This window comes from Esox lucius, chromosome 17, assembly GCF_011004845.1.
Source record: "Esox lucius isolate fEsoLuc1 chromosome 17, fEsoLuc1.pri, whole genome shotgun sequence".
NCBI lineage: Eukaryota > Metazoa > Chordata > Actinopteri > Esociformes > Esocidae > Esox > Esox lucius.
In genome coordinates, this window is record NC_047585.1 from 9,350,552 (window position 1) to 9,422,260 (window position 71,709).

At 41.4% G+C, this 71,709-nt stretch overlaps 2 protein-coding genes and 14 non-coding genes across 16 annotated transcripts; 9 read left to right on the forward strand and 7 right to left on the reverse strand.

Annotated features, from left to right (window-relative positions):
* The first annotated feature begins 11,013 nt into the window (after positions 1–11,013).
* tmem167b (transmembrane protein 167B) lies at positions 11,014–34,125 on the forward strand. The gene is made up of 3 exons (XM_010866354.3): positions 11,014–11,119; positions 32,391–32,522; positions 32,805–34,125. The coding sequence occupies exons 1-3, from the start codon at positions 11,110–11,112 to the stop codon at positions 32,885–32,887; spliced, it is 225 nt and encodes a 74-aa protein (XP_010864656.1). The 5' UTR covers positions 11,014–11,109; the 3' UTR covers positions 32,888–34,125.
* Positions 34,126–52,548: 18,423 nt separating this feature from the next.
* b3galt6 (UDP-Gal:betaGal beta 1,3-galactosyltransferase polypeptide 6) lies at positions 52,549–55,334 on the reverse strand. Its single transcript, XM_010866353.3, has 3 exons — positions 54,982–55,334; positions 54,130–54,679; positions 52,549–53,907 (listed from the first exon to the last, which is right to left on the reverse strand). The coding sequence occupies exons 2-3, from the start codon at positions 54,667–54,669 to the stop codon at positions 53,428–53,430; spliced, it is 1,020 nt and encodes a 339-aa protein (XP_010864655.2). The 5' UTR covers positions 54,670–54,679; positions 54,982–55,334; the 3' UTR covers positions 52,549–53,427.
* A 5,284-nt stretch (positions 55,335–60,618) lies between these two features.
* trnas-gcu lies at positions 60,619–60,700 on the reverse strand. The gene has a single exon. It is a non-coding gene; the product is annotated as a tRNA-Ser (tRNA).
* Positions 60,701–60,790: 90 nt separating this feature from the next.
* Positions 60,791–60,872, forward strand: trnal-aag. The gene has a single exon. It is a non-coding gene; the product is annotated as a tRNA-Leu (tRNA).
* A 1,586-nt stretch (positions 60,873–62,458) lies between these two features.
* Positions 62,459–62,541, forward strand: trnal-cag. Its single transcript has one exon. It is a non-coding gene; the product is annotated as a tRNA-Leu (tRNA).
* Positions 62,542–63,470: 929 nt separating this feature from the next.
* On the reverse strand, positions 63,471–63,552 carry trnas-gcu. The gene has a single exon. It is a non-coding gene; the product is annotated as a tRNA-Ser (tRNA).
* A 90-nt stretch (positions 63,553–63,642) lies between these two features.
* Positions 63,643–63,724, forward strand: trnal-aag. The gene has a single exon. It is a non-coding gene; the product is annotated as a tRNA-Leu (tRNA).
* A 1,587-nt stretch (positions 63,725–65,311) lies between these two features.
* trnal-cag lies at positions 65,312–65,394 on the forward strand. Its single transcript has one exon. It is a non-coding gene; the product is annotated as a tRNA-Leu (tRNA).
* A 754-nt stretch (positions 65,395–66,148) lies between these two features.
* trnap-cgg lies at positions 66,149–66,220 on the reverse strand. The gene has a single exon. It is a non-coding gene; the product is annotated as a tRNA-Pro (tRNA).
* A 103-nt stretch (positions 66,221–66,323) lies between these two features.
* Positions 66,324–66,405, reverse strand: trnas-gcu. Its single transcript has one exon. It is a non-coding gene; the product is annotated as a tRNA-Ser (tRNA).
* A 90-nt stretch (positions 66,406–66,495) lies between these two features.
* Positions 66,496–66,577, forward strand: trnal-aag. Its single transcript has one exon. It is a non-coding gene; the product is annotated as a tRNA-Leu (tRNA).
* Positions 66,578–68,165: 1,588 nt separating this feature from the next.
* On the forward strand, positions 68,166–68,248 carry trnal-cag. The gene has a single exon. It is a non-coding gene; the product is annotated as a tRNA-Leu (tRNA).
* A 754-nt stretch (positions 68,249–69,002) lies between these two features.
* On the reverse strand, positions 69,003–69,074 carry trnap-cgg. The gene has a single exon. It is a non-coding gene; the product is annotated as a tRNA-Pro (tRNA).
* Positions 69,075–69,177: 103 nt separating this feature from the next.
* trnas-gcu lies at positions 69,178–69,259 on the reverse strand. The gene has a single exon. It is a non-coding gene; the product is annotated as a tRNA-Ser (tRNA).
* A 90-nt stretch (positions 69,260–69,349) lies between these two features.
* trnal-aag lies at positions 69,350–69,431 on the forward strand. Its single transcript has one exon. It is a non-coding gene; the product is annotated as a tRNA-Leu (tRNA).
* Positions 69,432–71,018: 1,587 nt separating this feature from the next.
* Positions 71,019–71,101, forward strand: trnal-cag. Its single transcript has one exon. It is a non-coding gene; the product is annotated as a tRNA-Leu (tRNA).
* Positions 71,102–71,709: the final 608 nt, after the last annotated feature.

A 71,709-nucleotide genomic window follows, 5' to 3' on the forward strand; every position in this document is an offset into this window, starting at 1 on the left:
CACTCAATACTTAGTTGGGGCTCCTTTTGCCTGAATTACTGAAGCAATGCGGCGTGGCATGGAGTCGATCAGTCTGTGTCACTGCTCAGGTGTTATGAGAGCCCAGGTTGCTCTGATAGTGGCCTTCAGCTCTTCTGCATTGTCGGGTCTGGCGTATCTCATCTTCCTATTCACAATACCCCATAGATTTTCTATAGGGTTAAGGTCAGGCGAGTTTGCTGGCCAATTAAGAACAGGGATACCATGGTCCTTAAACCAGGTACTGGTAGCTTTGGCACTGTGTGCAGGTGCCAAGTACTGTTGGAAAATGAAATCTGCATCTCCATAAAGTTGGTCAGCAGCAGGAAGCATGAAGTGCTCTAAAACTTCCTGGTAGATGGCTGCGTTGACCTTGGACCTCAGAAAACACAGTGGACCAACACCAGCAGATGACATGGCACCCCAAACCATCACTGACTATGGAAACTTTACACTGGACTTACACTGCAACGTACCTCTCCTCTCTACCTTCAGACTCTGGGACCTTGATTTCCAAAGGAAATGCAACATTTTGAGAACATAACTTTGGACCACTCAGCAGCAGTCCAGTCCTTTTTGTCTTTATCCCAGGTGAGACGCTTCTGACGCTGTGTCTTGTTCAAGAGTGGCTTGACACAAGGAATACGACAGCTGAAACCCATGTCTTGCATATGTCTGTGCGTGGTGGTTCTTGAAGCACTGACTCCAGCTGCAGTCCACTCTTTGTGAATCTTCCCCACATTCTTGAATGGGTTTTGTTTCACAATCCTCTCCAGGGTGCAGTTATCCCTATTGCTTATACACCTTTTTTCTACCACATCTTTTCCTTCCCTTCGCCTCTCTATTAATGTGCTTGGACACAGAGCCTCTTTAGCAATGACCTTTTGTGTCTTGTCCTCCTTGTGCAAGGTGTCAGTGGTTGTCTTTTGGACAGCTGTCAAGTCAGCAGTCTTCCCCATGATTGTGTAGCCTACAGAACTAGACTGAAAGACCATTTAAAGGCCTTTGCAGGTGTTTTGAGTTAATTAGCTGATTAGAGTGGGGCACCAGGTGTCTTCAATATTGAACCTTTTCACAATATTCTAATTTTCTGAGATACTGAATTTGGGGTTTTCATTAGTTGTCAGTTATAATCATCAAAATTAAAAGAAAAAACACTTGAAATATATCAGTCTGTGTGGAATGAATGTATACATTATACAAGTTTCACTTTTTGAATAGAATTACTGAAATAAATAAACTTTTTGATGATATTCTATTTATATGACCAGCACCTGTATATTATTTGTTTATTATTAATTTATACGACAACGAAATAGTAAAGCATTTTCAAAATACTATCGGCTGCCAACAAAATCTGATGCTCAGCATTTTAAACAACATTTGCCTAAAGAATGTATAAAATAAAATAATACATTTACTTGCTTTGAATTCAATTAAATTGAAACGAAAAAAGCTGTAGGCTATCAGCACACAGCCAAAAAGAAACAGAAAATATATTCTATCAATGTGCAATGAAATTACAACTCTCATGATTTCAAATATTAAGTGCTCAGCATTTAACTAGCATATACGTTACGTATACTGCCAGTAAAATCTAAAATCTAAAATTGACTTGAACTTCAATAAAACTTTTTGCTATAGTAACTTGGAAAACACTTATAGAAAGCAGAGTTTGGCCAGAGTCTTTGGCTTCAGGATGATGTTATGGTACTTGATGCATTTTTGTATTTCTCTACCGCTACAACCTCCTGTGTCCAACCTGTGTGCAGCTGTGTAAAGTACGAGCCGTCCTGTTTGTCTCTAAACTGGTTACGCAACTGAACATCCTAAATCATCCACTCTGTTTTAAATCTACGATCCAAGACAGCAGCTGGGACAAGATGCTTATCTTAAAAGTACTGCGTGTAACAAGTGGAAACATTCTCGTATAGTTACTCAATAATATTATAGCTAATTAACAGATAATACAACTACTACCATATTTAATAAATGTTTAGGTATATTATTTAAGATAAATGATCATATCAAAAGGTAAACTTATTGTAAAAGTCGGACTGGTACCTTTGGGCATGAAACAAAAATACCCAATTAAAATATAAGTAGACAAATACAACTAAAATTAACTAAACATTTTAACCCTTGACTACAATATAGCATGTGCACATTTTCCATAATGATTCTTTAGTTATGGTTACTACATCACCGCACTCCCTTCCTGCATGTCTTTGGTTCTCCCCATTTCTGTATGTTACCTTTATTTTACTTAATTAAATTATTGAGTAAAAAGCTTAATGAAAGCTTAAGCAACAAGGTTTATATTTGTATGTATATCTATGTAGGATAGGTTTGATTAAGATTTGCTTTTGTTGATGTTGATACCTTTGAGGAGACGAGAAGGGGTCGGATTAAACACGTTTGACTCCACCCACGTTGAGCCCGGCCCGGAACTGCACACTACAGTCAGGGCCTTCTCGCTTTATCGAATTGGACATTTCGCCCATATGCCTGAGTTAGTGGACTAATTAATATGAACTTGTAATGGCCAGGGGGGTGTACCTTTTGGGTGTATTTGCAAAATCGCTGCCTTATTTTCCCTGGGAAAATACGTTGTTGACAGTATTGTAGTAGGGTGGGCATTACTTTTGGAATTTCTGTTTGTTTCTGAGTATTTGGTTATTTCTGAGCATTTATTTATTCCTGAGTATTGTTTGTTTCTATGTATTTGTTTTGTTCTGATTATTTGCTTATTTCAGTGTATTTGTTTATTTTGGATTGTTCGTTTGTTTCTGACTATTTGCTTGTTTCTGAGAATTCGTTAGTTTGCAAGTATTTGTCTGTTTCTGTTATTACATTGGAAAAGATTATGTTTTGGGTAGTAGTGGATGCTTTTACTTTGGGGTGTTATCTTAAGTACACTGTAGCAAATTCCTTGGAAGTAAATGGTTATAATTTTGCAGAAATGTGTACTGTGTGATTAGTTTTTTTTTCATGTTTCATGCCTGGATGGGTTAATGAGTATGTGTGTGTCAACGTGTAGCATGGAGTCACGCACCATTGGTCCATATGTCATAGGTTACCTGCCTCAGATGGGAAAGAATATAAAAGGAGAAGCTAAACTGCTTCTCTGGTAGGTTTTCCCCTACCTGGCACCCCTAACCAAACCGTTACAACATCTCCTTTCACCAATGCGATTTGGCTTCCAACGTTCACTATAAGTAACCGTTCAACTAGAGCTGTTCATTTGGAAATGACCCATCACGACTCCAGACATCAGAAATCACTTTAGTTCACATCAGGGACAATGGGGATGCTTTGCTGATACAGTGGGGAGAACAAGTATTTGATACACTGCCGATTTTGCAAGTTTTCCCACTTACAAAGCATGTAGAAAAATCCAGTAAATCACATTGTATGATTTTTAAGTAATTAATTTGCATTTTAATGCATGACATAAGTATTTGATGCATCAGAAAAGCAGAACTTAATATTTGGTACAGAAACCTTTGTTTGCAATTACCGAGATCATACGTTTCCTGTAGTTCTTGACCAGGTTTGCACACACTGCAGCAGGGATTTAGGCCCACTCCTCTATACAGATCTTCTCCAGATCCTTCAGGTTTCAGGGCTGTTACTGTGCAATACGTACTTTCAGCTCCCTCCAAAGATTTTCTATAGGGTTAAGGTCTGGAGACTGGCTAGGCCACTCCAGGACCTTGAGATGCTTCTTACGGAGCCACTCCTTAGTTGCCCTGGCTGCATCCTTCTTCTTCCTCCAAACAAGTCGAGTGGAGTTTAGACCAAAAAGCTCTATTTTTGTCTCATCAGAGCACATGACCTTCTCCCATTCCTCCTCTGGATCATCCAGATGGTCATTGACAAACTTCAGACGGGCCTGGACATGCGCTGGCTTGAGCAGGGGGACCTTGCGTGCGCTGCAGGATTTTAATCCATGACGGCGTAGTGTGTTTCTAATGGTTTTCTTTGAGACTGTGGTCCCAGCTCTCTTCAGGTCATTGACCAGGTCCTGCCGTGTAGTTCTGGGCTGATTCATCACCTTCCTCATGATCATTGATGCCCCACGAGGTGAGATCTTGCATGGAGCCCCAGACCGAGGGAGATTGACCGTCATCTTGAACTTCTTCCATTTTGTAATAACTGCGCCAACAGTTGTTGCCTTCCCACCAAGCTGCTTGCCTATTGTCTTGTAGCCCATCCCAGCCTTGTGCAGGTCTACAGTTGTATCCCTGATGTTCTTACACAGCTCTCTGGTCTTGGCCATTGTGGAGAGGTTGGAGTCTGTTTGATTGAGTGTGTGGACAGGTGTCTTTTATACAGGTAACGAGTTCAAACAGGTACAGTTAATACAGGTAATGAGTGGAGAACAGGAGGGCTTCTTAAAGAAAAACTAACAGGTCTGATTTTCTGGATTTTTGTTTTAGATTCTGTCTCTCACAGTTGAAATGTACCTATGATAAAAATGACAGACCTCTACATGCTTTGTAAGTAGGAAAACCTGCAAAATCGTCAGTGTTTTCAAATACTTGTTCTCCCCACTGTAAGTGAATTGTAGCTAAATGTTTTAGTATTGGTGGCTTAGGTACTAGCAGTATTTTATCAAACTATAGGACTTTCTTCCTTTTCCTGTTTATGTATTGGTGAATTTTCAATTTCACATATAACTTCTTTGCCACATTTACATGAATGTTATCATCTAGTTAGCTAACTTATTGACTTATTCTAATTCATGTTTATGTAGTTGCATATCTATAATTTCTAACAGACCTGGGCCCTTAAAGGGGTAGTTCAACCTAGATTCATATTTGGCTGAAATTCCACTTACCCTGAGTTGTTCTTAATGAATCATGGAGTCATTTTTCACAACAAGCAATTATTCACCTTTGTCCCAGCTTGGCATTAGCTGTATTAGCTGCTTAGAATACACTCACCTAAAGGATTATTAGGAACACCATACTAATACTGTGTTTGACCCCCTTTTGCCTTCAGAACTGCCTTAATTCTACGTGGCATTGATTCAACAAGGTGCTGAAAGCATTCTTTAGAAATGTTGGCCCATATTGATAGGATAGCATCTTGCAGTTGATGGAGATTTGTGGGATGCACATCCAGGGCACGAAGCTCCCGTTCCACCACATCCCAAAGATGCTCTATTGGGTTGAGATCTGGTGACTGTGGGGGCCATTTCAGTACAGTGAACTCATTGTCATGTTCAAGAAACCAATTTGAAATTGTGTGATTTTATTTAATCTAGGCCTGAGGAAACATAACACCAGACCCCAGGTTCAATCAAAGTGTTAATGGCTCAGTATTGCAAACATCTTAAACTCTTTCTATGTGATTTTACAATGCATTTATACCTGACTAGCCAAACATTTATTCTGCAATTTCCAATATGGTAGAAAAAAAAATTCATTATTAAAAACTCTCATTATATATGTAATGTTTGGGGACTTGCATGAGACACCATTGTAACGGCCCGTGTCTACTAGGCAAAGAGGATATTCAGTTTCTGAAATTTCACTTCCCATTAATTTTCAATGGAGACACATGGAGTCACAAGTATGCAATATCCTTACCTGTGTCTAAAGAAGTGGATTTACATCATGCTACTGCTAGCTATATGAGCAAGTCAAACGTTTTTGGAACCGCCAAATGTGCGTTACTGAACCCATTCCAAGCAAATGCTGTCAAACAATGCACGGTTTCTATACAAGTTTTCCTGACACCCCCTCATTAGCATATTAGAGGAAGAAATAGAGAAATGAATAAATGAGTAAGTAAATAAATGAAGAAAATATTTATTAATAATTTAAATAAGTGTGTATCACTGCATCCATTTATTTATGTCGATAGCATAGAGCAGACAAGTTAGCATAGTTCTGCCTATTGAGATGGTGACTCGTTACAGGCTGAGAAAAGTTAAACAAGGTAGTGCTAACAATAGCAACCTTATTAAGATAAAGCCTTCCTTCACCTCAGTCATTAATAAAAATGACTGTACTGTCTCCCTTCTTAAAATGTGACTCCTTAATGTCAGATCCCTTGCTTCAAAGGCAATTGCTGTAAATGAATTAATCACTGATCATAAACTGGATGTTATTGGCCTGTGTGACACATGACTAAAGCTTGATTAATTTACTGCCCTAAATGGGGCCTCTCCTGGCTACTCTAGAAATCCTTTCCTCTGCGCATCCTGAAAAGGGGGGTTGTTGCTAATATTTATAACAGTATATATAATTTTACACTAAAAGACATCACTGGTTTTTATTCTTCTGAAGTTTTACTCATGTAAGCTAACCAGACTGTTAAATAATTTTTCAAAGCTACTATTTATAGGCCATACACAATGTTCCTCAATGAGTTTCCTGAATTCTTGTCTAACCTTGTAGTGATGGCAGATACTACTCAAATGTTTGGCAATTTCAGTATTCATATGAAAAAGTCCAATGACCCTCATCAAAAAGCCTTTGAAGCCCTAATTGACTCAGTGGGTTTTGTCCAACATATCTCATGTCCAACACACTGCCAATCATATCTTAGACTTAGTCCTGTCACGAGAAATAGATATTGTAGATCTAATAATTATTCCCCATAATCCTGGAATATCGGATCACTGTCTTATTACATTTACCATTAAAACAAGAAACCCATTTGCACCCCAAACTATGACTTTTAAAAACCATAATATAAATTCTCGGACTACATATTGATTTCTTGATATTCTTTCAGGCTCATCAATAATGAAATAAATAAATCTGCAAACAATCTAATCTATGATATAAACTCAACACTGCGAATTGCTTAGATATGGTTGCACTACTAAAAAACAAGAAAATTAGCTCCTTGCTACACAGACAATACTAGACCACTGAAGCAAGACTCCAAAAAATTGGAGTGAAAGTGGTGCTCTACCAAGTTGGAAGTATTTAGACTAGCCTGGATAGACAGTACACTACAATACCGAAAATCACTCACGTCTGCTCGATCAGCTTATTTCTCCAACCTGATTGAGGTGAACAAAAACAATCCAAAATATCTCTTCATACAGTTGCAAAGTTAACAAAAAAGAAATGCTCAACAAGTGAAGTGGGTCTTCACTTCTGCAGTAATGAATACATTAACTTTTTTTATGTAAATATCATCACCATTAGAAAACAAATAACTGAGTCCTCCTTAAATAGGTATAGTCCTCAAAATCTCAGTTGTCCTGAGAATACCCAGAAATTCTCTGACGTGTCATTGGGGACACACAAAATTAGTAATGAGTTCTAAATCCACAAATTGTCAACTAGATTCCAACAAAACTACCTAAGGAACTACTTCCTCTGCTAGTTCAGCCAATGTTGAACGTCATTCATTGCTCCCTTTCCTCCGGATGTTTACCAATCTCATTAAAAATAGTGGAAATAATCCCAATATTTTAAACAATTATAGGCCAATATCGAAACCTCCCGTTCCTCTCAAAAATCTTAGAAAAGTGTGTTTCCCAAATGATGAATGCCTTCCTGAAGACAAATAACATGTATGAAATGCTCCAGTCCGGTTTCAGACCCCATCATAGTACTGAGACTACACTTGTAAAAGTAAAAAATTACCTTCTAATGGCCTCAGAAAAAAGGTTCTGCATCAGTTCTGTTGCTTTTTCATCTTAGTGCTGCTTTTGACACTATTGATCAATCCCTTCTCTTAGAGAGACTTTAAACCCATATTGGGCTACGTGGACACGTTCTTGCCTGGTTTAAATCTTATTTATCTGAAAGATATCAGTTTGTTTGTGTGGATGGCATGTCCTCTGACAAATCAAAGGTATGTTTTGGTGTTCCCCAAGGCTTGGTTTGGACCCATTGTTGTTTTCACTATATATGCTGCCTCTGGGTGATGTCATCCGGAATCACAATGTACATTTTCACTGTTATGGTGATGACACACAGTTGTATATTTCGATGAAACATGGAGAAGCCCCAAAATTAGTTACTTTGGAAGCATGCGTTTCAGATATTAGGAAGTGGATGACAAAGAACTTCTTGCTTTTAAACTCAAGAAAAACAGAAATACTTGTTTTAGGACCCAAGAAACAAAGAGTTTTGTTGGCAGATCTCAGTGTGAACCCCGACAGCTGCAGCTTCGTATCCAAAAAAACTGTAAGAAACCTTGGCATTACCCTTGACCCTGACCTCTCCTTTGATGAACATATAAAATATATCTCAAGAGCTGCAAAAATCTGAAACCTTTTATCAAAAACGATTGCAGAAAAACTAATCCATGCTTCTGTCACTTCTAAATTAGATTACTGTAATACTCTTTTCTCCGGTTACCCTGATAAATCAGTAAATAAACTTAAATTAGTGCTGAACATGGCTGCTAGATTCTTAACTAGAACTAAGAAAATGTGACACATTACTCCGGTACTATCCTCTTTACACTTGTTGTTAAGGCTAGGGCTGATTTTAAGTTTTTATTGTTAACCTATAAATCAGTATATGGATTTGCTCCTACTTACCTCACTGAAATGATCCAGCCATACATACCTACATGTAACATAGGATCGCAAGATACAGGTCTTCTAATTGTACCTAGAATTTCTAAATAAACAGCTGGAGGCAGGGCTTTCACTCATAGAGCACCACTACAGTGGAATGATCTGCCAGTTAAGGTTAGAAATGCAGACTCAGTGCAAACCTTCAAGCGTCTACTAAAGACTCATCTCTTCAGCATGGTCTATGATTAAGTGCAGTCTGGCCCAGGGGTGTGAAGGTGAACAGAAAGGCTTGATACTGTCCACACTTGCTGTCTTGCCAGGTGGGCTTTCATTGCCACTGGGATGCCCTCTCTCTAATGCCGGAGTCACTGGCTTATTGTTGTCTCTCCGTTGCACCTATTGCGTAATAGTGGTGAACTCTGCTGGCAATACCTGGCCCTCATTTCAGGGTGGTTGCGGTTGGTGGTTGTCCCTTCGGTTGATGCTTGGCAGTGTCGGTGGATTGACTTCCTGCATGTAGGACCCTGTCCGGGACTTCCTCCAGATCGAGCCACAGTGTCACTGGACCCCCCTGTCTCAGCCCCAAGGTTTTACGCTGCTATATTAATGTGCCGAGAGGAGTAGGCTGGGTGGGGTGTTTTGTAAAAACAGCTGATGTAAAAAGGACTTTATAAATACATTTGATTGATTGGTTGGTATTTGTGTATATATTTATTAATTTATATATTTCTGAGTATTTATTTATTAATTAATGTATTTGCCTCATGATATGCATTTATTTATTTGTATATTTCTATGTGTATTTATTTATTTGCCCATTGATGTGTGCATATATTTATTTATTTATAATTATGGCAGGTTTAGTCCTCCATAATGAATGTCAAAATATATTTAAGAGAGTAATTGTATGAAGTGACCCTTTTTAAATACCATGTACTACACAAAGAAATTTGTATTATGATGGCACAGAGTTGTGAACTCTCCACATGTGGGTCTTAACACTGATGCATTACCTATTATTCTATTTGGAGGAGTTAATAACTGCTTTACAAGTTGAACAGTAGTGTCTACTGTCTTACATATATGCTAACTATCTACAGTTATAAGATCATGTAGATCTGCTAAGTAAGCTACTTAGGCAGGGTCACAGAGAGACTAAGACCAAGACATGGTCCTAAAAACGAGCTACCACATCATTTTCTACATTTGCCTGCATCTGAGTCTAGGGACTTCTGTCCAACAGATTTCTAGCACACATATATAGATAGATATAGATAGGTATTTAAAATTTTATGTACAAATATTGTTCTTTAAAAATATATTGTTCTTGTTTTTGATAAACCTATATAATTTTCCATGAATTGCCTTTTTGTTGAAAATACCATAAAGGTTTTCTTTGTTTGCTATCTTTAGAAAAATATAAACACATTGCAGTACCCTTTTATTTTGAAGGTTTTCTCATTACCATACAATTGTGACGTCATCGTCGTTCGTGCTCCTGGCAAAATACTAGAGAGACAGATTAGCGTCATGCTGGCAACATTAGAGATTCCGTAGCAACAATAAGACTTCCGGTTTTCGGATTTTGCCTTCAAAATACAAGTCAGCGGTAAAACGCGATTTTAATAATATTAAATGTATCGATTTTGACACTTGGTTTAGTGTATATTGTAAAAATATACTCTGGGAAATGTTCAGGAGAGTGGGTAGAATAATTATATGCAAAGAAATCAAGGGGCACTGTGTATTTGCAATTGTTGCTGGCATTTTACTCCACCCATCCTAGATCCTATTGGCCACAATGTAACTCAATGGATATGAAATATATATTGACCTATAGAAAAAAAACTGTTCTATACGCCGCAGTGAATGTATTGTAGGAAATGGTCAGGAGAGTGGATAGAGTAATTATATGCAAAAAAATCAAGGGGCACTCTGTATTTGCAATTGTTGCTGGTGTTTTACTCCGCCCACCCCATTGGCCATAATGTAACTCAATGCATATGAAATATATATTGGCCTATAAAAAAACTGTTCTATACGCCGCAGTAATGTATGTAAAACATCAGCAACAATTGCAAATACAGAGTGCCCCTTGATTTTTTTGCATATAATTACTCTATCCACTTTCCTGAACATTTCCTACAATACATTCACTGCAGCGTATAGACTCGTTTTTTCTGTATGAGTAAATATGTATTTCATATCCATTAAGTTACATTGTGGAAATATTGTGTTGCTAGATGTATCACACTGTTCCCCATGATTAGACAGGTTTGTCTTACTCTACACATTCTCCTGGACATTTCCTACACAGCTTTCTCTGTGGAATATTTAATAGTTTATTAGTTATGAGGCAATATGTATTCCATATTCTGTCATTGGCATAATAAACTCAATTAATCTCAGTTTTTAAGTAATTCGTTGGTCTCTTTTATTTTGAAAAATTCCAGATTTACGTGACCCGGAAGTGTTTCTTTAATGTTGCTCACAAGACGCAGATGAGAGACAGGAGGGTAAGATCTGACAACATGGATTATTGAAAACAATTGAGATTTCAACGAAGTCTTGGGCAACAGCAAACTGCAAACATGACAAATGGTAAATGTAATACTACATGTCATTTTATTGGTAATCCTGCTGTAGATGCACTGTTATCAAAGCTAAGAAGCTGACGCGTTAGCTTGCTTGCCTAGCTGCTTTTGTGAATCGATTTGTGCAGGCTACTTTGTTAGATAGCTGTACATGTCTGTTGACGTGACTACATACCTTAGCTAGCCAACAATTTCCAAAGCTAACATTTTGATTTATAAACAGATGATTTGAAATGCAACTTTACTTTTTGTAAATCATGTAACTTGTGAGCAAACTCGTTATCGTTTGTTTTTGAAAAAAGGAGCTAGCAGCATTTGCCAGCATCAACAATCGATTATTGTTACTGCTGAAAAAGTCAATAATTAAAAAGCATACCTGTACTTAGTTATGTTTCAACAACCCTGTTAAAAATGTTTTTTAACAACTTAGTCCCAATCTAAGTTGAAATAACTATTTTTCTTTTCAGACCATGATGGCAGCACTGAGGTTGTTATAATATTGTTAGTTGTGGTCATTGGAGTGGCAGGACTTCTGGAATAACCTCGTCCCCAGGCTATTGTTGCGTACAGCTTATATGAGCCTGGAACACCTTCCAATTAAAGTTGCCCTTCTGTGAGGGACTTTAGTAAGTAATGTTTGTCGTCCATTAATTTTAGTGAATAACAATACTGCTAGGCAGGGCCACAAATGGAGGCAGGACAAGAACTGCTGATGAGTACTCTAGATAGATTTGGTTAGTTTGACTTTTTATTGACTCTGATCTCTTGGTGTCATTCAGTGAAAACAACACACCTTTCGAGTTTTGTTAATTTGTGTCAGTAAAGCCCACTGAACACCAGACACTTCAACCAGCGAACGATAAATTGTTCACTGTCGAAATTAATGAAATTCAACGAATCAGTTGTTCACGAGTGCAGAGGTTTAGGGCTTACAACTTGAATTGCTGATCAAGAAAAAAAACATGCATGGCTTAAAAAACATACATTATTAACTTTTTTGATATCATGTTTTGAATAACTGATATGTTTTTTCCAAATAAAAAGTTAAATTGTCATGTTTTAATCCTTGAAATGACATCTACTCCTCCCTCAACATTTTAGTAGATTCTGGAATCTGTTTAATTTCAGACATTTTAGTTGGGAGCGTTCACATTTAACATCACAATCACCTGAGTATGTGTTAATGAGTACGACCTAAATAAACAAATACACTGACTTTTTTTGTGCACAGAGCACGTAATTCTTGTTTTCTAATATATCACCACAAACACTACCATGTCGAGTGATGTAAAACCTATTGTTACTTCTCCAAGATTTTAAAAAGCGTTCAGGTGTATTTTCCCACTCAGAGGTCGGAACTTTCTCACCTCCCAGAACGCTCATGAAAGCACCTTCCAAAACAAATCACTAAATAAGTCAGCTACAGTATTTATCGGTTTTACTATTCATAGGTATGTGTTTGAGTAAAATTAACATTTAAACTACTAACATTACACCCAAATTACGAATAAAAATATTTTCATTTAGAGTATTTATTTGTAGAAAACAACAACTGGTCAAAACTGGTTTTCAGACCTCAAATAATACAAAGAAAACAAATTCATATTCATTTTTAAAACAACAAAATACTACTGTTATAATTTAGGAAGAGTTCAGAAATTAGTATTTGGTGGGATAACCCAAATTTTTTATCACCGCTTTTATGCGTCTTGGCATGCTCTCCACCACTGTGTCACATTGCTGATGGGAGACTTTATGCCACTCCTGGCACAAAAATTCAAGTAGCTCGGGTTTGTTTGATGGCTTGTGACCATCGATCCTCTTGATCAAATTCCAGAGGTTTTCAATGGGGTTCGGGTCTGGAGATTAGGCTGGCCATGACAGGATCTTGATGTGGTGGTCCTCCATCCACTCCTTGATTGACCTGTCTGTGTGGCATGGAGCATTGTCCTGCTGGGAAAAAAAAACTATTCTCATAGTTGGGGAACATTGTCAGAGCAGAAAGAAGCAGGTGTTCTTCCAGGATAACCTTGTACTTGGTGTCTTGCCAGGTGGGCTCTCGTCACCACTGGGATGCCCTCCCTCCAATGCCTTTTGGGGGAAGAGTCAATGGCTTGTTGTTATCTCTCTGTTGCGCACTTTTGCAATTGGGCTGTACTCTGCTGGCAATTCCTGGCCCACACCTGCGGAGTACCTGGTTTGGGGGGCCCCTTGCTGTCCCTGTCCTTGTCCATCTGGTCATAATTCTGACCTAGTCTAAATTTAAATAGACTCTGGATTTAGCCCACATGCATTTATTAATTATTCCAATTGGACTCTTAATGTCTCACCAGGCACAGCCAGAAGAGGACTGGTCACCCCTCTGAGCCTTGGTCCTCTCTAGGTTTCTTCCTAAAATTCGGCCTTCTTATGGAGTTTTTCCTAGCCACTGAAATTTAACACTACTGTTGTTTGCTCCTTGGGGTTTAAGGCGGGGTGTTTCTGTAAAAGCACTTTGTGACAACTGCTGTTGTAAAAAGGGCTTTATAAATACATTTGATTGATTAATCAGTACTTCAATGAAAAGTAAAGTGTGGGAATTTAACAGACACAGGAATGGAATGGCTGCCATACATGTAAAGATGCTGACTTAAAGAAGAGTGATCTCTTAATTTTTTCCAGAGCTGTATAGTCTAAGTACTCCATAGGGAGCGAAATTCACTTACTGTAAGAATCTTTAATGGCAGCTAGAGACCAGGATTACAAACTGTCAATTCCTCCCTTGTCTACTACAGCATACACTACAAAAACAGCAAAGAAGCGGAAGAAGACTCTATAGCTAGCTACCAGGAACCTTATGCTAACATTAGCTAGGCTAAGAAGAACTTCAAACTTTGAGTTAGCACTTTTTTGGAACAGGTAATTAAATTTTTCGTATTTTTATTCAGATTGTCATTCTCTATTGGTCATTGGTGTGGAACCGCTTTCTGACCAGTGAGTAATTGCAAAATGCTGTAACTGTTTTTTTTTACAGAACAAATCCCACCTAGTTGTTCAAATTTAACCAACATCAATTGGTCTAACTTCAGTAGCTATCTGGCTAAAACCACCAAAACTAGCAGCACCAATATGAAAGGACAAATCTAAAAGATAACATCAAAATATGAGTAGCAGTTGTGGTAATGGCTGATTGTGACTGAGTAGGTTGTGAATTGAAAAGATATGACATTATAAATTACATGTTTTGTAAACAAAGGGTTTTGAATGTGGCCTAGTTATGAATTAAAACATTAGATAATAAAATAATAAATCACAAATTAGCAGCGGGGCTTCGTATTTAAGATACATTTTATGGCAAGTGTAAAAGTTGCATTTCGAGACTATGCAGGATAGTTTCCAGTACCAGCAGATCCTCTAGTGTTGTGGAAAGTTTCCCGACTTTGATGTGCAAACTAATTGTTTTGACCCCAGTTCATTTCCTGCCTCTGACTTAGTAATTTTTGTCTCAGCTATGTTTTTCTTCTTAGCCCTTTTATTGCTGTCACACCACTATTTATATTCACTGTCATACCATGAATGGCAAAATATATTTAAGAGAAGAATTGTATTACTTGGCCCTTTTATGGGCGAGCACTACAGGAACAAATGTATAACAGCGTGACCGAGCTATGCACCCGCCACATTTGGATCTGAATAGTGACTGGATGTCAAGGCCTTCTGAAGCATTTGAGGCTTTTGTCAAATTGGGCCAAAAAAAAGGTTTAGTCTTAGGCTTTTTAACTCACTGCACGGTGGTGTCACTTGCTGGTCAGGAATACATATCACATGTTTAATGTTTATATAGGTATTTTTCCACAATATTATTGAAGACTTTTTGAAACAATGGTTAGGTGTGCGCATTGTGAAGGAAAAAGAGAATGCAGGTTCTTCTTGCCTTTCCTTATAGCTTTTTGACGGTCTGTGTAAGCGGAGCTGGCCAAGAAGAGGGAATGCCTTTTTCTGAGTGCCTGAGTGACTGACTGATTACCCATTGATAAATAGCGTAATGGTTAGAGATGTGGACTGCTACTTAGTCGACCAGAGTTCGATCTTCGCCACGGACAAAACAAATTAGGCATTACGATTTGTTTAGGATAGACTAAAACTTAGCTGGCTACAAGCTTCAGTAGCTACATTAAAGTAAGCCTGAAGTAAAACTGTTTATTGGCTAGTTATATTGCGATGGACGAAATGCACCGACAACAAACAAATATTGCTCTTGATTTCGATTTTGTTTGCATAGCATAATTCACATAGCCTAGTGGTTGGCTATTCAACTGTCATTGTTTTCATTATAGTTACTGTATAGTTATTAGTTAGCCATCTACTGTGATCTTTCTAATTTAACGTGTTGAATGTACTGTAGCAACCCTGTTATTTCTGTTGCTCGTTTGGATGTGAGCTATTGTAGGGAGCTAGTTTCGAGTGTGGAAACTGTGGAAAGTGTTTGAAACTGTGGAATTTGAACTAATTGGTTTGACAATGCAAAAGTAAATAGACACTACATTTCTACTAGAGATGAAACGGTATGAAAATTTCATTTCACTGTTATAGTGACAAATTATCATGGTTAAAAGATATTATTGTAGTAAATGTGCTGGACATTTTCAAAAAGTAGTGAGGGCAACAATGTTTATTAATTTTAATTGCGGGCCGGCTGAACTAGGCTTGCCTGGTTCCTTTTCTGGTTATTAAGTCCAAAAGGTTACTACTACCATTATGTCTAGAGATCGACTGGTATATCTGTGTCAGTATGGTCTTTTTAGTAAATCTGCTATCGGCCCTGTTGTATCGGCTTCGGTTTGATAGTCCCTCTACATATCAAGCGAAACAACAGTGTTGATTGAAAACATTTTGCTACAACAAAAAGAGCCATCAGAATGTGTGCATGCTCTTGCTCTAATCTCCCACAGTAAGGAAAGATGATTGTATATGTTAACATTTAATTTACTAGTAATGTGCCCGGGCATGGATGCAATAAGTAAGCTAGATAGTCACTAAATAAGTAGCTAATCTACTAAACAATAGGCAATAACGATTAGCTAGTTAACTTGATTTTGTTTCGCTCACTTATAACCGGACTAGTATGGAACAAATGAGCTAGAAAGTAGTAGCTAGCTAAACAGGTGGATAACTAATAGGACTGTTATTTGCAACAATAATTAACCTTCTTTAATGTGGCCATAACTAAGCTTAAATGATAAGATAGTCGGGTTGCTGATTGTTATTGTCTTAACAGTCACCATTTAGGCAACAAACCATTTGATTAACTGTGTACATGTTAGACAGCTACTAGCTATGGTCTGCTGATCTGAACAGCAGCACTTGTAGATAGGAACTGTTTATAGTTGGATAAGATGATTCTGTATATGGAAATAATGATGTGCTCCAAAATATCTCTATAAAGTTGGACAAAAGCTGCTCATGTATTTTGTATGTGATATTCGTGAGTGCAGTTGATAAACATAGAGTTTGACTATGCCATCATCGCCAGTGAAGATCACTGCTAGTTATCATGAGTCACATTTTAAGTATTTAATCGTTCTGGATTAACATGTGTGCTAAATTACTTCAGCAATCAATGAAGACAGCAGTGGGGCTCTAAAAGTGATGAGTGAAGCCAACTACAGTTATAATCCAATATGTCTTTAGACAGCCAGAATTAGAATTTCTTTCCGGCAGCAGTCAGAAAATTAACTTGTTCCTGTACATGAAAATGGCAGTACCATACTTTCCATTTTGTGTTCTTAGTTTTAGAATTGCAATTGAAAACCAACAGTTGACTTCCGTCTTTGCTGTATGCTCTAGAAAGAATACAAGTACGCATTTTGAACCACTTTCAGATGCTTTGTTTACTTTGGATTTTAGATTATTTTCAGTGTTAAATCCAGGAATGGTCGTCAGTATCATTGAGAGGCACCATTTGTTTTTATTTGCTGTGGATTCTCAGCCTCTCCAGTACCGTAACAAAAGCTAAAGAAATGGAACATTTTGCATTCATTTTTGGTGCTCTATTGGGATTTTTAAAGCCTAAATTATTGTTATTCCCTACTGTTCAGTGGGTACACTATTAGGTATGCAAGAAAAAAATATTTAATTTAAATAACTTTTAATGTACTTTAATTTCATTCTTAAGCTTCGTTCACACCAGACACGGCAATCTTTATGCGTTCCGGCGGAAGTCCATTCATTTCAATAGAAAGCAATCCGCACCGCTGCGTCTAATCTACCATACTCGGCCAGATTATGGTTGCGGTACGGCAGGTGTGTCGCATGAGTTGAAATTTTCCAACTTGTGCGGTGCTTTTCCGTACGGTATCAGAAACGGAAGTTGATGTACCACCGAAGAAGAGCTAATATGTGGCTTTCAATTACGGGTTTATGGGATCGCAAAAATAGATTTCACAGCTCATTAATTATTTGTAATAGGCTACCAGATCAAAGTTTGAAACGCTAAATATTTCAGCGGGACATATCCTAGATCTGATTGGTTAAAACATATGAGGGAATATGTGTGTGTGTGTGTGTGTGTGTGTGTGTGTGTGTGTGTGTGTGTGTGTGTGTGTGTGTGTGTGTGTGTGTGTGTGTGTGTGTGTGTGTGTGTGTGTGTGTATATATATGTATGTGTGTGTATATATGTATGTATGTGTATGTATGTGTGTGTGTGTATATATATTTTATGCCGTGTCTGGTGTGAACGAAGCTTTAGGCATCGAAATGTCATTATATTGAATATCGGCAGTAAATATCGGACCCAAATCCTCTACAGTTGGCATCTTAAAAACTTGCAATAGTTTTGGCGACCCACCTAAGAGTTTAAATGGCAGGAAATACCCTGATTCAATAAGCAGTACACAGAATTAATTACTGCATTCTGCGTCCAATTATAATTACTAAACTCGCAATTTTCTGCCTGATTGCTCCATTCAGACTAGACAGTGTTCTCCGCTCACATGATGCAATGTTGATGGTAAATCACATATGAAACCAGTAGAATTGTTGTAGAAATCTGCTGTCAGCCTTTCAAATGAGCAATACAACTGAACAACTCAGTCGTTACTCTTGAGTCAGTAAAGAGTCGTTCAAAAATAACAGATTGTTTGCAAATTGTGCTTAACTCCCAAACACTTTCCTGGTGGCTTACAAACAAGGAAAAAAGTTCATTAGCAAATTGCATATCTGAGCTGGCCACCTTAAAATGTGGTAGACGTGCATTTGGCTTTTCAAAATCTATCCCAAAATGAAATGCAAACTAATATCTCTATTGGCAGACGTTGGACATATACAGTTGTGCTCGTAAGTTTGCATACCCTGGCAGAAATTGTGAAATATTGGCATTGATTTTGATAATGACTGATCATGCAAAAAAGTATTTTATTTAAGGATAGTGATCATATGAAGCCATTTATTATCATGTAGTTGTTTGGCTTATTTTTAAATCATAATGATAACAGAAATCACCCAAATGGCCCTGATCAAAAGTTTACATACCCTTGAATGTTTGGCCTTGTTACTGACACAAGGTCAGACACACAGGTGAAAATGGAAAGTAAAGGTGAATTTCCCACACTTGTGGCTTTTTAAGTTGCAGTAAGTGTCTTGTGTATAAATAATCAAGGAGTTAATGAGCTCTCATGTTGATGTAGTAGGCTAGATACTGAGCCATGGGAAGCAGAAAAGAACTGTCAAAAGACTTGCGTAACAAGGTAATAGAACTTTATAAAGATGGAAAAGGATATAAAAAGATATCCAAAGCCTTGCAAATGCCAGTCAGTACTGTTCAATCTCTTATTAAGAAGTGGACATTTCGGGGATCTCTTGATACCAAGCCACGGTCAGGTAGACCAAGAAAGATTTCAGCCAAAACTGCCAGAAGAATTGTTTGGGATACAAAGAAAAACCCATAAGTAAGCTAAGGAGAAATACAGGCTGTTCTAGAAAAAGACGGTGTGGTTGTTGCAAAGAGCACAATACGACAATACTTTATCAAAAATTTGCTGCATGGTCAAGTCGCCAGAAAGAAGCCTTTACTGAGCCAAGCCCACAAAAAATTCAGGTTACAGTATGCCCAACAACACCTTGACACACCTCACAGCTTCTGGCACACTAATTTGGAGTGAGGAGACCAAAATGGAGCTTTCTGGTCACAACCATAAGTGCTATGTTTGGAGAGGGGTCAACAAGGTCTATAGTGAACAGAATACCATCCCCACAGTGAAGCATTGTGGTTGCTCACTGATGTTTTTGGGGGGGGGGTTTGAGCTCCAGGAGCATGGGGAATCTTGTGAAAATTGATGGCAAGTTGAATGCAGCATGTTATCAGAAAATACTGGCAGTGAATTTGCATTCTTCTGCACAAAAGCTGCGCATGGGATGCTCTTGTCCTTTCCAGCATGACAATGACCCTAAGAACAAGGCCAAGTTGACCCTCCAGTGGTTACAGCAGAGAAAAAGGTGAAGGTTCTGGATTGGCCATTACAGTCTCCTGACCTTAATATAATCGTGCCACATCTTGGGAGATCTCAAATGTGCGGTTCATGCAAGATGACCAAAGACTTTGCATGACCTTGGGGCATTTTGCCAAGATGAATGTGCAGCTATACCACCTGCAAGAATTTGGGGCCTCATAGACAACTATTACAAAAGACTGCACGCTGTCATTGATGCTAAAGGGGTCAGTACACAGTATTAAGAACTAAGGTTATGCAGACTTTTGAACAGGGGTCATTTTTTTTCTTTGTTGCCATGTTTTGTTTTATGATTGTCTGTTATGACCTATAGTTGAACGTGAATCCCATTAGAAACAAAAATGTGTTTTGCCTACTCACATGTTTCTTTTCAAAGAAGTTGAAAAGGAAAGTTTTGAGTGATGAACAGAATCGTTCAATTTGCAGTGGTCTCTTAATTTTAACCCTTCTGTTCCTCACTCAAAACCTTCCTTTTTGACTTTTTTGGAAAATAATGAAAAAGGTGCAGTGGTCTCTTAATTTTTTCCTGAGCTGTATATTACCAATTCTCCGAGGGTATGCAAACGTTTGAGCACGACTAGTTAAAATTCGAGGGCTGAGTATAGTCCAAGGAGTTCCCTCTGATAAATTGACTGCTAGGGATGGCATGGGATAAAAGGAGCAGGCCAGTAAGGCTGCCCCCGTATTGCATTGGTGAGAGGTTATTTCACTGGATAAGGGAGCCCGCTTAAGGCAGACATGTGGCCTAAGTACATTACCAATGAGTCTCCTCTCCCTAATCCATTGCATTGGCCCCAGTTGCATGAAGTTGGTCTGCTGCCAATGGTTAAAATTTATGCGGACCTTGGTCGTTTTTGGTCATGGCCATCAGTTGAACTGGGATGCTTTCAGTCGGAAGAAGTCCTCAAATTTTATTTTATTGCAGGAACTCGCTTATCACTTTCCATCTTATATCCCAGTCACCGGAGCAAGCTGGCTAATAAGGGGTAAAGGAGTTACTAAAATAAGGAAACTAGTAATAAATTACTTGTATTGTAATTAGGGTCAGGACGATATGAGAGTTTCATGCCAACTATCCTGGCAAAATTATCCTGTTTTTCGATTTTATCCCGATTAAAGTGGGGCTTGGTAGGAGACTCCTAAGAGACAGAAAGCCCATCAGCCCAATGGCAAATTTCCCATTACATAAATTTTGTTCTTGTGAAAGCCATTTCAATATAATAACAAAGAAGGTTTTCATTGAATTAATACAAGAACATATATATCTCTAGATGCATATGGTTTCCCGCTAGCAGAGCCATTCAGATTCATTGACAATACATTGCAGAAGATGTTTATTGGCATAGTAGCTGTGATATAAATCTAAAGTCAGAATCCTTCAAGGCAGGTAAGGTAGAGATCAAAATACTCTAACACAAATACAGTTTATTAATATTTGCAAATAGAGACAGAAAGACACTAACTCAAAATCTGTGGCAGTCTGTCTGCCATACTGTTCAGAAACACCTGCTTTTGTATGGGCAAGAAGGTGGGACAACATCTCACAAAATAACTGACATTTGAGCAACACATGACTATGGTCTCAAGCAGCCTGGTCTTGTTCCTTTTATTAGTCCAGCTCTGTATTTCTCATCTTGCATTTTCCTACTGTCTAAATACATGAACTCTGTACTTTACTATCAACACAGGTAGCTAGTAATTTTTTACTCTCCTATACTATGGTATAATTAATCAATACATCAGCTCAGTACAGCACTAAGTCTTTTTGGGTAGGAGTCTATTAGCATGGCACATCTTGACTCTTCTTCCACTCTTCTTTGCAAAACCGCTCCAAATCTGTCAGATTGCGAGGACATCTCCTGTACAGAGCCATCTTCAGATCACCCCCAGATATTAAATTGAATTCAGCCCATTCATATGAAGAATACGGGAGATGTTGTCACGTGTAGCACACAGCCAGTACTTTCCAGAAATTCCTGCAGTTTCTTTAACATTGCTGTAGGCCTCTTGGAAGCCTCCCTGACCAGTTTTCTTCTCGTCTTTTCATCAATTTTGGAGGGATGTCCAGTTCTTGGTGATGTCTCTGTAGTGCCATATTTTTTATCCACTTGATAATGACTGTCTTCACTGTGTTCCATGGTATAACTAATGCTTTGGAAATTATTTTTGTACCCTTCTCCTGACTGATGTCTTTCAACAATGAGATCCCTCTGATGCTTTGGAAGCTCTCTGCGGACCATGGCTTTTGCTCTGAGATGCAACTAAGAAAATGTCATGAAAATCCTACTAGAACAGCTGAACTTTATTTGTGATTAACCAGAGTCACTTTAAATGATGGCAGGTGTGTAATGACTTCTATTTAACATGAGTTCGAATGTGATTGTTGTAATTCTGAACATAGCCACATCCACAGTTATGAGAGGGTGTGCTCACTTATGCAACCAGGTAATTTTAAATTTTCCCCCTTGAAGATTTCAGTTTGGTTTTCAATTGAATTGTTCATGTTATAGGTCACATTAAAAGTGGAAGTTCTGACATGATTTATCTTTGTTTCATTCTTTTACAAAAACCTAGACCTTTTGGATCCGCTGTACTTTTGGCAAACTGGTGTATGTGAAATAATGTGCGTTGGGATTGCTGGCTGCACAATGCTGGCCTCCGTCCTCCGTAAAAAGAATGTAAGCACTCCAGGTTCCAATTTAGATTATTTAATGGTTTTCTTTGCATTTGTTACACCAGCTGCACAAGGTATTCATCTGGAATGCATTTCAATTAACAGGGGTGCTTTGTTAAGAGTTATTGTGTGGAATTCCTTCTTGATGCGTTTGAGCCAATCAATTGTGTTGTGACAAGTTGTGGTTAGGACATATAAGGCCATTATAATGTCATTATTATCTAGTTCGTATTATGGCATGAACAGCTCAAATAGTCAAAGAGAAACAACCGTCCATGATTACGTTACGACATGAAGGTCAATCAATCCGGGACATTTTCTTAAAGTGCAGTCACAAAAACCATCAAGCGCTATGATGATACTAGTTCTCATGAGGACTACCACAGGAGAATAAAACCCAGAGTTTCCTTTCCTGTAGGGGATAAATTAATTACAGTAAACAACCTTAGATATAAGCAAATATCTGCACCACAGATTGCAGCCCAAATAAATGCTTCACAAAGTTAAAATAATAGACACATCTCAACATTGACTGTTTGAGGAGACTGCATGAATCAGACCTTCATGGTTGAATGGCTGCAAAGAAACTACCGGAGGACATTAATAAGAAGATACTTGCCTGGGCCAATAAGCATGAGAAATGGACTTTAGACCAGTGGAATTCTGTCCTTTGGTGTGATGGGTCCAAATGTGAGATTTTTGGTTCCAACCGCTCTGTCTTTGTGAGACACAGTGTAGGGAACCGATGATCAGTGCATGTGTGATTCCCACCGTGAAGCATGGAGGAGGTGGTGTCATGGTTTGGGGGTGGTTTTGCTGGTGACAGTGATTTAATAAAAATGCATGGCACTTTCAACCAGTATGGCTACCACAGTGATACACCATCCCATCTCGTTTATGATTAGTGGGACTGTCATTTGTTTTTCAACAGGACAATTACCCTAATTACACCTACAGGTTGTGTAAGGGCTATTTGACCAAGAGAGTGCTGCATCACATGACATATCCTCCTTAATTACACAAACCAATTGTGATGCAGAGTCAAGGAAAAGCAGCCAACATGTGCTCAGCATATGCGCAAACTCCTTCAAGACGGCTGGAAAAGCATTCCAGGTGAATTCCTTATGAGGCTGTTTGAGAGAATGCTAAGTGTGCAAACCTGTCATCAAGGCAAAGGGTGGCTAATTTGAAGAATTTAAAATGTGTTTAACACTTTTCTGGTTACTACAGGGCTGCCCAACCCTGTTCCTGGAGATCTGCTGTTCTGTAGGTTTTCTCTGCAACTCTAATTTAGCACACCTGATTCTTATAATTAGCTGGATGAAAAGCTTAACTGGGTTAGTCACAAATGGGGTTGAAGAGAACCTACAGGACAGTAGATCTTCAGGATCAGGATTGAGCAGCACTGGGTTACTACATGATTCGATGTGTTATTACATAGTTTTGATGTCTTCACTATAATTATACAATGTGGAAAATGGTTAACATGAAGAAATACCCTTGAATGAGTCTGTGTTTACAAACATTTGACTGGTACTGTATATTTCTACATTGCTTTCCTGTGGGTACCAGGACAATTTTTTGCTTAAGGGGTAAGCCAGGATTTGGGATGCAGGGGGGTATGCTGTTGGCTCATTGAGTAATGAAGCAATTACTTAATGATGCCTACAGGTGTCTCACACACATTACATGACAGATGATTTGAACATGCATTCAAATAATTGAATTCATTAAACATATGAAAAAACACCATGCTTCTAAAAACATAACATATTAAGAAAATCATGCTGTGAACAATAACGGTTTGGACAAATGTTTAAAAAAATCGGATTTGTACAACCATAAGCAAATGTGCGTTTCGGTTTTGAAAATATAAATTATAAAATAATTGCTATCCAGTCGGATGTCTCTGTCCTACTAATTGACAGGGTGTCCGCTGGTCACTGTGGTAACTTCACAGAGGCAATTACCCCTGGTTTACCTAATCTCCTAATTCCCCTGTACATTGGCACCTCCAGTGGCACAACGACCAGGCTGGGGTAGACATCTCTCCAACTGGGTTTGTGTCACCCTTCCAGTGACCGCAGTAGAAATGCAAGTATAACACCACAAATACCAGTGTATACAGCAGTTTGGAACTATTGAGTCATGTCTGGAAAAGCAATACATGACAGACCTGTCGTAACGCCTGACTGAGCTGACTTATCTGACAATGACCAACGAAGGAGTCCAGCCTTAAAGGGTTGGGACCCAAGCTTTAAAGGTTGTGACTGAGTCTGCATCTCTCACATTACTCAGTAGAACATCCCAGAATAGTGGAGATCTATGGTAAGAAGCCTTGCCTCCACCTGTTTGTTTAGAATTGTTTGCCTTGTTCACGTTACAATGTGTATCGTACAAGTGTACAGTCTGTAGGGCATTGAATGAGAGCCCATCTCTGCAAACTATGACCAATGCATTTAATAGAAGAGAAATATATTGTTTTATAACATAAGTGATTTTCTGAACTTGTATATGGTAACTTTGTAGTAAGTTAAGCAAGAGTAGAAAGAAGCTAGGCTGCTAACTTCTGGTTACGTTGAAGAACACTAGCTGTACTGAACTGCACATGGAACCCTCTAGCTTGTTAGATTTAGATTACTATACTACTATATAGATTGTTAAACATGGACGACTAGGCCCAAAACATGACAAACAAATACATATAACCAAAATAAATAGCTTCTTTTGTTTTTTAGTTTTTTATCAATATCAATAATAAAAAAGTACCTCATTTATAAAATACCATGAAATAATGGAAAATTAGCTAAGGCTCTGTCTTGTTTCAAAAGGGTGCCAGAAGTAATTCCAGAATAGTGCAATTTGTACCAATATATACAAATATAGCCATTTGAATGAGCAAAACAGTTTTTATTAAATTAACGATACAATTTAATTGAGTCATTCAAGAGAAATTAAAACAAAACTCAGTGTATATTTTCATGTAGATATGTGAATCATCACAATCACAATCAACTGCATTCATTGCAGCCTGAGTCCAATTATTAGTTATAAACATGTTCTTATAATTCTGCCTGACTTGCTTAACTTTTCTCTGTGAATGTGATTAGCTGTTGTTCAGAGCTCTTAGCTGGGGGACTGCATATGGAACCAATAATGTAGTAGAAATCCATTGCAAACCATTAGACTGAACGATGCAGTTGAACATGTCACTAATAAGGACTTGTTACTCTCGAGTCAGTATTAAATCAAAACAAAGAATTGTTCGCAAACTGTAAATTTCTAGTGACAGCAGAGCTGTGGAGATTGCAAGCTACTGATGTGGTTATTATCAGCAGATTGTGTCAAGTAAAACGGGCAACCAACTGCTAACAGTTTCTCGCACAGTGGGGAAAAAGAAGACCCGACTGAGTAAGGCACAGCCAGAGTTAAATCTGCTGGAGCACTTGTTGATTAGAGTGTCAAACAAGATGGGGCTCAAGGCAGAGGATGATTGGGAGGGTGTTAGAGCAGAACAGGTTGTCTCAGGTCCTGTATGAAGACAGGAAGACACATCACCTGTCTTCATACAGGACCGGGGAGCCACCCAAGATGATGGGGTGAAGGGCAGCTGGGCTTCTTCTAAAGTCCAATATCATCTCCACTGTCTTGAGTACGTTGAGCTCCAAGTTGTTCTGACTGCATCAGGACACCAGATGGTTAATTTCCCACCTGTAGGTGGACTTGTCTCCATCTGAAATAAGTCTGAGGCTGGTGTCATCTGCAAAATTCACAAGCTTGACAAAGTGTCTGGAGGTGCAGATGTTGTTTTGTGAGAAATGGAGGTTTGGAGATAATTTGTCATTGGAAATAAAAAGGTTTATTCAACATAATCCCTTATTATCTCAATGAAATGTACTGAAATGAATGTTTGTGACATCATTTTATTATTATTTTGGCCAGTAAAAAATATGCTTGGCTGGTGGATTTTTTTTCATTTACCAGTCCATTTGGCAGGTGAGCCAAAAAGTGAATTTCAGACACTGGTCTTGAGGTAGCACAAGACGCTCAAATGACTTCATAACCACAGATGTCAGGGCGACGGCTCTGTATTCGTTAAGTACTATGATCCTAGGCTTCTTGGGTACTGGGATGATGATGGAGGGATTGAAACAGGCCAAGATGCATCATGTCTTCAGTGAGGTGTTGAAGATGTCAGTAAACACAGCAGAAAGTTTAGCTGCACAGTGCTTTAGGGTGGATGGGGAGACACCGTCAAGTCCTGCTGCTTTTCGGGGGTTCTGTCTCTTGAATAGTCTGTTAAGGTCCCCTTCCAGGATTGAAAGTTGCAGTGTAGTGGCAGAGGTGGGGATGATTGGGATGGGTGAATGTGAATGGGCCCCGATGGTGGGGGGTTAGTGTTGATGGCTGGACACACCGGGAGAAGATATGTTGTTCAGGACTGCCCCTTATTTTTCAAGTCTGCAGTAGAACTCATTCAGGTCATTGGAAAGTTGCAGGTCATTAATGGAGTGGAGGGATTTAGTCTCATATTTGGTTATCTGTTGGAGGACGGTTGTTTTAATTTCTCTCCATACAGGCGCTTGGCTTCCTTCACTGCCTTACCAAAGCTGTATTTAGCCTCTCTGTACCTGTCTCTGTCCCCGCTCCTGAACGCTTCCTCCTTTTCCAAACGCAGCCATCTGAATTTGGCTGTGAACCAGGTTTTGTCATTGTTGTAATTCACCCTGGTCCGTGTTGGTACGCAGTTGTCCTAACAGAAGCTGATGGGAGGGGTGTTTCTGTAATATAGCTGTTTTTTCTGTCTTCACAGTGTGCCTGTTAGACTAAATACATGATAATATTAGCAGAGTAATATAAAATGTTACTTAGTTATCTACTCAACGCATAATTTTTAGAACAATGATAGGCAATAGGCCTACCTGGGGTTATATCTTTATAAGTTTCAAGGTTTATTTGTCAAATGCACTGAACAACACAGGATGAGTTGCACCAAATAACTTTTACAGGGATTATTTAATAGATTAGGCAACTATTTGTTAGGTAGCTGTAACATGTCACTGCCTTCAAGATAAAACATTACATGGAGTAAGCTAAGAGTGCAGGTTTATAATCAGTTTATTTCTTTCATTTGTGTTTTGAATGTCCATCACTGGTGGCCATAATAATCACAGGTTACGTTCATGCAGGTAAATCTTTTTTCTATGTGGGTGTTCAAGATTGCAAACATGCATTCACGTGCCGGGGGTTACAGCAACATTTTGACAATGTTGGCTGTGGAGCAAATCGTCAGACTACTGCAGATTTAGTTTATGTGCAAAAAGCTACGGATATCTTTATTTTTATATACAACAATGTCAATACCCTTTTCGAGTAAATGCCATTTATTTTTCAACAATGTTTTGAAGCAATTAAAAACATGAATAAACCACAACAGAACAGGCTTAAGCATCATTAGATTTTGGGTTATGTTCAGATAAAAAGTCTGATTCTGGAAGATCAAGGTTTATTGAATTAATTGGAATGACTGAATATCTGACAGACCTTTAGCGTGTGGAGATGCAGCCCAATCATATTGAAGTAAAAAGCAATGGTTTAGAAACCCATTTCCAAAGACACCCGGCACACGATAACTCGCTCATGGAACAGTGCACAAACCTATGCAACCGTTCATCACCACACAGAAGATGACTTGCTACCTTGTGATCACACACGCCTAACATGATCTGAGACCCCCGCCAACCACCTGCAGCACATTTGATTAAAATGACAAAACACACAACATACAAGACAACGTATGACCATGAAAATTCGCACTCCTAGATATTGGCATTTATTATGAATGTAGTGTGCAATCTAACAAGCGGTCTCAGCATCAGAAATCAGCAACACATGAATCAGTCAAATTATCGCAGGTCCTTGAAAATTTGCACTTGCTATGACTTGACATACACCCAGCCGGAAACCCACTAGAACTAGCAGGTTGATGCACAACAGCTAGGAAACCTCCCCGGCAATGTCAGCCCAGGAAGAAACCTGGAGAGGAGCCGGACTCTGAGGGGTGGCCAGACCTCTTCAAGCACTGTCAGGTGAGGAGTCTAAGAGAACATTGCCTTGGGCCATGGCAGCAGTTCGCATAGACAGATGACCAGCAGGTCAATGCATGCAGACGCCATGTGCAGAGTCTTTAGCAGCAATCCAGATTGACCGCACCGCCAGCCGGACAAGTTCAGGGATGACCAGGTGGGCTGCAGCGACAACAGGATCATCAGGAGGCAACCTGCAGCAAACTGATTTGAATGGGGAGTATCAAGATCTGTGATGACAACCGGCACTGTGTTGACAAATCAGTTTGCCGGCACCGAAGTAGAACTGTGGATCCTGGGCGTAACATGGGAGAATGACATGCAGAGCAAGGATACACCAACAATATGCAGTAACAACAATGCAGCCAACCACTCAGTCATGAAGTGAACCTGATAGATAAATCCAATCTATGCTGCTCTACGGAATGAGCACATACACTCACCTAAAGGATTATTAGGAACACCTGTTCAATTTCTCATTAATGCAATTATCTAATCAATCAATCACATGGCAGTTGCTTCAATGCATTTAGGGGTGTGGTCCTGGTCAAGACAATCTCCTGAAATCCAAACTGAATGTCAGAATGGGAAAGAAAGGTGATTTAAGCGATTTTGAGCGTGGCATGGTTGTTGGTGCCAGATGGGCCGGTCTGAGTATATCTGCTCAGTTACTGGGATTTTCACGCACAACCATTTCTAGGGTTTACAAAGAATGGTGTGAAAAGGAAAAAATATCCAGTATGCGGCAGTCCTGTGGGCGAAAATGCCTTGTTGATGTTAGAGGTCTGAGGAGAGTGGGCCGACTGATTCAAGCTGATAGAAGAGCAACTTTGACTGAAATAACCACTCGTTACAACCGAGGTATGCAGCAAAGCATTTGTGAAGCCACAACACGCACAACCTTGAGGCGGGTGGGCTACAACAGCAGAAGACCCCACCGGGTACCACTTATCTCCACTACAAATAGGAAAAAGAGGCTACAATTTGCACGAGCTCACCAAAATTGGACAGTTGAAGACTGGAAGAATGTTGCCTGGTCTGATGAGTCTCGATTTCTGTTGAGACATTCAGATGGTAGAGTCAGAATTTGGCGTAAACAGAATGAGAACATGGATCCATCATGCCTTGTTACCACTGTGCAGGCTGGTGGTGGTGGTGTAATGGTGTGGGGGATGTTTTCTTGGCACACTTTAGGCCCCTTAGTGCCAATTGGGCATAGTTTAAATGCCACGGCCTACCTGAGCATTGTTTCGGACCATGTCCATCCCTTTATGACCACCATGTACACATCCTCTGATGGCTACTTTCAGCAGGATAATGCACAATGTCACAAAGCTCGAATCATTTCAAATTGGTTTCTTGAACATGACAATGAGTTCACTGTACTGAAATGGCCCCCACAGTCACCAGATCTCAACCCAATAGAGCATCTTTGGGATGTGGTGGAATGGGAGCTTCGTGCATCCCACAAATCTCCATCAACTGCAAGATGCTATTCTATCAATATGGGCCAACATTTCTAAAGAATGCTTTCAGCACCTTATTGAATCAATGCCACGTAGAATTAAGGCAGTTCTGAAGGCAAAAGGGGGTCAAACACAGTATTAGTATGGTGTTCCTAATAATCCTTTAGGTGAGTGTATACCGCACTGCAAGCTTCTCTCATTGGCTCAAATTCAAACAGCTGCAAAAGCTGGTTGATGTTATTGTAGCTAGCTAGAAAAACATCAGCTAACGGATAGCTAACTTAAAAGAGTTACCTGTAATTCAATGCAGGGAAAATGAAGGCTGGTAACTGTTAGAAATGTTTTATTGTATTGAGTGGTAGAGGCGTCTTTAGTCATATTTGTCTATGAGGCTCCGAATTCTTGCAGGTGGTATAGCTGCCCATTCGTCTTGGCAAAATGCCTCCAGGTCATGCAAAGTCTTTGGTCGTCTTGCATGAACCACACGTTTGAGATCTCCCCAGAGTGGCTCGATCAGGAGACTGTGATGGTCACTCAAGAACCTTTACCTTTTTCTGCTGTAACCACTGTAGGGTCAACTTTGCCTTGTGCCTAGGGTCATTGTCATGCTGGACAGTCCAAGAGTGCCCATACGCATCTTTTGTGCAGAAGAATGCGAATTATCTGCCAGTATTTTCTTATAACATGCTGCATTCATCTTGCCATACATTTTTACTACATTTCCCTGTGTTTTAACAGCTCACACACCCCCAAACATAGTGAGCCACCACCATGCTTCACAGTGGGGATGATGATGATCTGTTCACTATAAGCCTTGTTGACCCCTCTCCAAACTTAGCGCTTATGGTTGTGACCATAAAGGTCTATTTTGGACTCGTCACTCCAAATTACAGTTTGCCAGAGGCTGTGAGGTGTGTCAAGGTGTTGTTGGGCATATTGTAACCAAGCTTTTTTGTGCCATTGGCGCAGTAAAGGCTTCTTTCTGGCAACTCAACCATGCAGCATATTTTTGTTCAAGTATCATATTATGCTCCTTGAAACAACGACACCGTCTTTTTCCAGAGCAGCCTGTATTTCTCCTGAGGGTACCTGTGGGTTTTTCTTTGTATCCCAAACTATTCTTCTGGCAGTTTTGGCTGAAATCTTTCTTGGTCTACCTGACCTTGGCTTGGTATCAAGAGATCCCCGAATTTTCCACTTTTAATAAATGATTTAACAGTACTGACTGGCATTTGCAAGGCATAGGATATCTTTTTATATCCTTTTCCATCTTTATAAAGTTCCTTTACCTTGTTACACAGGTCTTTTGATAGATATTTTTTGCTCCCCATGGCTCAGTATCTAGCCTGCTCAGTGCATCCACATGAGAGCCAACAAACTCATTGTCTATTTATACACAGACACTAATTGCAATTTAAAAAGTCACAAGTGTGGGAAAGTCATTGACATTGTACCACCTCCAGCTAATGAGCTAGCCAATGGAACAGATACCAGGGACACTGACAATGCACTGACTCCGGAAGGTTTGCACCCGCGTGCTAGTATGACTAGCGCACATCAGACTAAGTAGCCAGATGATTAAATAGTCAGCATGAAATCCGATATTGTGATTAGAGATATCCCAGCATCAGCTGATTCGTCGCTGACGAATGCTCACTTGGGTTTCCTGTCTGAATTGGCCATGCTAATTAATGTGATTAATGTCACACAACATGCTGTTTACGATGCAAGCATCATATTATTTTTGCTGTACGTCCTCTTTTACTGTGTCATAAGAGAGATTATGAAGAGGTATGTGCTGAGTATTTTATGTAGAATAGTGGTTCATTTTTTAGTTGGCTAGCTCTCTGGCTTGACTTAGGTCAAATAAAGGGTTACACTTTATTTTTACCAATATCCATCTACTGCATTGTGTTACACCGGTCAAGTCATTAAGTGTCAATTAAGCAGTCTACAAAGGGCTTGTTCACACCTACAGCGTCCATCCTCAAACTTTTATGCATGCACCATCTGATGATCTGCACAACAGAAGTTCAAATTTCAACTGTTGCTACCACTTCTGCTGCCTAGCATTTTCTGATACAAATTGATGCATATAATTGATAACTCCAACACAGAGAACACTTAGCAATGCAATGAAGCAAGGGTTCCATTAGAAGTTAATGAACTTCTGGTGTACCAGAGTGCATTGACACTGCAGGAGTGATTGAGGCTTGACGTATGAGGTGCAACTGGAAGTTCATAAATACACAGAGTAAATCTAGCTACTTGAAAAGCAGCTTTCGAATTGAGCTAGCAAGACTGATTTGAATATCTGCTCAATATTTGTTACCAGGAAAAGCATTGCCCAAAGTGAGGCCCGAACCCACGCCCCTGACATTGAGTCTGATGCTTTAAAGTGTGCAGAGGAAGGAGAGATATTTCTGTGGCTTGAGGCATAACCGGTTTGTACTGTACTTAAACAGCAGTATACAGGGGGGAAATAATATTACAGTAGATTCTTCACCCCGATGTACTTAGATCTGTGTCTACAAATCTTGTATTTTTGTTAATCTCCTTTCCTCAGTGTACTCATTCGATGGGATTGTGGTGTTTGGGATTCTTTTCATCTGTACATGTGCATACCTCAAGAAGGTGCCTCGTCTCAACAGCTGGCTACTCTCTGAGAAGAAGGGTGTGTGGGGAGTGTTCTATAAAGGTAAGATCTATCTTGTAACAGACAGTATTATATTGAAATACTGGGTTTTTGTGTTTTTGACTGCAGCGCAAAGAGTAACGCTATACAGCTTCATTGCTATACAGTCTATTGATATCCTTTTTTCTCTCTTGTTCTCTCATTCCCTTGTCTCCCCACTCTGTTGGTAGAGCATTATTATTGTGGGTTAAATTCTCAATATGAAAATGTATGCCTTCACCACCAAGTTGCTCTGGATAAGATTGTCTGCTAAACTTGAATTATGTAAATCGCTGTCCCTCTCAGCTGCAGTGATCGGGACAAGACTTCACCATGCTGTGGCGATTACCTGTCTGTCGATGGCATTGTACCTGGTCTTCATAAAATGATTGTCAGGCTAGGATGGATCAAACTGGACTGGGATACATAGAATCAGACTGGAGTAACCTATTCCAGACCAGGCTTGGCTCTGTTTCAGGGAGGTATCGGGCTGCTCTGGGTTGCCACCCATGGCCAAAGTTGTGACAATGTGCCCCCAAGCACCTGCCTATTCACCCACGACCTGTAAATGAAAAGGACGGGCCAATACTACCCCTCTGTGGTAAAAAGGATCCCTGCAAGACCCAGCTGTCATCCACTTTACCTTGAGGTTCCACTAAAGATCTTAACCTTTTCCTCAATCTATTCTTCAGACTGACATTTTTGTTTTGTTCGATGCTACTATTTAATAACTAAACTAGTCACTAATCCATTGACTAGTTAAATCAGGCATGTTAGTAACGGGCAGAACAAAAATGCGCATCCACTTAGTGGAATGGATTGGGTACCGCCGTGATAGAGATGTGCTAAGCAGTGACAGTGCACTGGTGTGTTGAGCAGTGTCTTAGTATGATAGTTAATAATAAACCTATTGTTATAACCTAGTCACACAAAATGGTTAATTCTGGGGGAAACATCTGATGTGTATATAGAGCCTAAAGGATGTTGAAAATATCAATTAATGTATTTTATTTATTGTATATATTTATTGGGGAAATTCATTATAATAGATTTGAAAAGGCTACTTTCTGTAGCACACTAGAGAATCACATGCATTGTTGTTGAGTATGAAGATCGTTTGTCTTTTTAATGCTAGAATGGTCATTGTCATGCGTATTCATTACATTACTTTTCAACAATCAGGAAAAAAACACTATGCCATAGTTAAAAGCTAGTAGATGAAAAGGTCATGTACTACACTTGGCCACTGTCAAATTACTGATAAAAACTCATTTAATTTTTTAACTCTTGGTTTATTTCTTCATTTGCAAAAACAAAAAATAAATGCTGCATTATGTTACATTTTGTTAAAGCTGCAATGAGAACCATTGTCAATAAAAGCATGCAGTGTTACTTATGACATGACATGGCATGTACAGTTGATGTGTATATATAGTTGGACAATATTATATGGAGTAGGCAACCATTAAAGCACTGGTGTATTTGATTCTGGTGAGTTAAATGCTGGATGGGTATAGAATATCCTGACGTGGTCCCTTTGTATTGCTTTTACTGTTGTGTACTGTATACTTTGTTCTGTTATTTTACTATTGCTGGAATTTCAAATAAACATCCAATTAAAGATTTATTTGGTTTCTTTCTGATTGTTTTACATATGTTCACACTGCTTAAAAAACAAACCTTAATTTAGTTTGTATTGTGAATGAGCACAATCTCCTGAAATGCAGAACATTGCCTTTAAGTTTTTTGCTCAGTAGTACTATGAATCTGAGTAAACACAGCATTAGGGGCACAGTTGATATAACTAAAGTTCTTAATTGTAGAACTTAATCAGTAATTTTTTCCGGAGCTGTATATTTTTTGCCATCAATCTTACACATAATGACAAAATGAAAACATGTAAATGTTTATGCTAATATATTGAGCAACTTCAATATCTAATTTATATACTGTAAGTATTCAGACCAGGGTGGTGGCTTAGGGCCCCCGACCACTATGGTAGAGGGTGCCCCAATCAAATTTAGCTTAGGGCACCCAAAAGCCTAGGGCTGCTATATGGCCTATTCAGGCCCATAGCAATGGCTTTGATTAATGATTTAGAAAGGCAATCACCTGACTATGTGAAGTTTAATACTTTACCGTGTTGTTCACAGCAAAAACCAAGCTATTAAGTCCAAGGAACTCCCTTAGACCACTAAGTTTTTGTGTTGAGGCATAGATCTAGGGAAAATTATTTTAAAAATGCTAAAGCATTGTAAGTTCCCTGGAACACAGTGGGCTCCAACATTGCGAAATACAAGTTTAGAACCAACAAGACTTCCTTAAGCTGGCCGTCCAGACCAAACTAACCAGGCAAGAAGGGCCTTGGTCAAGGAGTTGATCAAGAACCCAATAGTCACTCTTACCAGAGCTTTAGAGTTTCTCTGCAGAGATGGGAGAACCTCCCAGATGGAAAACAATCTCTGCAACACTCCATCAATCAGACCATTATAATAGAATGGCTGGAAGGAAGCCAATTCTTAGTAACAGGCATACAACATGGCACCCGAAGGACTCTTATGAGAAAAAGATTATCGAAATATCAGGCCAAAATGCCAATGCAACATCTGGTGAAAGTGCAGGACTTCAGACTGGGGAGATGACTCATTTCTCAGAAAGAAAATGGCCCTCATTCATGAAATCTAAGAAAAGATCTCAGATTTTAACTTTGGGAGAGACTTACGATCATCTCTAAGATGAACTGTCGCACCTGGTCGAAATGAGCGTAGATGTCATTGTAGATTGATAAATCGGGTAAAGCCGTGGATCAAATGTGATCCTACGCATGTTTCATGAATGAGGGCCAATGCACAAAGTCAGAACAAGTCTGTGAATAAAAAATGCATTCCTCATATCAACAACGATTTATAGTGGAGGAGAATGTAGTGGGGAAGGAGAACTGACCCTACTCCCCCACCACAATAATATAGCAGCGTTAGATCTTGGGACTGAGATGGGGGGTCCGGCGACACTGTGGCCCTACCCGGGGGAGGCCCGGACAGGGCCCAACAGGCAGGAAACCAATCCACCCACATTCCCAAGCATCAACCAAAAGGACACCCACCAACCGCAACCACCCTGAATGAGGGCCGAGTATTGCAGGTAATCAGATTTATCTGCCAGCAAAGTACAGCCCAATTGCAAAAGTGCGCAACAGAGAGACAACAACAAGCCATTGACTCTTCCCCCAAAAGGCATTGGAGGGAGGGCATCCCAGTGGCGACGAGAGCCCACTGGCAAGACAGCAAGGGTGGACAGTATCAAGCCTTCTGGTCAGCTTCACGCCCGTGGGCCAGGCTACACTTAATCATAAACTGTGCTGTAGAGATGAGTTTTTAGTAGACACTTGAAAGTTTGCACTGAGTTTGCATTTCTAACCTTAATTGGCAGATCATTCCACAGTTGTGGAGCTCTATGAGAAAAGGCCCTGCCTCTGGCTGTTTGTTTAGAAATTCTAGGTACAATTAAAAGGCCTGCATCTTGCGATCGTAGGTTACATGTAGGTATGTATGGCTGGATAATTTCAGCAAGGTAAGTAGGAGCAAGTCCATGTACTGATTTATAGGTTAACAGCCCTAACCCTAACAGGCAGCCAATGTAAGGATGCCAGGACAGGAGTAATGTGTTACATTTTTTTGTTGTAGTTAGGATTCTAGCAGCCGTGTGCAGCATTAATTGAAGTTTATTTATTGATTTGTCAGGGTAACCAGAAAGAATAAGCAACTCTTGAGACATATTTTATATGTTCATCAAAGGAGAGGTCAGGGTCAAGGGTAACGCAGTTTTTTGGGATACGACCATGCAGCCGTAGAGGTTCACAGTGAGATCTGCTAATAACACTCTTTGTTTCTTGGATCCTAAAACGAGCATTTCTGTTTTTCTTGAGTTTAAGAGCAAGAAGTTCTCTGTCATCCACTTCCTAATATATGTAACGCATATCTACACCGGGACTCTTTTTGGACATAATTAACAGAACTACTCACCCCTGAAAACCCGAGGCTAAGTATCATTACAATGCCTTTTCACTGTAATTGTTGTAGCAACAACACGGAGGAGAATGTTCGTCTTAAGTTAAAGATAGCAGAGTTAGAGGCTCGGCTTCTGACGCAAATGCCAGGCAAGGATTATGCTAGTGTAGAAATAGAAAAATCTGCGTCAGTGCCACCAGGTAGAAACGATAGTTTTGTTAGCCCCCCGGCACAGCTCCTGCAGCCGGGCAATAACTTTCTCTTGGTCACTGGGAAGAAATGCCGTCGACCAGTTAAACCTGAATCGTTGCTAAAACCAACTGAGACTTTGAACAGGTTTTCCCCACTGGAGTCGGAGTCAAGACCCGAGCCGTCTTCGGAGGGGAATGGTCGGCAGGCATGTTCTACCGGTGGACTTGAAAAACTGAAAACTTTAGTCATTGGCGATTCCATCACACGCAGTATTAGACTAAAGAATCAGCCGGCGATCGTACATTGTTTACCGGGGGGCAGAGCCACCGACGTAGCCGCAAATCTGGGGTTGGTGCTAGCGAAGTCTAAAACTGGCAAGTATAGAGAGTACAGAGATATTGTTATCCACGTTGGCACCAACGATGTTAGGATGAAACAGTCAGAGGTTACGAAGCAGAACATAGCATCAGCGTGTAAATTAGCTAGAAAGATGTGTCGGCATCGAGTAATTGTCTCTGGCCCCCTCCCAGCTAGGGGTGGTGACGAGCTCTACAGCAGACTTGCGCAACTCAATCGCTGGCTGAAAACGGAGTTCTGCCCGTCGCAGGAGGTAGAGTTTGTAGATAACTGGCCTTCTTTTTGGGACTCTCCCAGAAATAGGGCCAGGCCTGATCTGCTGAGGAGCGACGGACTCCATCCTAGCTGGAGTGGTGCTCTTCTTTTGTCTAGGAACATTGACAGGAGTCTCACTCCTATAGCTTTAACATGAGATAGGGTGCAGGTCAGGCTGCAGGCTGTTAGCCAGCCTGCTAGCATAGTGGAGTCTGTCAATAGCATAGCCAGAGTAGTTAGTACAGCTTTACCTATTGCCACTGTGACTCGTTCCAGGCTGAGAAAAGTTAAACAAGGTAGTGCTAACAAAAACAACCTTATTAAGATAAAGCCTTCCTCCACCTCGGTCAAAAATAAAAATAATTGTATCACTTCGCATCTTAAAATGGGACTCCTAAATATTAGATCTCTTGCTCCAAAGGCAGTTGCGGTAAATGAATTAATCTCTGATCATAAACTAGATGCTATTGGTTTATGTGAAACGTGGCTAAAGCCTAAAGAATTCACTGCCTTAAATGAGGCCTCTCCTCCTGGCTATACTAGTGATCATATCCCTCGTGCATCCCGAAAAGGAGGGGGTGTCGCAAATATTTATGACAGTAAATATAAACTTACTCTCAAACATATCACAGAGTTTCATTCTTTCGAAGTTTTACTCATGAAAGTTAACCAGGCCGATAAATCATTTTACATAGCTACTATTTATAGGCCCCCCGGGCCATACACATTGTTCCTCAATGAGTTTCCAGAATTCTTGTCTAACCTTGTAGTCATGGCAGATAGTATTCTAATTTTGGGCGATTTCAATATCCATATGGAAAACCCCCATGATCCTCTTCAAAAAGCCTTTCAAGCCATAATCGACTCAATGGGTTTCATCCAACATGTCTCAGGTCCAACACATTGCCACAATCATACCTTAGATTTAGTCCTGTCACGAGAAATAGATATTGTAGATCTAATAATTTACCCCCAAAATCCTGGATTATCGGATCACTGTCTTATTACATTTACCGTTAAAACAAGAAATTCACTTGCCCCCCAAACAATGAGTTTCAAAAGCCGTACTATAAATTCTCGGATTACAAATAAATTCCTTGATATTCTTACTAGTTCGCTCTTAAATGACAGAGTAAATAAATCTGTAAACGATCAAATCGAGGATCTAAACTCAATACTGCGAATTAGACATAGTTGCACCACTAAAAACTAAAGAAATACGCAACAAGAAACTTGCTCCTTGGTACACCGACAATACTAGAGCACTTAAGCAAGCCTCCAGAAAATTGGAGCGAAAGTGGCGTTCCACCAAGTTGGAAGTATTTAGACTAGCCTGGATAGACAGTACAGTACAATACCGAAAATCACTCACGTCTGCTCGATCAGCTTATTTCTCCAACCTGATTGAGGCGAACAAAAACAATCCAAAATTTCTCTTTGATACAGTTGCAAAGTTAACAAAAAAGCAAAGCTTAGCATGTGAAGTGGGTCTTCACTTTAGTTGTAATGAATACATGAACTACTTTGATGAAAAGATCGTCACCATTAGAAAACAAATAACTGAATCCCTAAATAGTTATGGTCCTAAAAATCTCGGTTGTCCGGAAAATTTCCGGAGCCTCCCTGATCAGGTGTCAATGGGGACACTTGAGTTTTTTGATACCGTATCGCTCGACACATTTACAAAATTTGTAATGAGTTCTAAACCCACAAACTCTCAGCTAGACCCGATTCCTACAAAATTACTTAAGGAGTTATTTCCTGTGCTAGGTCAGCCAATGCTGAACATAATAAATTGCTCCCTTTCCTCCGGATGCGTACCAAACTCACTAAAAATTGCGGAAATTAAGCCTCTTCTAAAAAAAATCTAATCTAGATCCCGACATATTAAACAATTATAGGCCAATATCGAACCTCCCGTTCCTCTCAAAAATCTTAGAAAAATGTGTTTCCCAACAACTGAATGCCTTCCTAAAGACAAAAAACATTTATGAAATATTCCAGTCTGGTTTTAGATCCCATCATAGTACTGAGACTGCACTCGTGAAGGTAACAAATGACCTTCTAATGGCCTCAGACAAAGGTTCCGCATCCGTCCTGTTGCTTCTTGATCTTAGTGCTGCTTTTGACACTATTGATCACTCCCTTCTCTTAGAGAGACTGGAAACCAATATTGGGCTACGTGGACATGCTCTAGCCTGGTTTAAATCTTATTTATCTGAAAGATATCAGTTCGTTAGTGTGGATGGCATATCCTCTGACAAGTCAAAGGTATGCTTTGGAGTTCCTCAAGGCTCGGTTCTGGGCCCATTACTTTTCTCACTATACATGCTCCCTCTGGGCGATGTAATCCGAAATCACAATATTAACTTTCACTGTTATGCTGATGACACACAGTTATATATTTCAATGAAGCATGGAGAAGCCCCTAAATTAGCTATTTTGGAAGCATGCGTTTCAGATATTAGGAAGTGGATGACAGAGAATTTCTTGCTCTTAAACTCAAATAAAACAGAAATGCTCCTTTTAGGACCCAAAAAACAAATAGCGTTGTTAGCAGATCTCACTGTGAACCTCGACGGCTGCATGGTCGTATCCCAAAAAACTGTAAAAAACCTTGGCGTTACCCTTGACCCTGACCTCTCCTTTGAAGAACATATAAAATATGTCTCAAGAGTTGCTTATTTTCATCTTCGAAACATCGCAAAAATTAGAAACTTCCTATCAAAAACTGATGCAGAAAAATTAATCCATGCTTTCGTTACTTCTAGATTAGATTACTGCAATGCTCTTATCTCTGGTTATCCAGACAAATTAATAAATAAACTTCAATTAGTGCTGCACACAGCTGCTAGAATCCTAACTAGAACAAAAAAATTTGAACACATTACTCCTGTCCTGGCATGCTTACATTGGCTGCCTGTTAGGGTTAGGGCTGATTTTAAGGTTTTACTCTTAACCTATAAATCAATACATGGACTTGCTCCTACTTACCTTGCTGAAATGATCCAGCCATATATACCTACACGTAACCTTAGATCGCAAGACGCAGGCCTTTTAATTGTACCTAGAATTTCTAAACAAACAATTGGCGGCAGGGCCTTTTCTCATAGAGCTCCACTCCTTTGGAATGATCTGCCAATTAAGGTTAGAAATGCAAACTCAGTGCAAACTTTCAAGTGTCTACTAAAAACTCATCTCTACAGCACGGTTTATAATTAGGTGTAGCCTGGCCCGGGGGCGTGAAGGTGACCAGTAGGCTTGATACTGTCCACCCTTGCTGTCTTGCCAGGTGGGCTCTCGTCGCCACTGGGATGCCCTCCCTCCAATGCCCTTCGGGGGAAGAGTCACTGGCTTGTTGTTGATTCTCTATTGCGCACTTGTGCAGTTGGGCTGTACGCTACTAGCAATACTCGGCCTTCATTCGGGGGGGTTGCGGTTGGTGGGTGTCCCTTTGGTTGATGCCTGGCAATGTGGTTGGATTGATTTCCTGCCTGTTGGGCCCTGTCCGGGGCCTCCCCCGGGTAGGGCCACAGTGTCACCGGACCCCCCCGTCTCAGTTTCCAAGGTGTTACGCTGCTATATTATTGTGCTGGGGGACATGAGGGATGTACTACTAACTTTTCTCAGTTTCCTCCAATTTTAAATTTTAGAAGGAGATGAGGTCCTGGTCCACACCTGCGGATTACCTGGTTTGGGGGGACCGTTGCTGTTCCTGTCCTTGTCCACCTGGTCATACTTCTGACCTAGTCTAAAATCAAATATACTCTGGATTTAGCCAAGAGAAATTTATTTATTATTCCAATTCGACTCTTAATATCTCACCCGGCACAGCCAGAAGAGGACTGGTCACCCCTCTGAGCCTGGGTCCTCTCTAGGTTTCTTCCTAAAATTCGACCTTCTTAGGGAGTTTTTCCTAGCCACTGAAATTCAACACTACTGTTGTTTGCTCCTTGGGGTTTAAGGCCGGGTGTCTCTGTAAAGCACTTTGTGACAACTGCTGTTGTAAAAAGCGCTTTATAAATACATTTTGATTGATTGATTGATACATCAAAAGTAGCTAATTTTGGGGCTTCTCCATGCTTCATTGAAATATATAACTGTGTGATTTCGGATTACATCGCCCAGAGGCAGCATATATAGTGAGAACCGAGCCTTGAGGAACTCCAAAACATACCTTTGACTTGTCAGAGGATATGTCATCCGCACAAACAAACTGATATCTTTCAAATAAATACGTTTTAAACCAGGCTAGAACATGTCCACGTAGCCCAATATGGGTTTCCAGTCTCTCTAAGAGAAGGGAGTGATCAATAGTGTCAAAAGCAGCACTAAGATCAAGAAGCAACAGAACGGACGCAGAACCTTTGTCTGAGGCCATTATTTATCTTCAGGAAGGCATTCAGTTGATGGGAAACACATTTTTCTAAGATTTGTGAGAGGAAAGGGAGGTTCGATATTGGCATATAATTGTTTGATATGTTGGGAACCCGATTAGATTTTTTTAGAAGAGGCTTAATTTCCGCTATTTTTTGTGAGTTTGGTACACATCCGGAGGAAAGGGAGCAATTTTTATGTTCAACATTGGCTGACCTAGCACAGGAAATAGCTCCTTAAGTAATTTTGTTCGGGTCTAGCTGACAGTTTGTGGGTTTAGAACTCATTACAAATTTAGTGAATGTGTCGAGCGATGCGGTATCAAAAAATTCAAGTGTCCCCATTGACACCTGGTCAAGGAGGACAACTTTTAGGACCACTGAGATTTTGACTATTTAACGATTCATGGTCCGAGGGGATTTCGGACGGATATCACTACTTGGACATTTTGGGTCCTAGATTCATTTCTGTAACCGATACAATAGAGTATTGCATATCCTGGTATTCACCCACCATCAGCTACAATAATAACACATGAAAACAGACTTCTGGGTCATCATTTAGAAAACTCATCAGTTGGAAAAGCAAAAAAAATTATTAGGAAAAGATTTCTGCCATTCAGCGTGATACAATTTGATTGAAAGCATTATGAAGTTTTGTCTCTAAGGTATTCCCTGATAGTTCCATGCCTTTACTGTCATATTACATTGCATTGGATTGAAACTATAGCTCCCCAGCTCATAGTTGGGTCATTCTATGTTCATGAGCTTTGGGTCTTGACCGAAAGGACAAGATCCTGGATACAGGCGGCCGAAATGAGCTTTCTCCACAGGGTGGCTGGGCGATACCTTAGAGATAGGGTGAGAAGCTCGGTCACCCGGGAGGAGCTCAGGGTAGAGCCGCTGCTCCTCCACATCGAGAGGGGTCAGCTGAGGTGGCTTGGGCATCTGTTTCGGATGCCTCCGGAACGCCTTCCTGGGAAGGTGTTCCGGTCCCGTCCCACCGGGAGGAGACCCCGGGGAAGACCTAGGACACGCTGGAGGGACTATGTCTCCCGGCTGGCCTGGGAACGCCTCGGTGTCCCCCCGGAAGAGCTGGAGGAAGTGTCTGGGGAGAGGGAAGTCTGGGCATCTCTGCTTAGACTGCTGCCCCCGCGACCCGGCCCCGGATGAAGCAGAAGAAGATGTATGTATGTAAATATAGACACCCCAAAAAAATATTCTACCTAGAAATAAAACACTATAAAATAAATTAGAAGAAATTGATGTTTTCTATGTATTGACGCCAAACGGCCACCAGATGGCAGCACGAGATCGGTAGTGCATGTCATATTTATAATACAAACGATGTATTACGGTTCAATACATCATATATAGTGATGTACACCCTTGTAATCCATATAGTCTTTACACATTAGCCTTTCTAAAATGCATGGTCAATGTCGTTGCCTGGTGACAAGTTTTCCTCCTGCAGGCTGTGGACCCCATAGCAACCCAAACAATACATGGAACGCTTAACGAAGGTGGCTACATACAATATGCATTGAAACTGGACGATTATAGCGATTAAGTTTTCATTCATATTTATGCAAATGAGCACAGAGTGCTGCATCCGCGGATCCGTGGATCTGTTCATGTGTCTGCAGGAATGCAGAAGTATTTGGACATGATTAATGACTCTTATAAGGGCCGGACAGTGCCAACAAGTAGCCCTGACTGAGTAGTTTCAACCCTTGGCTTCAAAGCAACCTAACTCAGAACCCTAACCAACAATAGCTAGCAGCCATTTTAAGACTGTAGAATGGGACACATTGAATATTATAAGTAATAATATGAGTGTGATATGCATATGAATGGTACATATCAAATAATATTCTAATGTACATTGAATATACGTAGAAAGACAACAGAGCATTTAGAATTTTCATGTGTGAGTAATATCAACATAGATATTGAAATTGTGAAATTATGACAAAAAGGGTGAAAAACAGCCAAAAGCGAGTTTATCCCCTACAATAAAATTGTATATATTTTTTTAAATGCTAAATTGGCAAAGTTAAATACTCAGTTCTAAAAAGGTTGACTGACTAAAATAGTCCCACCCTGGGTTCAGAGAGCAGCACAGGGGGGAGGAGTGCTTGACCCAATCCCCCATCACATTCCCCTGGGTTCGAAAGGGAGACATAGACTTACTTGGGGGGTCATGTTTGTTTTTAGTTTAGTCATAATTTTTATTAATGTTTCAGAATTTTCACAATAATGTTACTTTACTGTGTATATCTGTCAATTGCATTTTTACTGCAAAAATATTGTATAGGATAGACTTTTGACATTTGGTTAAGCAGGAGTCAGTTATATGTTTTCTAATGGTGATGATCTTTTCATCAAAGTAGTTCATATATTCATTACAACTAAAGTGAAGACCCACTTCACTTGTTGAGCTTTGCTTTTTTGTTAACTTTGCAACTGTATCGAAGATACATTTTGGATTGTTTTTGTTCACCTCAATCAGGTTGGAAAAATAAGCTGATCGAGCAGACCTGAGTGATTTTCGGTATTGTAGTGTACTGTCTATCCAGGCTAGTTGTTGCGTATTTCTTTTGTTTTTAGTGGTACAACCGTATCTAATGTATTTCGCAGTATTGAGTTTAGATCCTCGATTTGATCATTTACAGATTTATTTACTCTGTCGTTGATGAGCGAACTTGTAAGAATATCAAGGAATTTATTTGTAGCCTGAGAATTTATAGTACGGCTTTTGAAACTCACTGTTTGCGGAGCAAGTGGATTTCTTGTTTTAACGGTAAATGTAATAAGATCCTATAATCCAGGATTTTGTGGGGAAATTATTAGATCTACAATATATATTTCTGGTGACAGGACTAAATTTAAGGTGTGATTGTGGCAATGTGTTGGACCTGAGACATGTTGGATAAAACCCATTGAGTCAATTATGGCTTCAAAGGCTTTTTGAAGAGGATCATTGGACTTTTCCATATGAATATTGAAATCGCCAAAAATGTCAATACTATCTGCCATCACTACAAGTTTAGACAATAATTCTGGAAACTCATTGAGGAACATTGTGTATGGCCCGGGGGGCCTATAAATAGTAGCTATGTAAAACGATTTATCGGCCTGGTTAACTTTCATGAATAAAACTTCAAAAGAATGAAACTCAGTGATATGTTTGAGAGTAAATTTATATTTACTGTCATAAATATTAGCAACACCCCCTCCTTTTCGGGATGCACGAGGGATATGATCACTAGTATAACCAGGAGGAGAGGCCTCATTTAAGGCAGTAAATTCATTAGGCTTTAGCCACGTTTCACATAAACCAATAACATCTAGTTTATGATCAGAGATTAATTAATTTACTGCAACTGCCTTTGGAGCAAGGGATCTAACATTTAGGGGTCCCATTTTGAGATGCGAAGTGATACAATCATTTTTATTTTTATTTGTGACTGAGGTGGAGGAAGGCTTTATCTTAATAAGGTTGTTTTGTTAGCACTACCTTGTTTAACTTTTCTCAGCCTGGAACGAGTCACAGTGGCAATAGGTAAAGCTGTACCAACTACTCTGGCTATGCTATCAACAGACTCCACTATGCTAGCAGGCTGGCTAACAGCCTGCGGCCTGACCTGCAACCTATCTCATGGTGAGGCTATAGGCGTGAGACTCCTGTCAATGTTCCTAGATAAAAGAAGAGCACCACGCCCGTGTTAAGAATTCTACGTGTATCAGAATCTCTGAAGAAGGACGAGGCTTCGGTCCGAATTAAAATTTAGCACAAAGATTTATTAATATGAAATGATAAGTCAGAATACATGAAATACACTGCAGCGGTCAAATATTTGCTTAACCCTCAAGCTTCCACAAAATATTCGCCCCGAATCTAGATCGAACATCGGTTTTGATTCTCCCGCCACAGGGGCGGTTACTTTTCACTCTTGTGAGTAAAACTCATCCTTATTGGCTCTTCGTTGGCATGGTGACATGTTGGAGGAATCTCTTTGTTTTTCGCTGTCCAATGAAGAAGGGCATGCTCTAAACTCTTCCCATTTGGGGTTATTCTCGGTCATAGATCAACAGGTTCTTGCATACAGGTGTGAAATCTTAACCAGGTTACAGTAATTTACATTCTGTTGTCCTAACCTAGACTAGAACATCAGGGGGTTGGAGACAGAAGGTCTCTTCCAGCTGTATAGGGGCAGTTTCATTTGTATGCTAATTGTGGGGTTTTAATCCTGTCTCTCTATCTGAGCCAAGTGTGAAGGCTGAGTGAGTGTTGGCTGAGTGTAATGTATGGAGTTTTAAACTTTGATGGTTATTGTATTCAATCATATTTCCCTAACCTGGCTGCAGCATACAATTTAATAAAACAAAAACATAAGAATACATGGTTATTAAATCAGCATTATTTAAACTTCATTTATCTCAACACCAAACAGAGTTCTGCCCGTCGTTTTCAGTCAGCGATTGAGTTGCGCAAGTCTGCTGTAGAGCTCGTCACCACCCCTAGCTGGGAGGGGGCCAGAGACAATTACTCGATGCCGACACATCTTTCTAGCTAGTTTATACGCTGATGCTATGTTTTGCATTGTACCCTCTATTTCATCCTAACGTCGTTGGTGCCAACGTGAATAACAATATCTCTGTACTCTATACTTGCCAGTTTTAGACTTCGCTAGCACCAGCCTCAGATTTGCGGCTACATCTCTGGCTCTGCCCCCCGGTAAACAGTGTACAATCACCGGCTGATTCTTTAGTCTAATACTGCGGGTAATGGAATCGTCAATGACTAAAGTTTTCCGTTTTTCAAGGCCTCCGGTAGAACATGCCTGCCGATCATTCCCCTCCGAAAACGGCTCTGGCCTTGACTCCAACTCCAGTGGGGAAAACCTGTTGAAAGTCTCAGTTGGATTTAGCAACGACTCAGGTTTAACTGGTCGACGACATTTCTTCCCAGCGACCAAGAGAAAGTTGTCGCCCGGCTGCAGGAGCTGTGCCGGGGGGCTAACAACACTGTCGTTTCTTCCTGGTAGCTCAGACGCAGTTTTTTCTATTTCTACACTAACATAATCCTTGCCTGACAAATGATAGTTCTCCTCCGTGTTGTAGCTACAACAATTACAGTGATAAGCCATTTTAATGATACTTAGCGCCGGGTGTTCAGGGGTGAGTAGTTATGTTAATGATGTCCAAAAATAGTCCCGGTGTAGTAAAGTTGGGTAAGACGTCAACAGATGAAAAATATTGCGTTGGTAAAACTCTTAAAGTACAATTTGACCAATTTGTTTATATAGAGTAAATTTAAAAAATATATATACTCCTTTATTTGCCTCGTTTGCAGATCTGGAATGCCATTTAGAAATCGCCACTTGTCCCCGAACATCTACTATCCCACTTGTAAAATACACCCTACCTAATACTTGTAAACTTTCTGCCCTCCTCTATTTGCCTTAATTGCACATTTAGCATTGCCATTTGCACTGCATTTGCCATTTGCACTGCACATCTGCACATTCCACTTGTAATATACACACATATATATATTGTATACATATATACTTGTAAATACAATACCCTTTGAGAATTGGTAAAATACAGCTCCAGAAAAAATTAAGAGACCACTGTACCTTTTTCTTTCCTTTCCAAAAAAGTTGAAAAGGAAGGTTTTGAGTGAGGAACAGAAGGGTTAAAATTAAGAGACCACTGCAAATTGAACGCTTCGTCTGGTTACAAAGCAGAAAAAGCAATATTTTTCTGCTGTGTAACTAATTCAGAACAATTTCTAAAAATATATTTAACATTTTGACATTAATGACTATTTTGTCTTGATAGGTGGCAAAAACTCCTGATTATATCCATTTTGACATTCTCTGTCTGTTGAGAAAAGATTAACTAATTTGACACTTGAAATCGGCTAACCCAGTCCTGGAGTCTCCGATATACAATGTGACCTCCTGCACGAGCAGATGCTCAGTCACAAATAGAAACAGAACTCTAATAGTATGGCACAGTGGTCTAAGTCATGTCACTGTCTATCGGAAGACAGCATTCATATTCTGGTTGCATCATTCTGATGGTGATGCTGGGAGAGAGCGCAGTCTCTCAGAGCCCCGTCTGATCTGGAACAAACTATGCAAAAACAAGTACAGACTACAGGCGCTACATAGGCTGACCCACTGATCTCCTACACAACCTCAATGATATCACAGTTTCTGCAGGACATTCTGCTGCAAACCGCCTGTTCCATTGTATCCCAGAGATCTGTGACTAGGTTCATTTCTGGGGACTGAGGACACTGAAGTAAACTGAACTGGTATTTGTTGGACCAGGCAATACTATTTCATTCATTTAGCTGTGCATTGTTTATGATATTTTGCCCTGCTTTTAGAGATTTATCAAAATGTAGTGAACTTGATGCTTTAATGTTCAAATACATTTTTGTTAATGTCACAACATTTGTCTCCAGCATTTTACAGATTTGTGAAATGCATTACATTTGTTAGTGGCCTTACATATTTGTGAATTGCTCCACATATTCACGAGTAGTCTCACATATTTGTGAGTTGCATTTTACGGATTTAAGGCAAACATGACAGGCCAGCAAAAAGTACAGTAATGTTCCTTTAGACAGAATCTTTCTCAATTCGCTTTCATCATTGAGATTACATGTATGGCCTGAAACAAATGTGTTTGTCATCATCAATTTAAGGCAGGGGTGTCCAAACTTATTTCCACAGGGGCCAATTGTAAAAGTTTTTTGGTTTCAGGGGCAGCATATTAGGTTGTGTGAAAGATTAGATAGAATGGCTAATTAAGTATAGCCACGTTAAATGTTGCGGCAAATCCTACAGTGCACTGTATACATGGGTCAAGCATCGGATCGTCACCAGCCACTGCAACTGGTCCAACAAGGGTAGGCAAGCCCAGACCCCACAGTGGGGTCTCGTCAACAAGGGGAGCTACGTTTTATGCGTTATCTTACTGTGTTATGTTTTGTATTTTACAATTGGCATGTGTTACCGTAAGACGGCCTACATTGCAAGCAAAAGGGCAAGTAGCATTTTCCTTAGACATAGGGATTCCTTCCACTTGGTTCAATAACTGTGTATGGTGCTGTTACTGTTTAAGGTGTGCTTTGCAGTTACCATTTGCTGTGCTATTACCATGTGCTGTGCTCCCATCAAGAACGTGTGTTCATTAAACTCTGGTCAAATAAGGGCTGGTGTCCTAGCCTGACTGGGATCTTTAAGTATAATAGTCTAAATGTTCATCCCAAGTAATTTGTTGTTAACTACTACAGTGTGGTAAATATTCTTTGCCTAAATATACCATTATTGGGCATTGAGAGAATGACAAACTTGAAAGAATTTACTTTCCATATTGGTCTTTTGTTGTGCAACCATTTTTTGACTCTTTTTCTGTAGTGAAAATTAACATAATCCTTAACAGCAGAGCTGTGTGTGTGTGCACGAATGCATGTGTCCTGATATTTGTGTGTATACCAATGTATACCTTTGTGCAGTTGAACCCTCAAGTACAGTTTCTATTAAGCTAAGGAATACAGTGACACTTGATGTAGTTTTGGCAAATTAAAGATACAATTAGTTCAACAGATTCGTCAGAAAAAGTCCAACTCCCACATTTTGTCATAATTACTGCATTATGTAATAATTGATTACAAAATCAGAGGAAATTTACTACATATTGTGTTCAAGCTGTTTATTACAAAATGCGGCAGATCGTCAAGTCATTACATAATGCAGTGTTATTACAGGACTTTCAGTTGACCAGGACGGATCTAGTAGGGCAGAGATTTTATTAATTGACTTGTGGCAAAGGTGGCATCCTATGACAGTGCCATGTTTAAAGTCACTGAGCTCTTCAGTACCACCCACTGTACTGCCAATGTCTGTCTATGGAGATTTCATGGCTATGTGCTGGAGTTGTGCTAGAGCCTACATTATTAACTTATGGGACTGTAACAAACTCATCCCTCATTACAATTCAAGCATTGCACCCAATGTGTTTCTGTAAAAGCACTTTGACAACTGCTGTTTTAAAAAGGGCTTTATAAATACATTTGATTGATTGAATCCATAGGCTAAGCTAACTACCATACACCATAACATTTGTATTCTTATCTTTCTGTTTAATGGTCAAAAACACTACACATTACAGCCATGGAGCTCCCCTCTGGGCTGTTTAGACTGACACGCCGGTTTAAAAAATTTAAATAAATCGAATTGTCTTTTAGACATTTTTTTTTTTTTTAAACTATCACTATCAATATTCCACCACAGTTAAACACATCCCCTTTTGACAGCCCTGTTGCCGCTTACGCGATACGTGACTTGGCAATAAGCAGTGTTGTTTTGTCATTAGATTTATTTGAGTTATTTTTGACCACTATGTTGGCCAAACTCTCATGTTGTTATACTTATTCAGACAATAAACCTTATTTGTCAAATAATGTGCATGTCCCAATACTGTGTAAGAGTCGCCAAGTCCCAGATCTGGATCCGGCACAAATGTAGCACTGATTTTGGCCATATAGTGCGTATGGGTTCTGGACAGACGCATCGCTAGGATCACAATACATTCAGGGCTTAGCCCATCCTCCAGCCCCGCCCGGGACAGAAAGTGCAGGGTTTTGAATGTACACGCGGAAAATTTCGATGTACACCCTAGCGGCCTACACGTCTACTTTGTCATAATGCGCGATCGGAATTATAGATAATTAGATCAGGGGCATTTTTTTTATTATTGTTATTTTTGTTCCATTTGAGATCCGGGGCTAGTTATTAAAGATCCGGAGCTAGCCCCGGACGCCCAGGGCTAACGACGCAACTGGTTCTAAACATTACCAGAACTAAAGAGGTCCACTCACAAACATATGGAGCAACTCACAAATGCAATGCAAATAAGTCACTAATCAATAAAATGCGAGTGAAATGCTGTGAAAGTCATATGTTTGAACATAAAACATTTCTTACATTTATTTGCTAGTCATCCTATTTTGTTAACAATTAACTTATTTAGGGATTTTAACATGTTTATGAAACTGTATTGACATATTTGTTGACTGTGAATTTTATTTGACTGTTACATGTTTATGACTCCCTACATACATGTTTACAACATTTTGATAGAAACTGGTGAGGTTGTCTGCTGCAATAGCTCATCTGACAAGGACAGAAAATCTGAGGGTTCCTAGTCTCCATGTTGTACTGCACTTATTTGCCTGTTTGTGGTCTGCCTGTTAGCTTGCAGGATTCTTGCCTACTTTCCACCTTTCTCATCAACTAGCTGTTTACACCCTCATGAGTGCCGCTGACTGGATATTTGTCACAATATTCCTGGTAAACTCTATAGACACTTTAATGTGTAAAAAGGAAACAGAAGGGCATCTGTTTCTGAGATATTGGAACATGTCTGGCACTGCGCTCTAAGTAGCTTATGTCACTGGTTTGTGCCATTTTAACATTCAATCAAACAGCATCTAAATGATTCTACGCCTGCATTTTATAGTAAGTAGCCTATAGTATGTCCACATGACTGTCTGTAGAAGCAATACATTTTCATGATTGGGTTAGTGTAATGACCATTGTGTGTAGGTTAATGCAGAGTTTGTAATTGCCTCAGTAGTTTTCTACCTGCATTACGACTTGGAAAAGCTGAAGAGAAAAGAGGACATAGAGAATAAGCTTGTATGAGTGATGGGCCAGCTAAGAAAAATCTCTATCTAGCTCCAACAGGGCCGTGCAGAGACCTTTGGAGGGACAGGTGCTCAAAGTATAAAAGGGGCACATGGAACAAGGCTTTAAATAGGGCTTTGCTCAAAATATCAATATATTGTGACACATTCCTTTCTGATATGTGTATCGATACGGATGCTTCTGTATTTATATGGCAGCAAATGTTCTTATGCAGTTTTGAAAAAGAATCAGAATAGAAAAGACCATTTTAAGGTGAAAAGTTTTAAAAAACTATTTTCTTTGCACCTATTAATAACTCTGGAATTACAAACTGAAGTGTCTTAAGTTGTCCCAATCTGAAGGCTTTTTCTTCTCTGTTATACAGAATAGTAAATAGCTGTTATAGTAAACCCTGTCTAGGACATCGTCATTATTCAAAATCAACGTGGCCCGTTTCATACAGTACACACACCGCTTCGCTGAGAACAGCACTTACCAGCAGCCGCGGTATTGAAGATCCTCTCCTTCTGGTAGTAGTGCGCGTGCGCGACATTGAAAAACGCGCGTGCGGCAAATCGTCCCGGTCTGGATGAGGTCGTCAGGTGAAAGGTCATCATGTGGTTCATTTTATTTACGAATAAATTATTATTCATAAATTTGACTAATAGTTAGATTTGGGCAGGCCTTCACAAAAGGGCCTTTAATGACATGTTGTCTTTTTTTTTGCCTTGACAAAAGGGCACTTTGGGCATCAAGGGGCAGGTGCTGAAGCACCCACCACCCCCCCTGCACGTGCCTGAGCTCCAAGCACAGTAACAGCAGAGAGCATCTAGGCCAGTGTTTCTCAACCCTGCTCCTAGGCGCCCCCCTGCCCTGTATGTTTTAGATCTCTCCCTGCTCTGTCACACCTGATTCAAATGATCAGTTCCTTATCATGTCCTTCATGAGCTACATAAGGTATGTTAGGGCAGGGAGAGAGCTTAAACATTCAGGACAGGGGTCGTCCAGGAGCAGGGTTGAGAAAATTATCTAGGATGTCAAGAATAGAATCAGGTATAAGTAATCTGAATGGGATTCAGGCTGTGTACATGTTTATGTTTACTGTGTGAAAAAAAGATTTTATAACAAAAATAAATTTTTCAAAAACATTTTAATTAAATGTTCAGTGGGTCCAAACATTTTAAATAAACATTCAATGAAATGAAGGTTTACCTCAACATTAACGGAATCAACTGATTGTTGAAAAGTAACCAATTGCTAGCTGGTACAGTGGCTAAGCTGAACACACACCCGGTTCCGTCGGGCATCACTTGGCTTTAAATACAAGACCAAACAGACAGCAGGTAAGATAGATCTCTCAGCAGAAAAAAACATGCTCTCAAAAAGCAGGAGAGACAGGCTTACATGATGCTTATTACACATTCAGTGTCAAAACAAAAAGACCATCCTCCTTGGCTGTCATTCTATGACATGATTTGTAGTAAATAGCCAAGGAGCACCAAATTCAAACCAAGATAATCACTGTCATTACATTCATCAGTAGGGCCACTTTCGCTTACCCAAAATAGGTAAATAGACAGGAATGACTTGAGTTTCTCTTTACTGTCCCATCAGTAAAGCTTAAAAATGATTCCTTTAAGAATGCTCACTCCAAATATGTGCTGTTAATAAATTAAGGTCCTATATTGTGGCTGCACTGCCAGGTCCACTCTCCCAGTTCTGCATCAGTGTGCGTTAAATGAGGACTCTGGAATAAATAAATAAATAAATTAATTAAATAATAAAACAAAACATTTAGTAAAAGGGATCAATGTTTTCCTCAGGTCTTTTCTGGCAGGCTGCCAGAACAGACTTGTTCTAAAAAGGTGTTCTACAGAGATCAACCAAAGGCAGGTGAGGCGGGCCAACAGAACTCAACTGGATACTACAGAATAGGGTAGAGCGGGATCACCATGTCGCCTAGGCAACCATAAATACTAGCGATGGTGACCAGGAAGGACGAGGTCAGGGATGTTAAATGTAAAGGTCATCAGGGTATCCCGTCCTTCCTTTGGCAGCATTGGGACGGTGGGACGCTCCAGTCGTAGATGTAGCTCAGTCGGAGTTTGACCTCTTCCTTACACAGCCGGCCATCCCTCTGCAGCATCTGCTGCTTTTCCAGCATGTCCTCCAGGCTCTGCTTATGGGTCACCAGGTACTTGTTGCTGCAGCCCCTCGACTTGTACTCTGTGTCGAACCGCGGGTCGTGCGTCCGCTTGACGTCCACAGGGGCCAGCCATGCCCCTAGTGACACGTCCTCGCTCTGCCACACCTTGAGGAAGCCGGCGTTGATACGGATATAGTGGACCAGGTCACAAGAGAGCAGGTAGCCTCCACCTAGGGCGTAGGGGAGGTAGTAGTCACATAGCTCCCAAGCCGACTCCCTCCACTTCCCAACTGTCTTGACACGCCCACGCCCTGAGAAGAAGCCCCAGTACAGCCGGCTGGGCTCTTTTGTTTTCAGCTCCTCCTTTAAATGAGAATAGAATGTTTGCACATAACTGCGTTTCAAAACAACATAGAAATATTAGAAAAGTCACATAACATACACATACAATGCAAAACATGGCTCCCAATTGTATTTAATTACAATGTCCCCTTTCTGCATGATAAAAAGCACTTTTTCCTGTATATAAAAAAGCATTTGTTGCACTTAGTCATTATGCAGAGTGGCATTTAGAACATACGGTACCTTCAGAAGGTCCAGGCGAGCGAATGTATCGTCGTCTGCTTTCAAAACAAACTTAAAGTCCACGTTCTGATCAAGCCACGAGTACATGTGCAGGAGCTTCAGGGTGAGGTTCTCGTAGGAGTCCCGTAGCTCGGGGAGTAAAAGCAGGTCTTTGTGCCGGCCCTGTTCAGTGTTGAGATTCTGCATATCCTCAGTGGGTAGACCCTCGGTTCCCACAACAAACCAAGCAAGAACCTCCGGGTCCTTCTTAGCCAGCCAGGTGCTGCGGATAATGCTCCGCCGCTCTGTGTACTTGGGCCCAGTAGTGATGAGGATCACTAGGAAGGCTGAGAGGTCTTTTGGTCGTGACAGGGACTCAGGGTGCTCTGCTCTGGGCTGGGATTGGGCAGCATGGGGAGCTAGACCTGGAGGGTCTGCCTGGCCCTGTTTTAGGGTCTCTGAGGTGCACTTGGCGAGGAAAAGGAGGACCACGGCAAACAGGCAGACTCCTCCGATGGCCAGGGCCGTTTTGTGACGACATACAAGACGGAATAGGTTCATGGTGCTAAGACTAAGAGGTTGGGGGAGAGATATCAGGGGGGAAAAGACAGTTCTGTAAGCATCAACGCATGTCTGCACATTCAATTAACAATAAAGACAGTCATCCGTAACTGTAGCCAAATCAGCTAAAATGTTCTACAATTAATCACTATAGTATTGAACCGCTAACTAGCTACCTAATAAAACTTGGAAAAATAAATTACTGCTAACCTGACCACCCTGACAACAGACACCCTATTTCAAGCAAGCCATGCACAAACATGCTTAGCAAGCAATTTCATTACAAATATTAGGAAATGTGGATTACAGTACCTGACGACGTCACACAACGCTAGGTGTTGAATGCATTGATGACAGTTACCTGGGCATTGCTAATTTCTATGGTAGCTGAGCTAAAGTATAGAAAATGCGAAACGTTAGCAAGCTGGCTAGCGCAATACAACAATAGTTAGCTAGTTGGCTAGCTTTCGATTAAGGATTTGCTGCTCACTTGGCTAGCTATAAAAAAAACGCGAGCCATTTGTGTTGCATATCTCCTCGACCTATTTAGTCAATGGAATTTTATGAAACCTTGAAACTAAAGAACAGCAATATCTTTGTTTGTAGGTAGGTGGACTGCTATCTACCATTCACGTTCATTTTGCCCTGGTGACACGCAGTAAACAGAAGACAGAGGCAGTATGTGATGACGCAGGCACTTGCTGGTGAGACACGAGTGAGGCGCCACCCAGTGGATACAAATGTAAAGCGCATGGATTGGAACATTTGTATTTTTTGATGGGGCAATATGTAAAAAAAAAATACTGTACTACTAGCGTACATACAAGCAAAAATGAATTCGGAGTTAAACTGAGTCTCTTTTACAAGTGAGTTCCGTCTTATAAAAAATACAACATAAAAACAACAAAAAAATATATTGATATGAAAACACAAAAAACATTCACACAGAACAACAAAAATGTCACTTATCAGGCTTTTGAATTGCCCTATAGGCACCAAAACGTTTATCTTGAGCTTATTTTGCTAAACATTACATGAGCAAGGGGCATAGTAGACCAAAGCAGTTCCTTAACTCTGAATAAACCCATGGCACCTATCAGACCAACCATTCTTGAGATCAACTAGTGTTTGACCCTTCTGGAAGCCAAACAGTCCCAGCCAACTGATTTGTATAAAGGACAATGATGTGTGCGATATTTCATACTGGTAATAAAATGCAAAGCTGCATGATAGACTGCATCTGTAGGTTTTAGTAATGAGGTTGTGGCATGGATGTGTAGCACATCGCCATAATCCAAGACTGATATAAAAGGGGCTTTACCATTTTCCATTCTATGCTGATATGACAGACAGAATCTGTTTCTATAAAAGACACCAATTCTAATACCTAGTTTCTTCACCCACTCTGTAATGTGTGTTTTGAAAGAGAGATTCATACCAAGGTATTTGTACTAGGAAAATTGTTGTATTACAAAAGCCTCAATGGTAAACATTGTGAAATCATCTAATTGTTGTTTGGGGACTTATTAGAATAAAATAGCACATATTATATATATGAATATTCATTACAATAGCCTAGGTTCTATCAGTAAGGTAATTTGAAAGATTTCTATAACACATGTGGCAGGTTTCATGAACAAAGATTAAGCCTAAACTTAAGGTGTCCACAAAACCAGCCCATGATGTGGTGAGTGGATACTCAAAATACCTTTCCATATATTTAATGGTATTGGTTTTGATCTAAGGCCCTAAAAACCTAACTTTGGACCATGAAGCTAGTTCCTTTATTATTGCAAGCCTCTAACCAGGGCCTGAAATTTACCTGGGACACTGGGTGAGTGACAATGCAGACTCCGGACCGTGTAGGGTAAAGGATGAATACCCTTGATCTAAGAAATGCTCCCTCTTATTTCTCTGGTGTCCTATTGAATCTTAGGAGCACTTGGACCAGAGGAAGTGCAGAGGAATTTGCCCAGATTACACGCTTTGAAGTATGTTTTACCTTAACATCCCATGTGTTAGGGATATGTAGTTATTATCGTATTCATAATATTGTTTATTATATCTTAATTTATCTTACTTTGGTTTGGTTACTCTTATTTAGTTTTTTTTTTAGGGTGCGTCCTTCTCTCAGCTTGACCTCCAGCACAGAGCTCGCCTTCCTGATAAGTTTATCGAGCTTTTCCGCATCTCCAGACCTGATGTTGGAACCCCAACACACTACCTCAAAGAAGATGGCACTAGACACCAATGACTGGTAGAACCTATGCAGCAGTGTATTGAGTATGTCAAAGTACAAATTGTTGTCTGCCAGTCAGGTGGTCAGTGACCCAGGAGACCAGGGCTTCTCCATGTGCAGCAGAGGCAGCACCACAGGCTGATGGACACTCTATACAACATTAATCATTTAAAAAAGACAAACCTTCCATATATTCATAGTTTTTTGGGATACAAATGTAATGGGGGTCATTTAACTTTAATCTCAAGCAAATGTCCAGTCTTTAAATTATACTCTTGGACTACTTCAAAACTGATATGTCCTGAAAGATGCTACCACAGAATAGGGATGGGCACGGATAATCGAATATTCGAATACCCAGATAGCAATGAGTCGGCGGACCGGAGGCGGTCCTCCAGAGACAGTAGAAGCATCAGAATGTCTTAATCGCAAACACGTTTGCCGGCTCACCGCCAGCGACAGCCGCTTTTTAGAAGCGGCAGCCGCCTTCCTACCGCCTGTGTTTTGCGGCCGGCCCGTGGGCCAACCGCCGTTCCACCGCCGTTATACAGAAGGAAGATCTTCCGCGGCAATTTTCGAGCGATCTGACGGTTATATATATATATTTTTTTTTTTTTAAATATTTATAGCATGCAGTTTATCGAGAATAATGATTGATCAAACCAGACAAATGTCCAATTGGTGTTTTAATTCCACATTTCAAAGTACAGTAACTGTCATTCAAATAAGATGTGTCAGATCACTGAAATAAATAACACGCAGAAAAGAAATATACATATAAATACACACTACAGAACATGCAGGTTTCCAATTAAATGTTGGTAAAAAAAAACAGCCATACAAGCAAATTATAACACAAACACAATAATTGTTAATAATATAAAGAGGTCAGCTCTGGGATGAAAATAATTACCAGTAAACATAACAAGTAATGAGGATATTTGGTACCAAAGAATGTGCAGGATACCAAATAAATCGAGATACAACATCACATTTTCAAGCCATTTCTAACAATAGGAAAAGTGGTAATAATTTAGAGTAAAGCTCTAGAGTAGACTGGACCATTATAATGGCATTGCTGACCTGGAGCACAAGATTTACACCGTGCTGCAATAAGATCTGTGTCTCTTGTATCTGTGATAAACAAAACTTGACATATATATTTATATAAAAATACGGAGGTAAAAACAGTAGTAGAACAGACCATTATAACTGCAATGCTGACCTGTGGCACAAGGATTTACAAGCTATATTTAACAATAGAATAACAGTTAAGCACAGTGATGGAATGAAAAATGCTGATGTTAAAAACAGAGTAAGTAGAATATTTGGTACCAGGTAATGTGCAATATGAAGTATCAGAGGTATGAAATAGTATTTCCAAGCTATTATTAATAGAATAACAGTTAAGCACACTGACGAAATGAAAGTAGAATTTTGGTACTAGTTAATGTGCAATATCAAGTAACAGGTATGAAATAGGATTTACAAACTATAATAGAATCGTTAAGACGGAATGAAATAAGCCAATACTAAAGTTAAAATACAAAAAAAAACAGGGTGGATTGGGTGAGTGTAGTCTGGCACTTCTGGCTTCTTGATGTTACTGACTGCAGGATAAAGAAAGTGTTCCAGTTCAGTGATGCTGGGGTGTCAGTAGTCAGCCTAGGTTTAAGGGGTCGGCTGTGGGTCCTTCCCAGCTGTGCGGCGCCTTTTTCTGCCTTCACGGTCAGATGCTCCTTTCAGGTAACGCACCTACAGGGGTTCCCAGAATAAAAGAAAAAAAATAGTCAGTCCTGGTCCCTCAAATACTAAACTACGACATTTATATCTAGGTCTACTACATGTACAGGTATTAAACTAACAACCACAGGTGTTGTTTGCAAGTTGTACCTGACTGCCCAGTGAGAGCAAATGTCTTCAACATTGTCCCAACTTGCTTCACCTGCTCTTGAAGTGAGCCGCTGTCATCCGAAGCTACAAAATCAAAGGCATATGGTAATTCTGAACCTACATTACACACAAAAAAGTAAAATTTAAGAAAGAGTGCACATTCTCACCTGCTTGTGCATTGCATTCCCTCAGGGCTTGGTTCTCCTCCCTCAGAGCTTGGTTTTCATTCTGGAGTCTCTGGAAATCTACATAATATTTTTTTTAAAAACTACTAAAGGCAATATTTTCAATACTGTTAAAACACTGGACAATAAGACACATGCCTAGAATATACCTTCATAGCTAAAAACTTTGTGCTGTACACGAGATGCCAAGGGCGTCCAAGGGCCAATAACAAAGCGATGACTTTCTCCTATTGATAATCATTGATGTGATAATATGTTTGAAGTAATTGCATACATTTAATGAATTGGACTTAGTTTAGCTCAACGTATTACATACCTCCAGCGTTTTCACCCATATGCTGCCAGGGTAAATTTGCTGCTGGTGGTGTAAAGCTTAGTACTTGACAAGCTGGGGGAACAAACATAACAGCTTTAATTTCACTGCAGAGACTGCATATTCAGTAATGAAACAATAATTGAACTGTGCAAAGCTAATGATATGTACAACACACCTCGACACCTTTTATCCAGAAAGTCAAGTGCCCTAATGAAAAACAGATTATGGATAAAAGGATTCCTAATCTTAAATACAAGCAATAGTTTCCACGACAAAAAACGTCACAAATAACATCACTTACTTGTACTCAAACTCTTGGCTCTGTGAAGTGGAGTCTGGATTACTGGGGAGAAACCTGGTTCTGAGAAAGAGGGAACAGAAATTTGAAAATCTAACGAAGTGTATAGTTTAGTTACAGGATCACAAATTAAGCATCACAGCAATACATTTTACATACCAGCTCTGAAGTCTACAGGTGACTCAGCATTTTCCTGGTTTTCTGGAATCGATGCAACTTCTGTAGCATGTAGTGATTCAAGTGAATGTCCTGTTTGTCCCTCTCAAATCTTTTCAATATTATTTTCCTTTTGGCCCAGTAACTAGACATTGTGACTAACAATGCATTTGCCTTTAAAGCCAAAACGATTGACCAACAGTAGGTCTCTTGGGTGAAGATACCTTGGCCAGAGCATAACCGGTTATCTGCAAGAAAACGTGAACAAAACCGGATTGTTAACGTTAGGAATATACAGTAGCTATGCTGGGACGACATATCTGTACACGGAAGAGAAACTCCCCCTTGTGTCCATGTGCTTGTCGTGGCCGCGTGGTTAAGGGGAAGGACTAAAAATCCTTTTGTAGTTTTCTGACAAGGTCCAGTTTGTGCAAGTCCCTCGTAAGACCAACCCCTAATGCACAGAGATGAGTGGACCTCTAGGTTGTCTTAGTGTGCAGCTCAGGGCTCGCCCGAGATTGGAAGTCGTTGGCAGGCAGAGCGGGCGAGCTTCTCAAAAGTGGCGGATTATCGTATCGGTCTCTGTGATTATCACATCGGTCACCAGCAGCATCGGTCTCTGTGAGCGCATGACATTTTTCTTCCGGATGGCAAACATGTCCCTTGAAACTGTGGATATGGGAAAGGGCTCGCCGGGGATCTGAACCCGGGACCTCTCGCATCCGAAGCAAGGTTCTTACCACCAGATCAACGAGCCGCGAAGACATTGAGTGCGTTGCAATTATCTGGAATAGTCTTAGTTGTCTTTGAGGGACAATGGAACCAACGACCGAGCAGAAGGCAGAAAAAGTCCAGCAGGACACGACGAAGATGGGATTCGAACCCACGCGTGCACAGCACAATGGATTAGCAGTCCATCGCCTTAACCACTCGGCCACCTCGTCACGCAGCATGACAGGGACGATTTGTTGCTCATTATTGCCTAGGCACGTTCACTGATTTTTGTGCCCAAACAGTGGGTAAAGCACGAGTAGGGTAGCGTGGCCGAGCGGTCTAAGGCGTTGGATTAAGGCTCCAGTCTCCCCAGAGGCGTGGCTTCGAAACCCACCGCTGCCAAAGTTTCTTTGGAAAATCTGATTCATTGTATAATTCACACCAAACATCTAGCCCTTTGTCTCAGATCTGTGAATATTCTCAAGTTTTCATCCAGGATGGGAACTTCTTGCGAGGCTACGTGTAAAGTTTGGGGAGCAGGCAAAGTATTGTCTACAGGAGAAAACAAAGTTTACGTTTGCTGAATGAACAACTGCACATAGCTAGCATAACTGTGTGGATTATTCATCTCCCCATTCGCCCGACGGAGCGCGCCGAAAACGGTGCGTCTATCTGCGACCTACTGTCCGCGATATGTCAAAAACTCACAAATCCAAATGTCATCAAATTTCATCTTTCCCAGTGTCATAAAGAGCTGTGCTTTGGATATGTTCATCGGGGGTGGGCCTAGTCTACCTGATACCATCCATAGCCTCCTGCATCCACGGGAAGTCACCTGTGACCCCCGAAATGTGTTACAACGTCCTCCCATAGTCAATACATTGCCCATTCCTCAAATTTCAATTCAACCTTTAAAGGGTTTCCGAGTGTCGTAAAGAACTGTGCTTTGGATATGTTCATCACAGGGTGGCCTTGTCCACCCTCTATGAATTTCGGTGCCCTGTGTCCACAGGAAGTCATGTGTGACCCGCCCAAAGCTGTTTCTCCCTATGGAATACATTGGTTGACCGACCTATTGTGATCTTGGCTCTACATCCATTCTATCGTTGCTTCATATTTCTTTTACTGCTGCTCTTCATCTCTAACGCTGCTCTAGATCATTCCTGCTGCTCTACATTTCCCCTGCTGCTCAACATCTCTACAGCTGCTCCATAGCTCCTGTACCACTGCTCTATATCTCCTCTACCCCTGTAGAGATCCTCTATCACTTCAGACCTCTACAGGTAATTTACAGCTTCATAAGTCTGCAGCTCTTTTATGCTGCTCTACGGCTCTTTGCCTCCTCTATCACTTCTTTCCTCCAAACCTCCTCAATACCTCCACACCTCATCTATCACTCCACAGCTCCTGTATCACTCGACGCCTCCAAACCTCCTGCACCTACCTGCACCTCCTATATCACTCCGCACCTGCTCTGTTTCTCCACACCTCCTCCATCAGACCGTATCTCTTCTATGACCCCTCGCCTCCTAAATCGCTTGTGACGTTTACTGGGCAAATGTACATGTTTTGCTGCCCAATTGGAAGCCCCATACACCTCGGTCCAAACGTCCCAGAGTCCATATTTTGAGATTTACTGGGCAAATGTAGATGTTTTACAGCCCAATTGTACGCCCAATAGGATCACCCATCCACTTTGGTCCAATGTTCCCCCGAAGTGGAAATGTTCTCGTTTACCGGGAAAATGTACGTGGTTTATTACTGGGTCTTTTGTACAATATGGCAGTATTTTCTCTCCATTCAAATACAATGCAATTGTAAGGTGTATACTCACAGTTGCGATGGTCGGAGAAGATATGATGGGTGAGTGCCACGTGCTCATAGAGGTGTTCTCTGCCACGTAACCGTGCTGATGAAAGACAGTAGCGACCCGAGTGCTATCCCGGTCTTGCAGTCTACACGCTTCGTTTGGGGCACAGGGTGTTCATGTCAGGATGGCCGAGCGGTCTAAGGCGCTGCGTTCAGGTCGCAGTCTCCCCTGGAGGCGTGGGTTCAAATCCCACTTCTGACAACTACTTTTCGCCAGCCTGTCACTGGCAAAGTGTGCAGCACGGCTTAGTTTATTAACTGCAAGATGGAAATCTCAGTGTTTCGTGTTGATATCTCTTTTTGTATACACCACCAGGAAAGGCTTCATTTTTACACCTTCTGCCCCGGAGATTGGGGCAAATGAGCTCGGAAAGCAGGTGGAATAATCCGGACTAAATTGAACGCAATGGTGGCCAACTGAGGATGCTGCTATAGTCCACATAGACTTGACAAGTCGCACAACATTAATGACACAATCCCTCAGTAATCCCCATGTCATTGAAGAAATGTGCATGCTGGGCTCTTCACAACTGCTGACAGTGGGGAGGTCGAAAGCCTGTATGTACGGGGACGACATATCTGTACACGGAAGAGAAACTCCCCCTTGTGTAAATGTGCTTGTCGTGGCCGCGTGGTAAAGGGGAAGGACTAAAAATCCTTTTGTAGTTTTCTGACAAGGTCCAGTTTGTGCAAGTCCCTCGTAAGACCAACCCCTAATGCACAGAGATGAGTGGGCCTCTAGGTTAGTCTTAGTGTGCAGCTCAGGGCTCGTCCGAGTTTGGAAATGTTTGGCAGGCAGAGCGGCCGAGCTTCTCAAAAGTGGCGTATTATCGCATCGGTCTCTGTGTTGGCGTCGGCAAAAACGCCCCCTGGTAGCGGTACTTTGCAAAATCCGAGCGCATGAAATTTTTCTTCCGGATGGCAAAAATTTCCCTTGAAACTGTAGATATGGGTAAGGGCTCGCCGGGGATCTGAACCAGGGACCTCTCGCATCCGAAGCAAGAATCATACCACTAGACCAACGAGCCGCGAAGGCGTCAAGTGCGTTGCAATTATCCAGAATAGTCTTAGATGTCTTTGAGGGACGATGGCACCAACGACAGAGCAAGGCAGAAAAAGGCCAGCTTGGCACGACGAAGATGGGATTCGAACCCACGCGTGCAGAGCACAATGGATTAGCAGTCCATCGCCTTAACCACTCGGCCACCTCGTCACGCAGCATGACAGGGACGGTTTGTTGCTCATTATTGCCTAGGCATGTTCACTGATTTTTGTGCCCAAACAGTGGGTAAAGCACGAGTAGGGTAGCGTGGCCGAGCGGTCTAAGGCGCTGGATTAAGGCTCCAGTCTCCCCGGAGGCGTGGGTTCGAATCCCACCGCTGCCAAATTTTCTTTGGAAAATCTGATTCATTGTATAATTCACACCAAACATCTAGCCCTTTGTCTCAGATCTGTGAATATTCTCAAGTTTTCATCCAGGATGGGAACTTCTTGCGAGGCTACGTGTAAAGTTTGGGGAGCAGGCAAAGTATTGTCTACAGGAGAAAACAAAGTGTACGTTTGCTGAATGAACAACTGCACATAGCTAGCATTACTGTGCAGATTATTCATCTCCCCATTCTCCTGACGGAGCACGCCGAAAACGGTGCGTCTATCAGCGACCTACTGTCCACGATATGTCAAAAACACACAAATCCCAAATGTCACCAAATGTCATCTTTCCCAGTGTCATAAAGAGCTGTGCTTTGGATATGTTCATCAGGGGTGGGCCTAGTCTACCTGATACCATCCATAGCCTCCTGCCTCCACAGGAAGTCACCTGTGACCCCCGAAATGTGTTACAACGTCCTCCCATAGTCAATACATTGCCCATTCCTCAAATTTCAATTCAACCTTTAAAGGGTTTCCGAGTGTCGTAAAGAACTGTGCTTTGGATATGTTCATCACAGGGTGGCCTTGTCCACCCTCTATGAATTTCGGTGCCCTGTGTCCACAGGAAGTCATGTGTGACCCGCCCAAAGCTGTTTCTCCCTATGGAATACATTGGTTGACCGACCTATTGTGATCTTGGCTCTACATCCATTCTATCGTTGCTTCATATTTCTTTTACTGCTGCTCTTCATCTCTAACGCTGCTCTAGATCATTCCTGCTGCTCTACATTTCCCCTGCTGCTCAACATCTCTACAGCTGCTCCATAGCTCCTGTACCACTGCTCTATATCTCCTCTACCCCTGTAGAGATCCTCTATCACTTCAGACCTCTACAGGTAATTTACAGCTTCATAAGTCTGCAGCTCTTTTATGCTGCTCTACGGCTCTTTGCCTCCTCTATCACTTCTTTCCTCCAAACCTCCTCAATACCTCCACACCTCATCTATCACTCCACAGCTCCTGTATCACTCGACGCCTCCAAACCTCCTGCACCTACCTGCACCTCCTATATCACTCCGCACCTGCTCTGTTTCTCCACACCTCCTCCATCAGACCGTATCTCTTCTATGACCCCTCGCCTCCTAAATCGCTTGTGACGTTTACTGGGCAAATGTACATGTTTTGCTGCCCAATTGGAAGCCCCATACACCTCGGTCCAAACATCCCAGAGTCCATATTTTGAGATTTACTGGGCAAATGTAGATGTTTTACAGCCCAATTGTACGCCCAATAGGATCACCCATCCACTTTGGTCCAATGTTCCCCCGAAGTGGAAATGTTCTCGTTTACCGGGAAAATGTACGTGTTTTCCTACTGAGTCTTTTGTACTATTAGGCAGTATTTTCTCTCCATTCAAATACAATGCAATTGTAAGGTGTATACTCACAGTTGCGATGGTCGGAGAAGATACGATGGGTGAGTGCGACATGCTCATAGAGGTGTTCTCTGCCACATAACCGTGCTGATGAAAGACAGTAGCGACCCGAGTGCTATCCCGGTCTTGCAGTCTACACGCTTCGTTTGGGGCACAGGGTGTTCATGTCAGGATGGCCGAGCGGTCTAAGGCGCTGCGTTCAGGTCGCAGTCTCCCCTGGAGGCGTGGGTTCAAATCCCACTTCTGACAACTAATTTGCGCCAGCCTGTCACTGGCAAAGTGTGCAGCACGGCTTAGTTTATTATCCGCAAGCTGGAAATCTCAGCGTTTCGTGTGGATATCTCTTTTTGTATACACCACCAGGAAAGGCTTCATTTTTACACCTTCTGCCCCGGAGATTGGGGCAAATGAGCTCGGAAAGCAGGTGGAATAATCCGGACTAAATTGAACGCAATGGTGGCCAACTGAGGATGCTGCTATAGTCCACATAGACTTGACAAGTCGCACAACATTAATGACACAATCCCTCAGTAATCCCCATGTCATTGAAGAAATGTGCATGCTGGTCTCTTCACAACTGCTGACAGTGGGGAGGTCGAAAGCCTGTATGTACGGGGACGACATATCTGTACACGGAAGAGAAACTCCCCCTTGTGTAAATGTGCTTGTCGTGGCCGCGTGGTTAAGGGGAAGGACTAAAAATCCTTTTGTAGTTTTCTGACAAGGTCCAGTTTGTGCAAGTCCCTCGTAAGACCAACCCCTAATGCACAGAGATGAGTGGGCCTCTAGGTTAGTCTTAGTGTGCAGCTCAGGGCTCGTCCGAGTTTGGAAATGTTTGGCAGGCAGAGCGGCCGAGCTTCTCAAAAGTGGCGTATTATCGCATCGGTCTCTGTGTTGGCGTCGGCAAAAACGCCCCCTGGTGGCGGTACTTTGCAAAATCCAAGCGCATGAAATGTTTCTTCCGGATGGCAAATATTTCCCTTGAAACAGTAGATATGGGAAAGGGCTCGTCCGGGATTTGAACCCGGGACCTCTCGCACCCGAAGCGAGAATCATACCACTAGACCAACGAGCCGCGAAGGCGTCAAGTGCGTTGCAATTATCCAGAATAGTCTTAGATGTCTTTGAGGGACGATGGCACCAACGACAGAGCAAGGCAGAAAAAGGCCAGCTTGGCACGACGAGGATGGGATTCGAACCCACGCGTGCACAGCACAATGGATTAGCAGTCCATCGCCTTAACCACTCGGCCACCTCGTCACGCAGCATGACAGGGACGATTTGTTGCTCATTATTGCCTAGGCACGTTCACTGATTTTTGTGCCCAAACAGTGGGTAAAGCACGAGTAGGGTAGCGTGGCCGAGCGGTCTAAGGCGCTGGATTAAGGCTCCAGTCTCCCCGGAGGCGTGGGTTCGAATCCCACCGCTGCCAAATTTTCTTTGGAAAATCTGATTCATTGTATAATTCACACCAAACATCTAGCCCTTTGTCTCAGATCTGTGAATATTCTCAAGTTTTCATCCAGGATGGGAACTTCTTGCGAGGCTACGTGTAAAGTTTGGGGAGCAGGCAAAGTATTGTCTACAGGAGAAAACAAAGTGTACGTTTGCTGAATGAACAACTGCACATAGCTAGCATTACTGTGCAGATTATTCATCTCCCCATTCTCCCTGACGGAGCACGCCGAAAACGGTGCGTCTATCAGCGACCTACTGTCCACGATATGTCAAAAACACACAAATCCCAAATGTCACCAAATTTCATCTTTCCGAGTGTCGTAAAGAACTGTGCTTTGAATATGTTCATCACAGGGTGGCCTTGTCTACCCGATACCATCCTTAGCCTCCTGCATCCACAGGAAGTCACCTGTGACCCCGGAAATGTGTTACAACGTCCTCCCATAGTCAATACATTGCCCATTCCTCAAATTTCAATTCAACCTTTAAAGGGTTTCAGAGTGTCGTAAAGAACTGTGCTTTGGATATGTTCATCACAGGGTGGCCTTGTCCACCCTCTATGAATTTCGGTGCCCTGTGTCCACAGGAAGTCATGTGTGACCCGCCCAAAGCTGTTTCTCCCTATGGAATACATTGGTTGACCGACCTATTGTGATCTTGGCTCTACATCCATTCTATCGTTGCTTCATATTTCTTTTACTGCTGCTCTTCATCTCTAACGCTGCTCTAGATCATTCCTGCTGCTCTACATTTCCCCTGCTGCTCAACATCTCTACAGCTGCTCCATAGCTCCTGTACCACTGCTCTATATCTCCTCTACCCCTGTAGAGATCCTCTATCACTTCAGACCTCTACAGGTAATTTACAGCTTCATAAGTCTGCAGCTCTTTTATGCTGCTCTACGGCTCTTTGCCTCCTCTATCACTTCTTTCCTCCAAACCTCCTCAATACCTCCACACCTCATCTATCACTCCACAGCTCCTGTATCACTCGACGCCTCCAAACCTCCTGCACCTACCTGCACCTCCTATATCACTCCGCACCTGCTCTGTTTCTCCACACCTCCTCCATCAGACCGTATCTCTTCTATGACCCCTCGCCTCCTAAATCGCTTGTGACGTTTACTGGGCAAATGTACATGTTTTGCTGCCCAATTGGAAGCCCCATACACCTCGGTCCAAACATCCCAGAGTCCATATTTTGAGATTTACTGGGTAAATGTAAATGTTTTACAGCCCAATTGTACGCCCAATAGGATCACCCATCCACTTTGGTCCAATGTTCCCCCGAAGTGGAAATGTTCTCGTTTACCGGGAAAATGTACGTGGTTTATTACTGGGTCTTTTGTACAATATGGCAGTATTTTCTCTCCATTCAAATACAATGCAATTGTAAGGTGTATACTCACAGTTGCGATGGTCGGAGAAGATACGATGGGTGAGTGCGACATGCTCATAGAGGTGTTCTCTGCCACATAACCGTGCTGATGAAAGACAGTTGCGACCCGAGTGCAATCCCGGTCTTGCAGTCTACACGCTTCGGTTGGGGCACCCGGTGTTCATGTCAGGATGGCCGAGCGGTCTAAGGCGCTGCGTTCAGGTCGCAGTCTCCCCTGGAGGCGTGGGTTCAAATCCCACTTCTGACAACTAATTTGCGCCAGCCTGTCACTGGCAAAGTGTGCAGCACGGCTTAGTTTATTAACTGCAAGATGGAAATCTCAGTGTTTGGTGTTGATATCTCTTTTTGTATACACCACCAGGAAAGGCTTCATTTTTACACCTTCTGCCCCGGAGATTGGGGCAAATGAGCTCGGAAAGCAGGTGGAATAATCCGGACTAAATTGAACGCAATGGTGGCCAACTGAGGATGCTGCTATAGTCCACATAGACTTGACAAGTCGCACAACATTAATGACACAATCCCTTAGTAATCCCCATGTCATTGAAGAAATGTGCATGCTGGGCTCTTCACAACTGCTGACAGTGGGGAGGTCGAAAGCCTGTATGTACGGGGACGACATATCTGTACACGGAAGAGAAACTCCCCCTTGTGTAAATGTGCTTGTCGTGGCCGCGTGGTTAAGGGGAAGGACTAAAAATCCTTTTGTAGTTTTCTGACAAGGTCCAGTTTGTGCAAGTCCCTCGTAAGACCAACCCCTAATGCACAGAGATGAGTGGGCCTCTAGGTTAGTCTTAGTGTGCAGCTCAGGGCTCGTCCGAGTTTGGAAATGTTTGGCAGGCAGAGCGGCCGAGCTTCTCAAAAGTGGCGTATTATCGCATCGGTCTCTGTGTTGGCGTCGGCAAAAACGCCCCCTGGTGGCGGTACTTTGCAAAATCCAAGCGCATGAAATGTTTCTTCCGGATGGCAAATATTTCCCTTGAAACAGTAGATATGGGAAAGGGCTCGTCCGGGATTTGAACCCGGGACCTCTCGCACCCGAAGCGAGAATCATACCACTAGACCAACGAGCCGCGAAGGCGTCAAGTGCGTTGCAATTATCCAGAATAGTCTTAGATGTCTTTGAGGGACGATGGCACCAACGACAGAGCAAGGCAGAAAAAGGCCAGCTTGGCACGACGAGGATGGGATTCGAACCCACGCGTGCACAGCACAATGGATTAGCAGTCCATCGCCTTAACCACTCGGCCACCTCGTCACGCAGCATGACAGGGACGATTTGTTGCTCATTATTGCCTAGGCACGTTCACTGATTTTTGTGCCCAAACAGTGGGTAAAGCACGAGTAGGGTAGCGTGGCCGAGCGGTCTAAGGCGCTGGATTAAGGCTCCAGTCTCCCCGGAGGCGTGGGTTCGAATCCCACCGCTGCCAAATTTTCTTTGGAAAATCTGATTCATTGTATAATTCACACCAAACATCTAGCCCTTTGTCTCAGATCTGTGAATATTCTCAAGTTTTCATCCAGGATGGGAACTTCTTGCGAGGCTACGTGTAAAGTTTGGGGAGCAGGCAAAGTATTGTCTACAGGAGAAAACAAAGTGTACGTTTGCTGAATGAACAACTGCACATAGCTAGCATTACTGTGCAGATTATTCATCTCCCCATTCTCCTGACGGAGCACGCCGAAAACGGTGCGTCTATCAGCGACCTACTGTCCACGATATGTCAAAAACACACAAATCCCAAATGTCACCAAATGTCATCTTTCCCAGTGTCATAAAGAGCTGTGCTTTGGATATGTTCATCAGGGGTGGGCCTAGTCTACCTGATACCATCCATAGCCTCCTGCCTCCACAGGAAGTCACCTGTGACCCCCGAAATGTGTTACAACGTCCTCCCATAGTCAATACATTGCCCATTCCTCAAATTTCAATTCAACCTTTAAAGGGTTTCCGAGTGTCGTAAAGAACTGTGCTTTGGATATGTTCATCACAGGGTGGCCTTGTCCACCCTCTATGAATTTCGGTGCCCTGTGTCCACAGGAAGTCATGTGTGACCCGCCCAAAGCTGTTTCTCCCTATGGAATACATTGGTTGACCGACCTATTGTGATCTTTGCTCTACATCCATTCTATCGTTGCTTCATATTTCTTTTACTGCTGCTCCTCATCTCTAACGCTGCTCTAGATCATTCCTGCTGCTCTACATTTCCCCTGCTGCTCAACATCTCTACAGCTGCTCCATAGCTCCTGTACCACTGCTCTATATCTCCTCTACCCCTGTATAGATCCTCTATCACTTCAGACCTCTACAGGTAATTTACAGCTTCATAAGTCTGCAGCTCTTTTATGCTGCTCTACGGCTCTTTGCCTCCTCTATCACTTCTTTCCTCCAAACCTCCTCAATACCTCCACACCTCATCTATCACTCCACAGCTCCTGTATCACTCGACGCCTCCAAACCTCCTGCACCTACCTGCACCTCCTATATCACTCCGCACCTGCTCTGTTTCTCCACACCTCCTCCATCAGACCGTATCTCTTCTATGACCCCTCGCCTCCTAAATCGCTTGTGACGTTTACTGGGCAAATGTACATGTTTTGCTGCCCAATTGGAAGCCCCATACACCTCGGTCCAAACGTCCCAGAGTCCATATTTTGAGATTTACTGGGCAAATGTAGATGTTTTACAGCCCAATTGTACGCCCAATAGGATCACCCATCCACTTTGGTCCAATGTTCCCCCGAAGTGGAAATGTTCTCGTTTACCGGGAAAATGTACGTGGTTTATTACTGGGTCTTTTGTACAATATGGCAGTATTTTCTCTCCATTCAAATACAATGCAATTGTAAGGTGTATACTCACAGTTGCGATGGTCGGAGAAGATACGATGGGTGAGTGCGACATGCTCATAGAGGTGTTCTCTGCCACATAACCGTGCTGATGAAAGACAGTTGCGACCCGAGTGCAATCCCGGTCTTGCAGTCTACACGCTTCGGTTGGGGCACCCGGTGTTCATGTCAGGATGGCCGAGCGGTCTAAGGCGCTGCGTTCAGGTCGCAGTCTCCCCTGGAGGCGTGGGTTCAAATCCCACTTCTGACAACTAATTTGCGCCAGCCTGTCACTGGCAAAGTGTGCAGCACGGCTTAGTTTATTAACTGCAAGATGGAAATCTCAGTGTTTCGTGTTGATATCTCTTTTTGTATACACCACCAGGAAAGGCTTCATTTTTACACCTTCTGCCCCGGAGATTGGGGCAAATGAGCTCGGAAAGCAGGTGGAATAATCCGGACTAAATTGAACGCAATGGTGGCCAACTGAGGATGCTGCTATAGTCCACATAGACTTGACAAGTCGCACAACATTAATGACACAATCCCTTAGTAATCCCCATGTCATTGAAGAAATGTGCATGCTGGGCTCTTCACAACTGCTGACAGTGGGGAGGTCGAAAGCCTGTATGTACGGGGACGACATATCTGTACACGGAAGAGAAACTCCCCCTTGTGTAAATGTGCTTGTCGTGGCCGCGTGGTTAAGGGGAAGGACTAAAAATCCTTTTGTAGTTTTCTGACAAGGTCCAGTTTGTGCAAGTCCCTCGTAAGACCAACCCCTAATGCACAGAGATGAGTGGGCCTCTAGGTTAGTCTTAGTGTGCAGCTCAGGGCTCGTCCGAGTTTGGAAATGTTTGGCAGGCAGAGCGGCCGAGC

Bases quoted from the DNA above. Each gene is read 5' to 3' on its own strand.
- b3galt6 (XM_010866353.3), bottom strand. From the start codon at position 54,669: ATGAACCTATTCCGTCTTGTATGTCGTCACAAAACGGCCCTGGCCATC. The intron at 53,908-54,129 runs GTACCGTATGTT...TCTCATTTAAAG, and splicing joins CTCGCCTGGACCTTCTGAAG to GAGGAGCTGAAAACAAAAGA.
- tmem167b (XM_010866354.3), top strand. The intron at 32,523-32,804 runs GTAAGATCTATC...TGTCCCTCTCAG, and splicing joins GTGGGGAGTGTTCTATAAAG to CTGCAGTGATCGGGACAAGA.